Source organism: Elaeis guineensis, chromosome 10 (genome assembly GCF_000442705.2).
Source record: "Elaeis guineensis isolate ETL-2024a chromosome 10, EG11, whole genome shotgun sequence".
Classification (NCBI taxonomy): Eukaryota; Viridiplantae; Streptophyta; class Magnoliopsida; order Arecales; family Arecaceae; genus Elaeis; species Elaeis guineensis.
This window is the reverse complement of record NC_026002.2, coordinates 4,020,663-4,092,059: the sequence shown is the minus strand read 5'-3', so window position 1 is coordinate 4,092,059 and position 71,397 is coordinate 4,020,663. Positions and strand designations below refer to the sequence as shown.

The 71,397-nt window shown below is 39.0% G+C and overlaps 3 protein-coding genes across 5 annotated transcripts; 1 reads left to right on the top strand and 2 right to left on the bottom strand.

Annotated features, from left to right (window-relative positions):
- The first annotated feature begins 13,030 nt into the window (after positions 1-13,030).
- LOC105053328 (uncharacterized) lies at positions 13,031-35,810 on the top strand. 3 transcript variants are annotated; one of them, XR_012134781.1, is made up of 13 exons: positions 13,031-13,312; positions 13,428-13,524; positions 13,655-13,742; positions 23,600-23,749; positions 24,055-24,186; positions 29,839-29,989; positions 30,076-30,114; positions 30,203-30,277; positions 31,682-31,741; positions 31,908-31,972; positions 34,503-34,541; positions 35,225-35,315; positions 35,395-35,810. XR_012134781.1 is itself a non-coding variant. In XM_073244363.1 (12 exons), exons 1-12 carry the CDS (start codon positions 13,205-13,207, stop codon positions 35,407-35,409), a joined length of 1,071 nt encoding a protein of 356 aa, XP_073100464.1. In that variant the 5' UTR covers positions 13,031-13,204; the 3' UTR covers positions 35,410-35,810. The 3 variants fall into 3 exon arrangements, 2 of the variants coding, with proteins under 2 accessions (XP_073100464.1, XP_073100465.1); XM_073244363.1 differs by lacking the exon at positions 34,503-34,541; XM_073244364.1 differs by lacking the exons at positions 24,055-24,186; positions 34,503-34,541.
- Positions 35,811-37,075: 1,265 nt separating this feature from the next.
- On the bottom strand, positions 37,076-41,194 carry LOC105053146 ((1S)-1,7-diacetoxy-luvungin A aldo-keto reductase). Its single transcript, XM_010934202.4, has 4 exons — positions 40,825-41,194; positions 38,648-38,891; positions 38,381-38,560; positions 37,076-37,584 (listed from the first exon to the last, which is right to left on the bottom strand). Exons 1-4 carry the CDS (start codon positions 41,133-41,135, stop codon positions 37,354-37,356), a joined length of 966 nt encoding a protein of 321 aa, XP_010932504.2. The 5' UTR covers positions 41,136-41,194; the 3' UTR covers positions 37,076-37,353.
- Positions 41,195-46,308: 5,114 nt separating this feature from the next.
- LOC105053147 (non-functional NADPH-dependent codeinone reductase 2) lies at positions 46,309-49,199 on the bottom strand. Its single transcript, XM_010934203.3, has 4 exons — positions 48,853-49,199; positions 47,973-48,216; positions 47,721-47,900; positions 46,309-46,700 (listed from the first exon to the last, which is right to left on the bottom strand). Exons 1-4 carry the CDS (start codon positions 49,161-49,163, stop codon positions 46,476-46,478), a joined length of 960 nt encoding a protein of 319 aa, XP_010932505.2. The 5' UTR covers positions 49,164-49,199; the 3' UTR covers positions 46,309-46,475.
- Between the last annotated feature and the right edge of the window lie 22,198 nt (positions 49,200-71,397).

Below are 71,397 nucleotides of genomic sequence, written 5' to 3'. Positions count from 1 at the left end.
GCCAATAAGCTCAACAAGAATAGGTCTAAGTTTGTAAACTAGCACCTTCCTGGAAGTTCATCAATGGCATTATGAAATGAAAGAGCCATGTCATCAGAGATCTAGGTCAAATTATCTTCATTGGGAATCAAAATTTTGTAGGTGGGATCCCATGGATTAAGGATAAATCTAGCTATTTGGAAGTAAGCAAAAGCTTTAGACAATATTACAATAAATCAAGTCCTAATAATTTTTATAGAACATGGAAGTTATCCAACATTAGGGCTTTATAGGCTAGGGATACACCAAAATTTAGATCTAAATTCTCATCACCCTCTTATGCCCACTTAATTGTTGGCCAAGATTTTCATCTCAAGCATATCTCAACTAAGATTCAACCATTTACATAATTGGAGGATAGTATCTAATTGAGCCAGTAAAGTTTTTTATGTGGATTCATGAGCTTGGGTTAAATCTTGCTCTCATTTTCGTTCGGCATGATGTATATTGATGTTGCATCGGTGTGGTGGAAGGTGAGTAATTTTTTTTGTAAATGGTAATTAGAGGTGTAAAAGAGTTGAGCTACTCGCGAGCTACTCGAGCTCTACTTGACTTGGCAATTATCGAGCTTGAGTAGTTCGAATGGATAAATAGCTTTTCGAGTCACACTCGAATAGTAGAATAGTGGGATACTTGGTTCGAAAGCTTGCGAGTTTATTCGAGTTTATATATATATATATATATATATATATATATATATATATATATATATATATATATATATATATATATATATATAATTAGTAAGCTACGATTTGATTTTAGGTTCGAACTTGAGATTGAATATGGCTCGGTTGATACTTAAGTTAAGTCGAGTTAATCTCAAATTTTATCTATTTTTCATCAAGCTCGAGCTTGAACTATTCGATTGATCTCGAGCAGAATTTCGAACCTTAGTATTTTGAATTGAATTGAACATGAGGTTCTAGCTACTGGACTTAGCTTGGCCCATTTGCACCTCTATACGGCATAATGAGCTAATATATGTATATGGACTCTTGGCCTTAATACCATAGTTGATATAAATAAATATTTGTTGGTAAATTGACCAACATGATGTCAACATGACATCTAAGAGTTTTTTTTAATATTTTTTAATTAAAAAAATTAATGAGAAATATTTAATTAAGTTTAAATTTAAAAGTAGCTATTTACTTAATTTTCAAGTAAAAATTTTTTTCTATTTGAAATATAACTTAAAAATAACTGTCCAAATAGAGTGAAATGACCCAATTACTTTTGTAGTTATAAAGCAATATTACACTATTATAAAGTAATATTATACTATTATAAAATAATACTGTACTATAATAAAAATAATACTATACTATTATAAAGTAATACTATACCATTATAAGTTATACTACACTATTATAAAGCAACACTGCACTGTTGTAAAGTAATACTACAATAAATGAATACGACACTATGATATTATAATACTACCTTATTATAAAGGAATACTACATTAATATAATACAATAAAGTAATACTGTATTATTATAAAAGAATACTACACCAATATAATATAATACTATTTTATTGTAAAAAAATACTGTACTATGATAATGTAATACTATAATATTTTAAAGGATATAAGGCTATAAGGGTATAAGAGTAATTTCAAATAAAATGGGTAGTTGCTTTTAATTTGTGTTTGGAATAGGTAGGTACTTTTATATAAAACTCATTTAGAGAGTTATTTTTAAGTGAAAAATAGAGTTGAAGATTTATCTCTAGTTCTCTATTTTTAATTTATAAATATTCAAATCAATGGCTTAAAACTATAATTAATTTAAGTTTTATCGTATCAACCAATACCAAACAAATAGGCCTTATCTAATTTTTCCTATTCAACCTTCTATCTAAGCAAAGATTCACTCAACATACCCTAGGGCCTAGATGCCATTCACTTGTCAATTTTGCCCATACAACACCCATGATAATGTTAAAAAAGCCCCAAATCATAAATCTAACAAAACTGCATCTCTGTATCAACAAAAAAAAATAACCTAGGAATCTGTTTGAACTTTGTGCTGACCTGTGGTTGATCTTTTTTTTTTTTTTTTTTTGCCTCAAAGAATGACCTTCACCAACTCTTAAATTGCATTTAGTGCATTGCCAGACAGTGATAATCTGAATTATCTGATAATTTGAATTACCTATAATCTGGATAGATTGCCAGTAATATTGATTACTGTATTTGGTACATATAGATAATATTGTAGTATAATTATTGAGAATCTTGATTGACATATTTGGTATGACAATTAGATCACTGATAATGTAACATCAAATTTTTAAAATATTTTAAATCAAATTTATTAAAAATCACACCCTATGTACAAAATTTTCAATTTTTCAGAATAAATTATATATATATTATAATATTATAATATATAATATATAATACATAATATATAATATATATTATAATATATTATATATAATATACTATAGTATATTATATTATTATATAATATATATAATATATTATTGTTGGGTATAAAATACCCCCCAGCCGAAGTTCGTATCAAGAGTGATCCTCCCGGGACTCTACCGACTTCCGACCTCGGGCGACATCTTTCCGGACCTCTCCAGCGGCCGAGCTTCCGCAATGTTCTCAAGTTCCGCCGATGGATAAACTCCCACAGCTCCTTCCACAAGTGTCGACCGGATTCCCCCGACGGACGAACTCCTGCCGCACCTCCCGGACTTCGCCAACGATAAGCTTCTTCAGTCGTCTATCAGGCTATTCCAAGTGCTCTCTAGATTCCACTATCGGCCGACCTCCTACAATGGTCAACCGTTCTCCGGACCTCTTTCAGATCTTTTCCAACAGGCTTTTCCAACAGGATTCGATCGACTCCAATCCGAATTTCTTCCAGAACTTCGTCGGTGGCCGAGCTTTCCCAACAGCAGATCTCCACGACGGACGGACTCCATCCAAGTTTCTACGACGGTCGACCGCCTTCTGGATTTCGTCCAGGCTCCTACGAGAGCCAGACTTTTGCTCCGAACCCCAACTACAGGTAGACTTCGTCTGAGCTCCTACAGGAGCCGGACTTCTGCCTTAAGCTCCTATTGCAGGTAGATCTCATCCGGATTCTTACAAGGGCCGGACTCCGAGCCCCCACCACAAGCGATCTATGCCGAGCTTCTATTACAAGCGATCTACGTCGGGCTTCTACTACAAGAGATCTACTCCGAGCTACCACTACAAGCGGTCTACTTCGAATTTCTACTACGAGCGGTCCACATCGGATTTCTACTGTAAGCCTCCACCTGAGCTTCTATTGTGAACGAATTCCTTCCAAACTTCTATTGCAGACAGGCTTCGGCCGAGCTTCCTCAACAAATGATCCACATCCGAATTTCTACGGGAACCAAACTCCGACCGAACTTCTGTAGCGGACAGATTCCGGACGAACTCCTACGACACACGAACTCCAACAGCCGGATCCCTTCAGCGGGTGAACCTCTCCAGCGCCATCTGACATCCACTGCCGGTCGACCTTCTATCGGATTCTGCATGAAACCGAACTTCGTCCGCAGAAAGCCTCTGACCGAGCTTCTACAGCAGATGACCTTCGCCTGCAGTACTAGCGCCCAAGGCACCCAACGGTAGAAGGCTCGCCAGCAACATCTGAGCTTCTCTTAGACGGAGAGCTATCTCTCTCCACCAGACACCCCGACCGAGCTTCGACCGACAGGCCTGGACTTCCTGGCAGGCCACAGTAATGGCCACGACTCTGCTCCACTTCCTGTAACGGATCCCACACGGCTCCATCATGCTCTGGCAAGTCACGACAACGGACATCACTCCACTCTCCACAATAGGCTCCACGTGGCAGGCCCCGGTGATGGTCACGACTCCACTCCACTACTCTCCGTAACAAACTCCTCGTGACTCCAAACGGCCCACTACCAGGCGGCTACAGACGTCGCTGTCAATCTGTTACGCCCTCCGCCTATAAAAAGGGGACCCCCAGATACGTTATTCCTTAAGCTCTAATCTCTATCTCAAAACTCTGCTAAAATTTTTGTTCGAGCACTCCATTCTTGTTGAGGTAGAGAACTGACTTGAGCGTCGGAGGGTTTTGCCGGAGCACCCCCAACTCCGGTTTAGACTTTCTTTGCAGGTTCCGACGGCGATCGCGACTCCCTCGACTCCAGCTTCTCCGACGCCGACGGATTTTTGCACCAACATGATTGGTGCTAGAGGAAGGGCTGTGTCTTCGCGGTACCCTTATTCTTAAAGGAGCGCTCAACGGGACCACCTCCGGTCATCTTCTCCGACATCTTCTCCTCCAGTTTCCTGCCTGATCTCCACCTGATGCCTCCCCGAAGGGCATCCACCAGGCAGTCAACGGCCTCCACGGCCAGATCTCAGCGAGCTTCGCAAGCCCCGGCCTCATCTCTGATTTCCCAATCTCCTCTTCCTCCGACGACGGTAGTCGGCATGGAGCAGTTTGACCTGCTGGTTCAACAGGTCAGAGGCCTCACCGAAGCAGTGCAGGCCATGCAGCAGCCGCAGGCATCAGTGCGGCTGGAAAGAGCGTCGTCGAAGTTTCAGAATCTGACGACCGGGCGGGCCACATGGGCCAGCCGCCCTGTCTTTCCCAGAAGAGAGAAACAGAAGGCGGAGAGTCCTCCGTCCGATCATGATTCAACCCCCGGAGAGTCCCTGCCTCCGCTCCACCAGAAGACCCTCGAGGCCCGCAATTGAGAGGACCTCCTGGATCAGAGATTTCAGGAGATGAACTGACAGATCGAAGAGTTCCACCGTGCTCCCACTGCTTATGATGAAGATATCTGTACTGACCCTCCTTTCTCTCAAATGATCATGCAGGAGGAACCCATCCCGTCGAACTTCAAGCTCCCCCAATTCAAGAGCTACGACGGAACCTCGGACTCGATCGACCACCTGGAGGCCTTCCAGACCATGATGCTGCTCCATGGCACGCCAGACGCTATCTTGTGTCGAGCTTTTTCGTCTACCTTGAAGGGAGCTGCAAGGAACTGGTACTCGGCACTAAAGTCGGGTACAATCTTCTCCTTTGACCAGATGAGTCACCAGTTCGTGGCTCATTTTGTCAGCAGCCGACATCCCCGACGAGGTTCGGAGTCTCTCATTAACATCAAGCAAAAGAATGGAGAATCCATCCGAGCTTACGTCAACCGCTTCAACGCCGTCGCCCTGGAGGTCTGGAACCTGGACCAATCGGTTGCAATGGCCGCCTTAAAGAGCGGCCTTCAAAAGAATGACCTCCTCTTCTCCCTGGAAAAGAAGTATCCCAGAGACTTTGCCGATCTGCTGGCTCGGGCCGAAGGATATGCCCGAGCGGAGGAAGCCTTCAAGCTGAAGGATGAGGAGGCCGCGAAGGAGCGACAGGCGGGTGACTCTAGCAAGTCCACAGTTGAAAGAGGGCCGAGTGAAGCTCGGCCACGTTCTTGGACTCCTCCCGGGCACAAGCGCACCCAGACTCCTCCCCGAGCACGCAGGCAGAGAAGCCCGGACCGCAGAGTTCGGCGGGACTCTCCCCCAGGAAGATTCCGCAGCTATGCCCCCCTCAATGCATCGAAAATCCAGGTGCTGATGGAGGTCAGAAGTAGCTCCCAAGGTCGGAAAGGATGCGCAAGCACCCCGGGAAGCGCAATCCTAACAAGTTTTGCCTCTACCATCGTGACCACGGCCACGACACAGAGGAATGCATTCAACTCTGAGACGAGATCGAGGAGCTCATCAAACGAGGTCGGCTCGACAGGTTCATTCGACGCTGGCCTGAGGGTAGAGAGGATCGGCCAAGGGCCCTGCTGCAACCTGAGCCGTCGAGGAGGGAAGAGCAGCCCGGAGATCGACCTCCAATCGGGATCATCAACTCCATCTCTGGAGGACCTCAACGCGGAGCAGACCTTCTACGATCATGGGATTTGAAAAATCTATAAATGTATCACTAACGACTTTGCTTTAAATCAAGATTCCTTTCAGATTTGTATATCTTTCCCTTTCGGCATGGACTCGCAACGACAGGGGTAACCCCTTCAGACAACAAAAACAAAGCCATGTTAGGAACAGGAAGAGAACCTCGTCCTAATATGAGCAAAGTTGGAAGTCTGATTATTTTGAGACCGGACGGGGGGAGAGGCCCATATAACGGCCCTTATGTGCCCCCACGGCCATGTTAGGAACAGGAGGAGAACCTCGTCCTAACATGAGCAAAGTTGAAAGTCCGATTATTTTGAAGACCGGACGGGAGGAGAGGCCCATATAACGGCCCTTATGTGCCCTCACGGCCATGTTAGGAACAGGAGGAGAACCTCATCCTAACATGAGCAAAGTTGGAAGTCCGATTATTTTGAAGACCGGACGAGGGGAGAGGCCCATATAACGGCCCTTATGTACCCCCACGGTCATGTTAGGAACAGGAGGAGAACCTCGTCCTAATATGAGCAAAGTTGGAGGTCCGGTTATTTTGAGACCGGATGGGGGAGAGGCTCATATAACGGCCCTTATGTGCCCCCACAGCCATGTTAGAAACAGGAGGAGAACCTCGTCCTAACATGAGCAAAGTCGAAGGTCCGGTTCTCCTTAGACCGGATGGGGGGAGAGGCCCTACAACGTCCTTATGTGCCCCCACAGCCATGTTAGGAACAGGAGGAGAACCTCATCCTAACATGAGCAAAGTCGAAGGCCCGGAGAGGCCCTACAACACCCTTATGTGCCCCCACAGCCATGTTAGGGATAGGAGGAGAACTTTGCCCTAACATGAGCAAAGTCGAAGGCCCGGTTCTCCTTAGACTGGATGGGGGAGAGGCCCTACAACGTCCTTATGTACCCCCACAGCCATGTTAGAGACAGGAGGAGAACCTCACCCCAACATGAGCAAAGTCGAAGGTTCGGTTACTTTTAGACTGGATGGGGGGAGAGGCCCTGCAACGCCCATATGCGCCCCCACAGTCCTGTTAGGAACAGGAAGAGAACCTCGTCCTAACCTGAGCTGAAATCGACTACATCAGGAACAGGAGGAGAACCTCATCCTGACGCCGACTAAGATCCGATCGTTCAAGACCTGATAAGAAAAAAGAGAACCTTCTCGACGGCCCCTCTACGCTCCCGCGACCCCGTAAAGAGTTGGGGAGAACCCTTACTTAAAAAGAGGAGGGAGATGCGAAGGAAAAGCGATGGACTACACCAGTGAAAAATGGAAGCCAAACTATACCAAAGACACAAAGGACCTCGTCAATGAAGAAGGAGACCCCCATTAAAAACCCTCAGTCTCTAAGAGGGAACTCAACACAGGCCAAGGACAATCGACTTCCTCAAGGCAACTCAAATGGCCCAAAAAAAAAAAAAAAAGAAGAGAAAGAGAAAGAGACCTACGGTCATGAACGAAAAGGCAAATCAACACGACAACGGCTAGGAACCTTCAAACGATGTCGACGTCGAACAAGTCAAAAGACAAAAGAAATTCGGTAACGACGACCTAATACAAGAATGAACAAGGTAATGAAAAATTTTTTTTCATTTCATTAGCAAAATATACTTTACAGAGCCCAGAAGGCAAAAAAGAAAAACGACAAGAACAGAAAAAGAGGACACATAGAAGGACGGAAGGCAAAAAGAGCCCTAAGGGAGCTCGGCTTCTTCCGACCTCGAACTTTCGGCTTCGACCCTCATCAGGGAGTGCCTTAAGCTTTCGACTTCTTCTTCCAATTCTTTCTCCCTTATCAGCGTATCCAGATACATCCGATGAAATCGTTGGCTTTCGTTCTCCACCTCTCGGAGTCTTTTTCTTAGGACCTCAGACTCCGCCTCCGCGTCCTTGACTGCCTGCTGCTCGTATATCAGTTGGATCTTCAACTGCTGCAGCTCGATCCTCCCCTCCCCAAGGGTGACGGATAGCTCTTCTATGGTTCCTCTCAGGGATCAGAGTTCGTCGGGATCCCGAACAGGGATGAACTGGGCTCCTTCAGATAACTGTCTTTGAAGGCGGGCAACCTCGTCGGTCGCCATTCTGAGCTTCCTCCTGTAGTCATCCACCTGCTTGCACCAGCCAGCCCGGTATGCATTGTAGTTCGACTCGGCATCCTGGAGCTGTTGCTGAAGGTCGGAGAACTTCTTCGACCATTCTCGATCGTGGTCGGCTCGAGTCGAAAGCTAGGACGAGCTTCCTTCTAGCCGGCCGATCTTCTCCCGTGCAGCCGACAGCTCCGCTTCAAGAGAGCTGATCTTGGAAGCCTGAACCCAGGATCAGTCGTTGGCGTGCTTCTTATGTTCCTCGAGCTCCTTCTCGAAGTTCATCTTCCTCCGGCTGTAATCCATGATCCCTTTCACATGGAGGTTCCGAAAGTGGGTGGCCTCCGCAGTGGCCTCTGAGTGGCTCTCCCTCAGCCTGCGAAGTTCGTCCTCCATCTCCTTTGACTTTTTTGTTAAATGATGAACTTTCTTCCTTAGATGTCGGATCGTGGACTTCAGCGGAACTCCCTGTGGCAAGGGAAGCGCTTCGGCAGGACACTGCCATCGGGAGGCAAAAGCGTCAAGGCGCGGCTCATTGCAGAAAGAAAAAAGAAAAGAGAAGAGAAGTTCTCCATAAGGAGGAGCCCAATTTTATTGATTGAATGTTTCTTAAAGACAAAAGGAAAAAGAAAAATCGCAGTGAAAGAAAAATACAAAGTCAGAGGTCTCAGACCTCCGAAGCAGGAGTTGGAGAGCTTGGTGTTCTTGGAAGGGGGGCTGCGGTGGCAGCGGCAGTAGGAGAGAGCCCGGCTTCATCTTCAGACGCCTCATCCAAGAAGCTGAAGTCGAGCTCAGAAAATTTTTTGACCATCTTCTCTTGGCAGAGCTCGAATCCTTTGATGAATGCATCTTGGCCGAACTTGACGTTCAGGTCCCTCATTTTGGCAGAGGCCTTGAACTCCTCTACCGCTTGGCCCCTGGCCTTCAAGATCAGAGCCGGAATCTGCTCCGTCAAATTTGTGACCTCGGCCTCCGCCTTCCTACCATCTCCTCCGAGGCCTGCTTTTCTTTCTCAAGTGCCTCTTGGAGGTTGGCCACCTCGGCAGCCTTTTTCTTGAGGCGGGCGGCCTCGGCCCGGTGACCTTCCTCCGCCTGGATAGCGTCCCTCCTCGCCTTATTCATCGCCTCGATGTTGGCGAGGAGCTGGTGCCCAATCTGCAAGGGCGGTCAGAAAGTCAGAATGAAAGCTGAGAAGTTAATTGAATGAAGGAGCGAGGGGAAGGAGGAAAGTGAATCTGCTTACCTCGAGAAAGGACCCCAGAGAGTCCCAAACCCGCTGTTCGGGATCGGCGCGGACGATCCTCTGGACGACTTCGGGCAGGACGCACCCGTCGACCAGTCGCTTTATCAGGTCCCTGTCATTAAAGGGATTCTCCACCGGCTCTTCCTCGGAGCCGTGGGATTCTTCGATGGCAGCTCGACGACCGCTGACCCTGCGGGCCACCGTCTTCTTTCTCCTCCCTCTCTCAGCCCCTGGCACCTCATCGGAGTGGGCCCCCGGAGCGGGAACCTCGACGGGAGAACTCCTCGAAGAGGCTCGGAGAATTGGGGGCTCAGCGTCTGAAGGAACATCGACAGTGAGGGCCGTCTGGGCAGGCGTAGCCAAGCTCGTCTCCTCCATTCTGGCCTTCTTTGCCGACCCGGAGGCTGCAGCGCCTTTTCTTTTGTGAACCTTGAGGCCCCTGGCAAGCATCCGTACTGCTTCGGCATCCATTCCTAAAAAAAAAAAAAGAGAGAGAGAGAAAAGAGATCAGTAATGGAGTGAAAAAAGGAAGAGGTGACGCATGGCTAAAAAAAAAAAAGGGGGGGAAGAAGAAAAGAAGAAGAAAAGGAAAGATGGAATACTCACAGGATCCAGGGGACTCAGGCCGATGTTGAACAGGAATTGCTCCTTTAGAAGGTTGGAAAGGGAAGGAGTTGGATAACTAAAGAGTTTTCGGGCGGCTTGAAGGTCGTCCTCCCCCAGGCTAGGAGCCCGACGGACGAAGTCCCTCAGGGAGCCCCAAGGGGGCAATCCTAGCCTCAAAGTCGGACATTGGACATGGAGGTACTTCCCCTTCCAGTTATGGATAGAAGAGGGAGCACCTTTTAGCAACCCCTTCTTACCGAACTGGGGGGAGAAGTACCACCAGTCCTTTGCCGAGGGGTGACGCTTGAAAGTGTAAAAATACCTAAACAAAGAAAGGGATGGCCGAACTTCGATTATGTGGCAAAGGGAGAGGAACCCTATCAAAAATCTAAAGGAGTTTGGCGCGACTGAAGCTAAAGAAATGTCTAGAAAACGGAAAAGAGCGATAACGAAAGACGGAAGCAGGAGCCGGAGTCCAGCACGGAAGGCCTCCTAATACAGACAGAAACGGCCAGGTGGGGGGGTGCTAGCCCGATCGGCTGGATCAGGAAGCTCCAGATCGTACTTCGGAGGAACTCCATACTGAACCCTTATCAGTAGGAGTTTGTCCGGAGTCAGAGAATAGGATATGGCATCCGGCGCAAAAATCGGACGAGGTCCAGCCCTAGTTATGGGTTCATCTACAGTATGAGGGTTCTGAGGGGCTAAGACGGACGAACTCTTGGAACCGCTAGAGGCGGAGGTGCTAGAAGATATTTCAAGCAAAAACCCTAAAAATCCCAGAAAAATCGGGAGAAATAAGAGACGAAAAGTCCGTGGGGAACCAAACAGGTGGAATGCGGCAGAAGAAAAATGAAGAAGAAGGAACACCTAAATGACAAGAGAAGGAACGAAAGTTCTGAAACTAACCTAAGCTGCTCCGAAGGATGTAGAGATGCAGGGACAGGGATGACTCGAAAAACACCTAGGGCCAAAACGGACGCCGAGGAAGGTTAGAGCTCTCAGAAAGAAGGCAGGCACCAACAGGACTTTCAGGCAGAATGAAACTCCCGGAGGAAGAAGGGCGGGTTTAAATAGACCCTGGGATCCGGTGTAATAATGATTGCAGATCTCCCCAGGCTGACCAATGCCTGCCACGTGTCCCACTCACCATGGCGTATGGTTGACTGCTGACGGGGCCATTATTGCGGGGCACCTAGTGCAGCTCTCCAGCAGGAATTCCGAAAAGTCTCTTCGGATCGCCCCGATTCGAAAAGACTCCGGCACGCGCGCATTAAATGCCAGAATATCTGAGGGTGATCGCGCGCAAAATTCAAGGAAGTAACTTCGGCTGTGAAAATTTTTTTATACTTCCTTCATTCGAAACTCGAACTCGAAAGTAGGGGGATTGGTGTTGGGTATAAAATATCCCCCAGCCGAAGTTCGTATCAGGAGTGACCCTCCCGGGACTCTACCGACTTCCGACCTCGGGCGACATCTTTTCGGACCTCTCCAGCGGCCGAGCTTCCGTAATGTTCTCAAGTTTCACCGACGGATAAACTCCCACATCTCCTTCCACAAGTGTCGATCGGATTCCCCCGACGGACGAACTCCTGCCGTACCTCCCGGGCTTCTCCAACGATAAGCTTCTCCAGTCGTCTATCAGGCTGCTCCAAGTGCTCTCTGGATTCCACTATCGGCCGACCTCCTACAATGGTCAACCGTTCTTCGGACCTCTTCCAGACCTTTTCCAACAGGATTCGCTCGACTCCAATCCGAATTTCTTCCAGAACTTCGTCAGTGGCCGAGCTTTCCAAACAGCAGATCTCCACGACGGACGGACTCCATCCAAGTTTCTACGGCGGTCGACCACCTTCTGGATTTCGTCCGAGCTCCTACGGGAGCCGGACTTCTGCCCCGAACCCCGACTGCAGGTAGACTTCGTCCGAGCTCCTACGGAAGCCGGACTTCTGCCCTAAGCTCCTATTGCAGGTAGATCTCATCCGAATTCTTACAAGGGCCAGACCCCGAGCCCTCACCATGGGCGATCTACTCCGAGCTTCTATTACAAGCGATCTATGCCGAGCTTCTACTGCAAGCGATCTACGCCGAGCTTCTACTACAAGCGATCTACTCCGAGCTACCACTACAAGCGGCCTACTTCGAATTTCTACTACGAGCGGTCCACGTCGGATTTCTATTGTGAGCCTCCACCTGAGCTTCTATTGTGAACGAATTCCTTCCGAACTTCTATTGCAGGCAGGCTTCGGTCGAGCTTCCTCAACAAATGATCCCCATCCGGACTTCTACGGGAACCAGACTCCGACCGAACTTCTGTAGCGGACGGATTCCGGACGAGCTCCTACGACACACGGACTCCAGCAGCCGGACCCCTTCAGCGGGTGAACCTCTCCAGCACCATCCAACATCCACTGCCGGTCGACCTTCTGTCAGATTCTGCATGAAACCGAACTTCGTCCATAGAAAGCCTCTGACCGAGCTTCTACTGCGGATGACCTTCGCCTGCAGTACTAGCGCCCAAGGCACCCAACGGTAGAAGGCTCGCCAGCAACATCCGAACTCCTCTTAGACGGAGAGCTACCTCTCTCCACCAGACACCCCAACCGAGCTTCGGCCGACAGGTCTGGATTCGCTGGCAGGCCACAGTAATGGCCACGACTCTGCTTCACTTCCTGTAACGGATCTCACGCGGCTCCATCATGTTCTGACAAGTCACGACAACGGACATCACTCCACTCTCCACAATAGGCTCCACGTGGCAGGCTCCGGTGATGGCCACGACTCCACTCCACTACTCTCCGTAACAAACTCCTCATGGCCCCGAACGGCCCACTACCAGACGGCTACAGACGTCGCTGTCAATCTGTCACGCCCTCCGCCTATAAAAAAGGATCCCCAGATACGTTATTCCTTAAGCTCTAATCTCTATCTCAAAACTCTGCTAAAATTTTCGTTCGAGCACTCCATTCTTGTTGAGGTAGAGAACTGATTTGAGCGTCGGAGGGTCTTGTCGGAGTACCTCCAACTCTGATTTAGACTTTCTTTGCAGGTCCCAACGACGATCACGACTTCTTCGACTCCAACCTCTCCGGCGTCAACAAATTTTTGCACCAACAAGATCCATTGCGGAAGAATTCAAATCAAAGCTCTGTCTGCCAAGCTAGTGAAGACGGCAACGAGTCTTTCCGACGGTGGACAGACCATATGTTCTAGTGGTCTAGCTTCCTCACGTCCATTGCATGAATCCGGTCACCGCCCCGCCCTGAGCCCCAGCTGTGCCGAGCGGCGGAGGATCGATGGGTGCCGTCACCCGCCATCCCATCTGCTTCCCCGCCTCCCCTGCTCTCAACCCCATACGCCACCACCCGCGAGTCGTCTTCTCTTCGTCTTCCTCTTCTCCTTGGGTGAGTCCTTGTTTACCTCTTCTTTTCTCTTCTAAAAATGTCATCTTTTTGGAGCTTTGAAGAGAGAATCGAATCCCCGGACACCTCTTTCTCCCCCAATTTGGTTAAACCCTAGTTCGAGCTCGCGGGGAATCGGCGGATTCTTCTCTCATCGGGGCGTCGGGCTGTTCGATTTCGTCCTCTGCAGGCGGCGATTTCGGCCCGAAGAGAAGGTGATGAGCATTTTTCTGGATAAAAATTCCTTTTTTTTTTTTTTGGGAAGAGTATTGGAGATGGATAAAGACTAAAACTATTAGTCCTGCGTGTTTTTAATGGTTATTTCGTTACCTTTTTAATTGGCAGATGTATTCGACCCTGAGCTGAGGCCAGTGCTTGAACTGGCTACCGATGATGAACTGTATGAGCTGCAAAACATTCTTTTTGGGCCAAGGTAAGTGTTTCCCTGAACCATTCTCTTCTCTCATTTTTTCAGGAATTTGTTGTATTACTCTTTATCTGGAACCCATTTTGGAATAGCTAAAGCTTTTCATGATATTTTTGCTATGCTCGATAACCAGCTACTTTACCAGGTTGGATGAGGTACTGAGAACCTCAAAAGGAATGAATTGTTTTGGGTTGAATTCCTTTAGCTTGGTTTATCTGAGAACATTTAATTCTGGGTTGTCCTCAATCCTCATATTCATTTATAGGATTAATAGAATGGTATGAAATCGCATATTGTATGTGATGATATGTAGCAATAATGATCTTTGGATTCGTAAAAGGAGGGAGGTCCCTTTCTGAACTGTGTTAGAGATGAATGCTGATGAGCCTTTTAGCTGTTTGTTGTTGTACTCCTAGGTATATATGCAGGAGCTTACATTGTGCAATGGACGAGGTGGATTTTTCTTACCATACATCCTTTCTTGCCTAATGTTGCAATTACTTAGAATTTGACTCTTTCGGGAAAAATTAAGTCAATGATTTCTATCTGTAGAAATCTTTGATTTTCTATACCTGTTATTTTTCCCCTCAACTCGACCAGGAATATATACAAAAAGAATCATTCTGGACTTGAGTTTGTGCCCTTGGTGGCTATCAGTCTTCAATGAAGATTTCAAAGGTCTCTAGAGTTCATTCTTTTTCAACTTGTTTTAATAACTGTTTACGCTCTCTCCTGATGGATTTTATGTTTTATCTCCAAACAAGAGAGTCCCAATAACTAGTGTTTGACCCCAGTTCATTAAATAGCTTACTTGTCAACACTCACATATAGTTAAAAATAATTAAAATAGTCAATGTGTTGAGAACAAATAAGTATAGTATTTTATGGTATAATTTTAAAATAAAAACAATCAAGCCTAACCTTTGTTGCCAAAATTGGGAGTTCTTGCAAGTTCGGGGAAGCAGGTTTTTTAGAAATACTTTTATAAGAAAGCGCTTAGGATAGGTGTGGGTTCGAGATTTTGGAAAGATGCATTATCCTTGGTAAAAGATCTAGCTGCTAAGTGCCTAACCCGAGACATGGAATTGATTGAAAGCCCACATATTTTGTAGTTTAGGAGAGATAGTATTCATTGAGATAAGAGGGAGAAGCAAAGGGAAATGGAGAAAGAGAGTACATGGAGAAAGCACTTGTGTGTGTCTATAGGTAAATACCGGGGGGGTGGGGGGGAGGAGAGAGGTTGGGGAGGCGGACACAGGGAGGGGGAGAGAGATCATGGATGAAGCACCCGTAAATAGTCATTCCTTACCTTGGCTTCTACAAAATTAGGTTGGAAAGAGAAGTGGTTGAGGAGCTTAAGCAATTGTGTTGAGGAGAATGATGTTGGATTTGTAACTGATGGTGGATGCAAGTGCAATCTAAAGCAGATTTCATGATGTGTGGCGTTGTCTTGGCATTTAGTGTAAGTCTTGCAAGAGGAGGGTGACATGGGGATGCTAGGAATCTTTGGCTTATTGGTATCATACTGGTAGTTGAAGGGTTTAACATAGCTAGGCTTCACACATTGATGAGACAATCTTCTAGCTACATTGTAATATCATAATATCGCCCAATGCTGCCATAGGTTTTTGCTGTGCCTCCGAAGATCCAAGTTGACCAATTTTATGACCCGGTTTGATGCTTGTGCCATCACTCAGATTGACATCACCACCCATTCACATTGTCACACACTTCCTGACATTACTGAAGATGACCCTCTTTGCTATATAGTTGATTCCATCGACTTATTCACAGTGGCATAGACATTTACTTTTTTTTTTTTTACAAGGGAGGCCAAAAGAATCAACTTTTGAATGAATGGCAAATTTCTATATAACTTTTATTCTTTATAATAACTATTAAATAGTATAAACAACATAAGCAAAGATGCTTCCTCTTTAGTATAAATAAAAATAACATTTCATAAAACCTTAATTTATTTTCCATAAAAATTTACTTTTTCCTTATTCTTCATAATGAGAATTCCACCAAAAGTTGGAGTTGTTATAATGGAACTATCAAGCATCAAGCAAGCAAATCAGAACAAGGTGAATGAAAGCAAATGCCACATGCATGTTGTGTGCCTGTGCCACACACACAGAGAGAGAAGGCCGAGTAAGCTAGACTAACTATGAAAATTGGCTTGCTTTAAGCTAGGGAGAAAGGTATCGACAAAGGAAAAAACCCACGAAGGGAAGGAGTTTTGGATTCACCTAATATTGAAATACTAAAACATGCCATAAATTATTAGGTGTAGTGTAACTATCTATAATTATGTCATTCCTATATCTATCAAGTATTGCAATTTTAAACATTCCAACCACCTTTTAACCAAATGGCTAATTGTATATTGCCATTCTTAATTGTTGTTATTCTATATTTTTCTAGAAATACCTTAGAGACTCTACTTGTAGATAAGGTGAACCATATCAACCCAGCTGGATGCCTCTATATTTCAATGAGTGGATGCCTTTTCTGGACTCTTCTCTGGGTTTCTAAATATTATGGTTAAGATTTATTGACAACTTAAGCAAACAATCCTTGGTTGGAATAATTGATGGGGAGGAGCTGCTTGAATAGAAATGGTATGAAAGGTGGCCTCTTATGTTTTATCCAAAACGTGGGGAGTGCTGATGCGGAGGGGGTCGGAATGCTTGAGACTTGAGAGAGTGGGTTCTTATGGAGCCATGCCATGTATCTAAGGGGAAGTTGAAAACTCTGGGGAGGCCATGGGCCTCCTAGCAAAACCTTGGCTTTGCTCTTGCTTGTTAATGGATTTGTTTGAATGTATGATATGCTCAAAGCATGAATCGTAAAATCTACATTAGAGGAACCATCACCTCCAGGGCTCTAGAGGAGTGCAGTGGGGTTATGAGACCATGGGTGAGAGGAGAATAAGAGAGGAGGATGGTGGGGTGGTGGTTGTGGCTTACAACAAATATGCCTAAATGCAAAGAAGAATAGGATTGAATATGTGTAGGGAAGGGGTGGTTATCTGTTAAATGGGATACTCAAGAGAGAGAACTTTGAAACAGGAAAAAAGGGGACAACTCGATCCTCATTTGGTGCAGATTTTAGTTTTTGGATATTCTTTTTTTATTTTCTTAAATTTTTAGATTATTGATTTTCCCTTGGTTCTGTTGTAAAATTGTAAGGTAATTGCAAGATGCATGAAATAATTGTGTTTTATTACTCTGAGTTTGGTTAAAAGTTTAAGAATCTTTCTTTTAGTAAGTGTTTAAATACAGAGTTTAAACTGGAAGAAGGAAGTAATATTTGAAATCAAACAGGGTTGTAAGGATTTCATTAGTACCCAATAGCCTGATAATCTGTCTTAATTGTCAGAAAATATTTAAATTAAGATCTAAAATGTGGTATCATAAGCTTACTGTGTTAGGTTTGGATTTAGCTACATTTGATATGATAGTTAGATGGCAACAATTTAATACAAATTTATTTAAATTTGTGTTATGTAAAGATGCTTTTTTTTTAAAAATTTTAAAATATCTGCATTTTGCATGTTGGCTTGTTATAAATGCCATCCATGGATTTAAGTTAGATACATCAACTCGAGAGAGAATAGATACCTGACATTCATACAAAGCATCATGGTTGTCCATTTGTTTTATTTGGTTACTTAGAATCATGAAAAATGCAAATTAGATATGAATTCTGAGTTATAAAATTGATGCATGCACTGTTCTAAGGTTATGTTGGGTTGAAGGCATTATTCAAATTACACATTGAATATGCCAAGGAAATACACTCGAGGAAAACATAATTTTGAAATTGAGCTATTCAATCTCCAAATCAAACCCAATAGGGAAACATACAAATTAAAATCCAAACTAATTATTCTTTCAGGCTTGAATTCAGATATTCATGATTCCAATCCATGTGCACCCCATATGTTAGAGCCATGAAAAAGTGAATGTTTGATATGTTAAGGGGCGATGCATAGCGGATTATGGTAGACGTAGGAGAAGAGAAGGAAAATCTCTCTTTTTTTCTCTTGAAAACAGATTGCTGTTTGTCACCCTCATTTTCTCTCTTTGCATTTTGCCGAACACATTCTGCCTACAGGCCTTCTTAAAGGCCCAAATCCACATTCAGATCGAAGTTACAATTCAAACACAACTCCAAAAGCATTCCAACCGTTGGATCTTAATCGCAGGCACTGTTGGTCGTTAGATCACGCACATCCGCCTGATCCACGTGCCTCAAACACCTCCTAATTAGCTCTGGACCGTCTGATCTTCACTGGCACTGATTTCAGCCGTCGGATCGCGCAAAATCATCAGAAAACGTGTAGAAAACGCTCGTCGGTCCACCGTGGATCGAGAGAAGCAGCTGGAAAATGCCCGCTCGATCCATGCCTCCCATGGATTGGTGGTCCGCAATGAACCGCGTGAAGTGTCATGGACTGCGCCCCATGAATGCCTGCTAGGCCTCGCCCGTGCGCATTGGCCCGCGCGCATCGCCTGCGACTGGGCCGCGGCCTACTGCAGGTCCTGCTTCTCTATGGGCTCTTTTTTTTCTTTCTTTTCACGTGGGCTCTTTGCTTTTGGGCTTCGCTTCATGGGCTTCCCTAGGTCTCGATTAAGTCCAGTTTGGGTGGATTAGGCTCCACCACCCAATGACTCTCCCACTTGGAGACTAAGACATCCAAACATGCATCCACCTGAAATAGAAAAAATAAACTTTCAAAATATAAATTAGTATTCTATACGACACCTCCATTCAACTAGCTTCGGAGGCCAATTGAAGCCATACACAACCCTAATTTCTCTGCAGTACTATCTTAGTCAACATATCAACTGAATTCTTCGAGCCCTGAATTTTCTCCAGTGACAAGCTTCCATCTTCAAGCAATATCCTGATGAAGTGATATCTCAGTTGTATGTGCTTTGTACTCACATGGAACATGGGATTCTTCGCAAGATGAATAGCACTCTGACTGTCGCTGAATAGTACACTACAATTCTGCTATTTATTCAGTTATTTCAGTAAATTCTGCAATCAAATCATCTCCTTGCTGGCTTTTGTGATTGCAATATACTTCGTCTCGATGGTAGAAAGAGCTGCGATCTTTTGCAACCGTGAAATCCAGCTCACTGCTGTCCCGTCAATGGTAAAAATATATCCAGTTGTGCTCCTCCTGGTGTCAATATCACCACCTAAGTCTGCATCCATGAATCCCTATAGTGTTTGACTGCCCCTCCTGTAGCATAAGCCGACGTCCTTGGTACCTTTCAAGTATCTTAGGATCCACTTGACAGCTTTCTAATGTTGCTCATCCGGATTGACCATGTACCTGCTTATAGCTCCCACTGTATGTGCAATGTCGGGTCTCGTACAAACTATCGCATACATTAAGCTACCAACCGTTGAAGCATAAGGAACCCTTGCCATTCTTTTCAGCTCATCATCATCCTTGGATGATTGTTCCTTTGAAAGCTTGAAATGACTGGCCAAAGGTGTCTTCACAGGCTTTGCATCTGTCATGTTAAACCTTTCCAGCACCTTTTCGATGTAGCTTTCTTGAATCAGCTTCAGTGTGCCTGCCACCCTGTCTCTTTCAATTCTCAGCTCAAGTATCTGTTTTGCTGCGTCCATATCATTCATTGCAAACTCTCTTTTCCATCTTTCAATCTCTCGCATGTTCGGTCTGGCTATCAGCATGTCATCAACATACAAGAGTAACATAATAAAACTGTCATCGAGTATCCTATAATAACGGTAATGATCCTCTTGGCACCTTGCAAGTCATTATTAGTCATGAATCCATCAAATTTCTTGTACCATAATCTAGGAGCCTATTTCAAACCATACAGCTCTTTTTCAACTTGCATACAAGATCTTCCTTATCAGAGATTACAAAGCCAACAGGCTGCTGCATATATATGTCCTCACCTATCTCACCGTGTAAGAAAGCAGTAGTAACATCTAACTGTTCTAAGTATAAATCTTCAGTTGCTACTATACTTAGAATCACTCTAATAGTAGAGAGCTTAACAATAGGAGAAAAAATTTCATTGTAGTCGATATCCTCTTTCTATTGAAAATCTTTAACAACTAATCTGGCCTTGTACCTCTTGCTGCCATCATGCTCTTTCTTGATTTTCTAAACCCACTTGTTGTGTAGAGCCTTCTTTCCTTCCGGTAGTGTATTGAGCTCCCAAGTCTGATTCTTTTTCTAGGACTGCATCTCGTCCTTCATCACCAGCTCCCACTTAATCAAATCTTTGCTCTCCATAGCTTTTTGGTAGCATTCGGGTTCACCGCCATCTGTCAACAACAAATAATTAAGAGAAGGTTAGTACCTTTCTAGTGGTCTTGAGATTTTCGTGGATCTCCTTAACTGAGATGTCTCTGGCTCTGATTCAGGATCTTCATTAGCTCCCTTGACAATATCATCTTCTGTGATATCTTCCAACTCGATCTGTTCTTTCTCCTCAACTAACTGTCCTGCACTGTCAAGAATATCTTTATCCTTGTAGAGACTTTTTTCATTGAAGATCACGTCCTTGCTTCTGATAAATTTTTTGTCTTGCTCGCTCTAGAACTTATAGTCGAATTCATCAGTGCTATATCCAATGAAGAAGCACTTCTGTGATTTTGCATCGAGCTTGTCTCTCTTTTCAGCATTGACAAGCACATAAGAGACACAGCCGAAGACCTTCAGGTGAGATAAATTTACTGACTTTCCTGTCCACTTTTCCTCTGGTAGCTTGTCATTAATAGGAATTGAGAGACCTCTATTTAACAAGTAGGCAGCAGTGCTAACTGCCTCAGTCCAGAACATCTTGGGCAAACTAGCATGAATCCTCATGCTCCTGGTTCTCTCGTTCAAGATTCTGTTCATACGCTCAGCTACCCCGTTCTGTTGTGGCATGCTCAGGATGGTCTTCTCCATCTTGATTCCACTTGCCGCGTAGAATTCTTTGAACTTGGTGCTGTTATATTCGCCTCCATTATCTGATCTCACGTACTTGATTTTCTCACCAGACTCGTTCTCTAGCAGATTTTTTCAATTTCTGAAAGTAGAAAATACATCAGATTTATTCTTCAGAAAATAAATTCATACCTTTCTGGTGGAATCATCGATGAACGTCACATAATATTGTGAGCCTCCAAGGGATGTGACCGGAGAGGGACCCCACACGTCTGTGTGTACAAGCTCCAACTTCTTGCCTTTGGTGTTCTGTCAATCTTGAAAAAACTGACATTTTTCTGCTTTCCAAGAATACAATCCTCGCAGAGACCAACATCAAGAGATTTTAGACCTGTCAGCTTGCCGTTCTTTAATAGTACTTGCATTCCTTTCTCGCTCATGTGATCCAGTCTGTAATGCCACAACTTTGAGTCTGTCTGTGCCAGTGCCACTGAATCTTTGACATTACTCGTCATGTAGAAGGTATCCATCTTGCTTTCTCATGCTATCACCATAGCACCTTTGATGATCTTTCAAGAGCTACCAACAAAAGTTGTAATGTATCCCTTAGCATCCAACTGTCCAACTAAAATCAGATTCCTCTTTAAACTTGGGACATGTCTGACATTCTTGAGCTTCCATACCGACTGGTTCAGCATCTTTATGTGCACATCACCTTTCCCCACAACATTCAACGGCTCATCATCAGCAAGATAAATCTTTTCGAAGGTAGTGTAATTCAGCATACTCCTTTTGTGAGGTGGAGTGAAACGAAGCTCCGGAGTCTAGGATCTATGACTCCATCGGACTGTCCGCACTGAGGACCAGAGCATCAACAGTTGCCTCTGTTGCTGCATTGACAGATTTCTCGTTCTGTCCTTCATCCTTTCTTGCCCAACAGTTCTTCCTGGTGTGCCTTTTCTTATCGCAATGTCAACAACCATCATCTTTCAGTCTTGATTGGCTCTTCTGTTTAGACTTGGACCTCCCATGGCCTTTGTTGCATTGTGTAGTCCTTTCTCTGCCTTCTTGAGTAAATAAGGCAGAACTAGAGTTCCTTTTGGATTCTTTCCTTCGGATATCTTCATTGAGAATCAGGTTCCAGATCTCTTCAATTTCAGCTTGCTTGAGCTGCAAGAACTACTCACCGCTGTCACAGTGGTACCCCAACTCTCGGGCAAAGAAGATAGTAAAATTAAAACACGAACTTCATCCTCAAAACTAATATCAGCAGAGCTTAATTGACTAGTAATCAAATTGAATTCATTGATGTGATCAGTAACAGACGCACCTTCGAACATCTTTAAATTGAATAGACGACGCATAACGTATACCTTGTTGGAGGCCGAAGGTTTCTCATACAGGTTAGATAGAGCCTTCATCAAATCAGCCATCATCTTTTCCTCCAGGATGTTGAATGCGATGTTCTTGGCCAACATCAAATGAATGCTTCTCAGAGCCTCGCGGTCCAATAAATCCCATCTGCTTGTGACATGTGTTCAGGTTTCTTTCCTCCAAGAGGTAGATGAAGCCTCTTCTGATACAAATAATCCTCAATTTGCATCTTCCAAAAATCGAAGTCTTTTCCATCGAACTTGTCAATCTTGACCTTTTCTTTGTCTCTTGCCATCGCTCCCACTCTCTCTCAAGCCTGAAGCTCTGATACCAGTTGTTAGGGGGCGATGCACAGCGGATTACGGTAGTCGCAGAAGAAGAGAAGGAAAATCTAAAAAATACACGAGCACAAAACAAAACACAGGATTTTACGTGGTTCAAAATCTCTTGCTCCTACGTCTACGGCCGCACAGAATAATATTTTTCACTATTAAAATAATACAGGAAGTTTACAACCGAGGTTCTTTGTTGTTCTCATCTTTTGTTCTCATCTTTTGTAAACTTCCTGTATTATTTTCATAGTGAAAAATATTATTCTGTCCGATCGTGGACGTAAGAGTAAGAGACTCCGAATCACGTAAAATCCCTTGTGTTTTGTTTTGTGCTTGTGTATCTTTTCAGATTTTCCTTCCCTTCTCCTATGACTATCGTAATCCGCTGCGCATCACCCCCTAACATGATAGACTCTATTAACTGTCTTTCCTTTGCAAGTCCATCCAGTGAGACTGAGTGGTGTCATAGATTTAATCGAATATGATGCCTTTACTTTTAAATGAAAGGGAAAACCCTATTTCCTTTTTAACATTGACTTCTATTGGCCTCAAATCCAACAAATCCAACTTGGAGGCTTTATCCATCTACTTAGGGCTGGCTATGCAAATCCTCTGTCATTGTCTCATCTGATCAAGAGCTGCATTAATGTGAGGTTCAGATAGCTTCAAGGGCATTTTTGGCTGATGAAAAAGAGATGGCACCCATACCTTTGCAAAAAGGTTATCTAGATGCTTCATTCTGAAGCCAACTTTAATGACATCTTGATAGCTTCAAAACCTCAATAAAGTAAAATAGAATAGGCAATATTTAAAATTGCCAGTCCCCTATTTCTGTAAGAATGACATTACAATTTTTTTTTTTTTTCCTTTTTAAGGCTGGTTTTCACTTCACTGTCAGCATCTCCTGTGCAGTTATCTCCACCTTACAAATAGAATCATGGGAGTTGTAGTAACTATTACAATAGCATTATAGAGATGGTAATGGAAGCAAGCATTTTGCATATCTTCTTAATCTTGTGGATAGTTGAAGCATGTAAATTTGGTTTTGGCGGTTTCATGAAGGTTTCAAATCCGAAAAAGAAAGATAGAAAAGCCAATCGCATACATACAGCAAATTCTTTTTTGTTTTTACTGCAGCTACTTTCAGCTCTTTAGTCCATAGAGTACTCAAATGGAACATCCTTATCTGTATACTGATTCAGATTGAATTGTATTTTCTGCAGCTACTTCAGTCCTTTGCTAAAATCGATCACAAGCAGAAGAGATGCTGATTTTGCTACGGATGGAGAGGCTATCGAGGGACGGGAAGATTTTATAGCACATTTGGAGTCAAGGTTCTTGTACCTTGCAGCAGATGCCCGTTCAACACTGCGGTGAGTGAAGTTGTTTAGATTTCGAGTTTATGTGCTTGGCAACTTTTAGTCAATTCAAACTGTGATTCTATACTTGTTCTCCTGTTTTCTTCCTTTCGCAACCTTAGTCTATAGTCTATACCATGTTATCAGCATTATTGCTCTCAATTTCTTATATATGGTAAAGGCTTTTTCCAACACTCTTTCTTTTCTTTTTTTGTAAAAAAGGTAGAAAGTAGAAACCAACTAAATTTTAGTTTCCTGTACTGTGCCTTTTTGTATAAGTGTCTGATGGCTCTGATCTTTTTTATGTCTATTGTTACAAGGGGTTGGAGACCATCTTACAGAAATGTCTTACTTGGTGTGAGAAGAAAACTGGGTATTCCATGTTTGAAAAAATTGTCAACAGAAGACCTTGAAGTTGAAATTTTTCTTCACATGTTGAATGAATATGCAAGGTAATTTTTATGAATTTTGCCTGCCAACATAACAAAAAATAAGCTTAGGAAAAAAGAGATAAACAAATTCAAGTGTGGCATCTTTCCATCTCAATGGAAAGTGAAATGCCATTTGAGCTAATAATTCAAGTCTGATATGTGCTGGCAATAAACCGATACTTTAAACTAAAAATTATTGCACAGGTGACTTGTGACAAGGACTATTTGATGCAGAGACCATGATATAAATTCACTATTATGAAGTTATACTGGATGCCCAGATGAGTGAAGAAATCGAAAAACACAAAACAAAACTCCTCTTTGATATAGGATCACCATACTACAAGTGAATTATCTTTGCAGTCATAGAAAAATCAGATTGAATCATGCGGTCACTTTATTTTGCTTACTATTACATCATTGGCATAGCAATAGATTCATGTCTTGTTGCACTTGAAATCTTGCATATTGTCCGCCCTTGAACTACAAGCTTGAAAATTCCATGTGAGTTCTCAATGTACACCTCTTCACCCTTTTTTGTCTTTGGTCTGAGCTTACTAAATCTCATCTACATGATATATATCCTTAATCCACCATATTCACTGTACCCATGATATACATGAGATGATATCTTAGGTTCTGTTTTGTTCCCAAATGAAAATGAATAGACCCGAATAAAGTCCACTTTTCAGCTTTATTCAGACAAAGAACCTTTTTTGGGCTTTTGAATAAAGCCCTAATAATGAAGGGCACTTCTGTGATTTTAGAAAAACTGAAAAGCACCTTTTGATTAACCAGGTTAAAATTTTTCTTTTCTTTTCCTTTTTTTGGCGTGGGGGAGGGGGTGCTGAATAAGTTTAATTGATTAATGAGGAATAGGTACTTATTTGAATAAAGTTATTCGAATATGATGGTTATTCAGGAACCAAACACAACCTTAAAGGGATAACTGCAAGTATACTTGTGGCTCATGGTACAAGTTAGCTGCCAATGTGAAGTGGCTAGATTGTTGCCTAAGGAACCTACCTGTCTGCTTATGTGGTCATGACTTGATTCTTCAACACCATATTCTTCAATTTGGAGGATGAGGGTGTAAGCACTAGTGACATAAACTTAATGATGGAATATAATTTTTGTGGCAACATATATGGACATGAGGCTATATTAAGTTCAGAAAATATCATAACACTATAGTGTATCTGCTATAAAAAAAAAGAAGGGATGGTAAAGTTGAGAGGTGCTTCTAGGATATTATAATTTTCCTAAATGTCCTCAATACTAAGTTTAACTTCATGATACAAAGGCCATCAAATTTATGGATGTCAAGAGGTTGGATAAAATTAGAAATGACAATATGAGATAAGCCAACATAAGCCATGTGTGTTTGCAATTGACTTTGAGGAGGCCCTGTTAGAGAATGTACTCAAATTGTGTTGGTCAAGAAAGTGAACGAAAAAATGATTGATTGTTGGAATAAGATTACATCAAGGTTGCATTTGGTAGCTAGCAATCTATCAAGATTGCTGGCAATTTAAAGTGGGCCCATCAGATTACTGTGTTTGATATGCTTTTTGGGTGGTAATCTAAATTATCTCTCAGGAGATAATTTGGATTGCCTTGGGGAGAGGTGGCTATCCAGATTATCACTTGTTTGGCAATGTTGCAAAAAAAATTTTGGATAAAATTATCCCTAAAAAAAAAAGATCACACAAAGCCCATCCCTCCACCCCCCTCCCCGATGTCTCTCACCCTCCCCTTATTATATATAATAATATGATATAATATATTACAATATAATATACTATTATTATATTATTATTATATTTTTATAGTAACTATATTATATTACAATAATATAATATATGATAATATACTATAATATATAAATCTTATTATATATAACAATAAATTATATTATATTATATTATTATAATATTATATTACTATATATTATTATATTATTATAATATATTATAATAATATATATTATATTATATTATATTATATTAATATCTTATATTAATATAATATACCTTAATATAATATTATTATATATAATAATATAGTATATTATATTATATAATAATAATTTATTATTATATTATCATATAATATTATATATTATATTAATATATGTAATATATATTATATAAATATTATTTTACATAACAATATATTAATTATATTGTTATATTATTATATTATAATATATTGTAATGTACTAATATATGAATATTATAATATATTATAATAATATCTTTTATTAATATAACATAATGTAAAATATAATATTATTATATATAATAATATAGTATAATATATTATATCAGCATATTATATTAAAAGAATATAATATAATATATTATATTATAATAATTTATTGTAATATCATAATATAATATTATAATATGCTATATTAAAATATATTATTTTATATTATATTAATTATATAAATATCATTAATATTATATTACTATAATTATTATATTATTATTATAATATATTATAATAATATATATTATATTATAGCAATAACTTATATTAATATAAAATAGTATATAATATAATATTATTATATATAATAATATAATATAATATATTATGTTATAATAATTTATTATTATATTATCATATAATATTATATATTATATTAATATATTGTAATATATATTATATAAATATTGTTCTATATAACAATATATTAATTATATTGTTATACCATTATATTATAATATATTGTAATATATTAATATTAATATAATAATATAATAATATCTTTTATTAGTACAACATAATATTAATATAATATTATTATATATAATAATATAGTATAATACATTATATTATTATATTATTAAAATTATATTATTATTATTAAAATAATATAATATAATATATTATGTTATAATAATTTATTATAATATCATAATATAATATTATAATATACTATATTAAAATATATTATATTATATTATAATAATTATATAAATATTATTATATATAATATATTATTATTATAAGGTTAAAGGGGTATTTTAGAAATTTGATTTCATATTACTGGTAATTTGATTGTCATACCAAACATGTCAATCAAGATTTTCAGTAATTTTACTGCAACGTTACCTACATGTACCAAACACAGTAATCAACATTACTGATAATTTAATGGTGGTAATCTATCTTGAAGGCAATCCAGATTACCATCGAAGATTGCCTGGCGATGCACCAAACGCAATCCAAAGCTTTTATGGATCAAGACTTGTTCCATCAAAGTCTTTGGGAATTACAGGCTTGTTGGTGCTAGTGAGAACTCTACCTAATTTGTTATGTAGATTAAGTCCATACAACTAGAACTTACCTTCTTAGGTTCCTTTGGACTTTGGTAGCATATAAATGACAAGTTTTGATACTGCAAACTACATGTGTCATCGGTCATCCTATTACATATATCAATATCTTTTGCATGGATTTAAACAGAGAGATACAGGTTGTCCTGTGGGAGCTGGCCCTGATGGTAGGCAGCCCTCTCATTAATGCATGTGATGCTAGACAGCCCTCTCATTAAGAACTCGTGGTACATACTGGTGACATTCCCACAGTGTTTCTAAGAAAAAATTATAAAAAGAACAGGGAGATATAGGTCACTTTACAAAATGTAGAACTTGTGGTACATAACTACCAAGTGAGATATGCTGATGTTAAACATGGCTATGTATATGTATATATGCTACGCATGTATGTTAGTTATAATAATTGTACATATATAGTTAAAGATGGTAAGTGGATCGAATTGAATAAGAGATGTGATGTTAACCATGGCTATATATATGTATATATGCTACATATGTACGTTAGTTATAATAACACTACATCCTTGAGATGGGCGAGTGGATCTAATTGAATAATAGATGCCTTACCTATGATTAGCATGTCATTATTGTTGTAATTGACATGAATGAAATTGCTAACAATGGAACGGATGTTTTAGATGCTCTTAGCTATGATTACATTGTCTTCAATGAATATAATAATATGATTTTAATTGTAACTCAGGGATTTAGAAAGATAACTTCCAACCATGTAGAAGGATATGCATTTATTAGCTACTATCTCCCTAAAACAAACGCACCATCTCTTCTTTTTAGGAGATACTCGAGATCAAGATTCGTTGTCTTGGTATCGGATCCCGTATTAGTACCATCTTATTACAATATCAGTATGCAGTTTGGTACGGTCCGAGATAGCATACTGATTTTGAGATAGCATACCAATACAAGACTGGTATGATATGATATGCCCCATACCAGATGGTACAACAAAACATGCTCGAGATAGTTCGATGTACTAGAAAAATGTTGGCTGATAGCTTGATCTTACAATATTATCAATCTGATAGTCTGATGTAGAAAGAAAATAATGATCCTTTTTTTATAGAAAAGGATGGGAATTTTCATACGTTTATTTCACAAGAAAATAGTAATATTACCATCAATGGAAGCACTCTAATATAAAATTACAAATGTTGTTTTCATATCTCGTTGGAGCAACTGGGGCCCACAACACTAAAAAATTAACCTCCCTAATAATGTCATCCGCTGAAGATTGCATTGCCCTAGAGATTCTACCTCTCCTTCCAGATGCTCCACCTATCTTCCATCACCAACATATTCTAGCCCTGTCTGAGATTTTTCCTCATTCTTTTCTTTTTCCCTCCAGATGCCCCAAATTGACCATAAACACCTAGGCCATCTGCTGGTATTCATCCCACCTTAGAAATATCTCTGCATCAACTTAGCGAATTGGAATTTGATAAGTAAATTATAACTTATCTTCTTGCAGCTGTTAAGGTTTAAAATTATTCCTTTTAAAACCAGCCATGAGAAAATCTTGACTTTCTCTGGTACAGGAACTTTACATAAAACAGGGAAGTAATGATTATTTTGAATGATAGATCTCAAATATCTCCTTCCATCTATATTTGTTGGATTTATATATGTTAACAGAGCTGTACCAACTTCTCATACGATGCAAATTGCTAACATTGTAATTTCGAAGTTAGGATTGAGACCAAGAATGAGATCAGATGGAGGGAAACATGAATTTTATGTTGTTTAGAGTTCAATGTAGTGTATGAATGAGAGTGAGAGGAGCATCATACTGATTTTCCTGCTGGTTAGGAGCTGTGCCAAGGTTCACTATCTTGGTACCAGACCCGTATCGATGCCATGTTATTACAGTGTCGTGTGTGGGGTTCGGTATAGCACAGTAGTGTTGGTACGATATATTAGTATTGGTATTGTATGGTACGGCATACTAGTACCATATCTTTATGGTATGGTACGTCCCATATCGGGTGGTATAGCATGGTGCGGCAAACGCTGCTGTGCACTTATGAATAGATTTTAAAATACTGTTAGTATCGTGAGATTCTCCATATTTCTAATTAATGCATAATGGAGATGGTTGACATCTAGCATGAACGAAATTGCAACAAACTACCATATTAACTATGTCATGGTTTTCTTTTCTTTTTCTTTTTTTTTCAAAGTAACATGACTGTACTTCCCTTGGAAAAGATTCCCTTTCTCTCCTATCCCTCTTCAATGTGGGTATCAGATTCTTTTTCTTTTTTCTTTTTTTTTTTGTGATTTTTGGATTTGTTTCTGAAATCAGCAATGAGATGGGCCCCGTTTCTTTTCCATGGGATGACACCAAGATTTCAAATGGTCATGGAAGTCTTGAAGTTGGACTGAGCCAGTGGAAGGTGCACACCTTTTCTGCATTGAGATTTGGGGCAAAACAACTCCAGCAAATATTTCTGAAGGTTTTTTTCTTTGGAAACTTTGTATTCAGCTAAATATGTTCTATAGTCATTGTGCTATCTTACTTAATCTGTTCACCTCTCAATAGGGTGGCGGCATGTTAACAGTGACAAAGATTTATGAAATGGTATGAAGGCATTTTGCATGTCATGGCATGTGGTCTTACCTTTTCTTGCAACGTCTTAATTTTTCTTTTTCTTTTTCTTTAATGATAGGTAGCTCAGAACCTATCTGGAAAGATGCTTTTGGAGGCTGCAAACTATGAGATAAAGCATGAGATTATAAAACGGGTATAAAATTTCATACTTTTTTCAAACTATTATGCAACTTCTTATTATCCAGTTAATAAGTTTTTTCCTTTGACTTTGCTAATTTTTAACTTAGAATGAATAAAGTTAATCCATGTAGCTTGATTGATTATGATGTCTTCAAAAATCAGTTCAGTTTGTGATATATTTTTACATACTGCACCATGTTGTTGACAAGGTTTGTACATGTGCAACTATTAACCTCATTAAAATCTTGGGCTATGTTTTGTAGAAACCAGTTTTGTGTTAATATCCAGATTATATACGCATGCTATGTACCTGTCTATTCTAGTGTTATATTATGTGATATTAAAACTCTGTTAGCAACTTGAGAGAACCTTTGTACTTTTCCCCTTCTTTTCTTTGCTAATAGTTTTTCCAAATTATGTCATGACCATGGGCTTACCTTTGGTCTATTTAATTAGTAAGATGCAGTTATTTTTTGAGCTTTGAGATTGAAATGAACTTGATAATCCCTTGATACCTTTTCTTGCATTTACATACATATGTACATACATATGCGTGCGTAATTAAAAAACATATGTGGCAGCTTATGATGCATATGTAATACATCGAAAAACACTTTCATCTTGATGTTAAATCATGTCCTTTATTTTTCCCCATGAAACCATAATGGAAAATTTCCCAGTGGATCTGACAATAACTAGATATGCTATTCTGATTAGTAACTTGATCTGCCATTATCTGATTGCATATCCTGAACTCTTAGGAAGTACTAAAAGTTTCCTGATAAGTATTGATCAATTAATTGGGTGAACAGTTCATTGAAAATAAAAAAATTGTATGGCTGCATGATGTTTATATGAGTCTCAGTGAATGTTTGTTTTTTTCCTAACGGTATGTAAAAACTTAGAAAAGAATTTGGTAAATGAATTATTTGTTCCATTTAGTTGTGTTACATAAAATCAATCAGGCAAATAAAAGTATGGACTATATTGAAGCTACTAGATTTTATTGATTTCTCTCTGTACCTTTGGGGTTAAGACTAGAGAAAGAAATATACCAGATTTTGAGTCATGGCATTCTGACAGATATTGTCCTACTACCTGGATATTGCTAGTTTTATTGCTTACTATTTGTTTGTTGCTTGCTTGTTGTTTTTCTTCTCATATTTGCATTAGAAAGTCTAATCATTCAGAAAAAGAAAATATTACTTTGCGATTATCCTTTCATGAATTGATAGCACCTACTGTCGTAGGTGATCATGCTATTGATCTTAGAAATAAAGGAATATTTTGAAGGTTCTGTAATTGGTGTTAGAATAAGAAATGGGATTTCATAACTTATTCTGACAAACAAGTACATCTTCATATTATACTATGGTAAATGGCTTCCTTTTCAAACATGTTTTCTTGTGGCCATCAGGGTGGACAATTGGCAGCTGTCAGCCTGGAGTCCAGAGCAGCTGCTCTTGCTGCAAGACAGGTTATTCTTTCTTGAGGAAGGCTCTTACACATTAAAATCAATATTTTTTTCTCCATGCCAGCTTGCATTGAATTGGAAATGTGAATGCAAATTTGAATGATGTCTCAATTTTCGGTGTGGTGATATTATACTAATTCTGCTATTTCATTATTTTTAACGTGTGCAGGGCTTGTGTCGGGCTGCAACACAATATCTTGGGCTTAGGAGTTTGATGATGTTACTGGGGCCACTGTATGTGCTTTCTTCTTTAATTGTTGTTTTTTAAAAAAAAAAAAATTTCAAACACATTCATTGGGAAAGTTTATTTGTTTGCTGCAGATAGTGGGCACTTGATGCCACATTTCATTTCATCACTTGAGCATTAAACTCGCTACACACAAAGCATTCTTAAAATGACAATTTGGGTCATGTAACATGAATGAATGAATGAGTTTCTTTTCACTTAGTTTCCTCTGTGATGCAAAGTTGGGTTTGAGGCCAAGGAGTGAGTCAGGGGTATTTTATCTCTTCCTTCTATCCTCTCATCCTACTTCCCAATCCTGTTTATTTTCTGATTTGAGGTGTTTTCACCATCTTTGCTGCAAAAACCCTAAATCTAAGCCACTAAATCCTTAAAATCGTATAGCTAGCTATTCCACCTTTAGCTCTTTTCCACTTCTTCTCTCTCAACCCAACCCATATAAAGGGCTGCTATGACTCCGTAAAGTAGCATATTCATTGAATGTTTTGTCCATCTTTGGTTCTTTGCTACGTTATTTTTAGCAGCTTTCCTAAATTACTGATTAAGGGATGTATTCATGCTATACTTCTGATTTGAGTTGGAGGCGTCTAAAAACTTGAAGGTGCCCATCAGATGGCATACAGAACTCATTCGAAGGATTTATCCATCTTTGATTCTCTACTACATAATTGTTAGGCGCTTTCCTAATTTGCCGACTAGGAACTTATTTGTGCTTTACTGCTGACTTGAATTGGAGGCTTCTTAACCCATCAGGCGACATACAAACCCCATCTCATAAATATTTTCTTCAATATTGTTCTTGTAAGTGTTTTCTATCAGCAGAGTTGTGGGCTATTCACTGAATAATGTAAATCTGATCACAGCTTTAGTATTCTAAAGCATCATTTTAGGTCGTAAGGTGCATTGCATATTAGTACCTTCAAGTGTAAATGTGTTGAAACTTGAAAAGTCTTCTAGTCTTCAGTTTTTGCTATCACTGTTTTAGCGTTTGTACATTGTATCACCAAAGACTGCATATAGGGTCCATCTCTTTAGGTTGTCCTATGTGAAAATGGTAGCCAACATCTGTAATTGCATGAAAGGAAGTCTGAAGTCATTTTTGTTTTTATAGTTTTGGTGATAGTGCTTCATGACTGAATGTATGCCAGACATGGTTGTCAAACAGTCGGAAAACTGAAGACTTTGTTCTGTCACTGATCTAGATGGTTAACAACCCTATAGAAGGTGGGCCAAAGGCAAGGTGAGCATAGTTTCTAAGGAGACAAAGGGCTTCCAAACGAAAGTATTAATATATGAATAATGTGGGATAGTTCCAAATGGTCGTACTGTGTCTTGCAACATTTGCTGCCATAGGATACCTTAGTTAGGAAGGTGTGAAGCCAATGCAAGGGGTACTGCAATACTTGGAAGAAAATAGTGCACAATGAGGATGTGCAATTGATCATACTAGTCATGCAAAATGGAAGTTTCAGTTTTGTTGCATCATGGCATGGGTCTGGTCTTCAAGACTGAAGACAAAAAAGATTTTGCTTTGTGGAATAAGGTGTCATAGTGCATCTAGACTTTCTAGGTTTTCTGAGTAGTGTTCATTTTAGACAAGTAGTGTAGGTAGGATGTGAAGGAGAGCCTCTTTTATAAGCTAGCTTTGAAGCAAGCTGTGAAGATCTTGTGAGAGTAGCAAAAGCTTATGGTTCTATTTGTGCCTATTTGTGAGGTTCAGTTCAAGTGTCCCAAGTGGTGTCTTAGTGAAGTTCCTGACCAAGTGTCTTAGTGGGTTATGCTTCATGAACACACCAGGCATTGGGTGAGGGTGACTGATGCACAAGGAGCATTTCGTTAGTGAACTCTGGCTCAGAGCCTGGTTGAGGCCAAATATCAATTCAATTTTGCTACACTCGAAAGGCCACCTAAAATTTGGAAATGCATGAGTATTGGATTTTCTATTCAAAAAATCATAAAAGAGAAAAGATAATGTATCATCTTTTACTACTATGTCAGTCTTGAAGTTCATTTGTCCCACTTAATGTTTAACGTCCACCTTAAACATTTTGCTATAACCTTTCCTAGCATTATATTGCCAGTTGTGGGTCCTCTTGCGTGTCAAGTCAGGGAACCATGATACAGTGTCAACTTTATACAATGCCCATATCATGGTACTTCAATTGGAGTTTGTCAGCAACTTTCATATTCACTTCTCTGAGGATTTTTAAGTATTAAAGGTTTGCTGTGGTATCTAGCTCATGGTAGAGACAATGAATGGTATTGAATATTATTTTGTCAAATAGGCTTTAAGATATTCTCGCCACTATTCTCATTAGTGATGTTACAAGCAAGATTGCTTATTTCTTAATCAGAAATAAAGTTCAGGGTGTCTTGCTCTGGGCCAAAATGATACCTGAGAATCTGAGATATTGCTCCTGCTTCAGTGGGTCCAGTTTGTTTTTTTTCAGTAGTTTAAACAATTTGCTGTTTAACTTGAGCTGATATGTGTTTTTTTACCTTATCACACCATCATGGAAGGAAATCTGTGAGAGCAGGCCAGTGATTTTGAATGTCACGGTGAGTCATGTAGTATCTAGTTATGCCAAAGTGGTGCTTGCTTGCATGGAAATTATGATTTCTATTTTTTTGTTCTGAATCTTTTTTATCATCTGTAATCAAGCATCCCGTGACCAACATAATGAATTTGTTCTTGAGATTGCTTGCTCGTCCTGCTTTCTGATATGCTTTTGGTTTTCTCCAACAGTGGCTTGAGAATACAAGCTATTTCAGATACTTGTGAGCTGGAAAAAGATTTTAACCTAGGAATTGCCTGTTGTACTAGTCTGCTTGGTTGTTTGCTCATCTCGCTTGTTCTCTTTGTGCTGATTCTAACATTATGCAGTCTCAATAAAATCAATACAATAAGTTTATTGTTTTATGAAGGATTAATTCAATTAACGACCTTATTTTCTGCTTATAGCCTCTTGACTGTTACTTTCAATTGAGATGTTTGAAGATGGGGCCTGGGTTACTGGGATTTAAGCCATCTGCAATTCCCTTCTCTAGGATACTATTTATTTTCTGTTCAACTTTGTTTAGTAATTAAGTTACTCATGGTTCTAACCTATGGGGCATGGCTTGGAAATTTATCCTTAGATGTGAATTGAGGTGAACCATAACCATATAACTCTATAAAATTAGATGATTTGATTCTTCTATTGGAGGGTTATTTGCTGCTGTCTGATGGAAATTGTTTGCAGGATGTGGGGGACATTCCTGGCAGATATAGTAATTCAAATGCTTGGCACTGATTATGCTCGGATTCTGCGGGCAATCTATGCCTTTGCTCAGGTAAATTTTAGTCTTTTTATATGTGCATGCCAACTGCATTTCGAATGGTGCAACAAAAATTGAGTGATTCTTTGAACAGATCCGCCTCACGTGAACATATGGCTGGACGTCCAAACAATGATTAATGAGTTGACCATTTTCCATTTTGCATATCAACTTCATGTCAGCCTGGGTTAACTTAGCACATATTGGATTAATGGAAGCCGCCACCATGCTGTTCATATTATGGTGGGCACTGCCCCTTTTTCTGAGCTCTGTATTTTCTGTATTTTTTTTTAATTTTTTTTGTAGATTATAGCTTCTTTGAGCCAACTTCCTTCAACGTCATGTTGTGTATGAAATAAAAAACATTCTACAAAGCAGCTTGGAATAATGTAGTTTGACTGGTGGAGAGATTCAACATTTGCCTGCTTGGAAAAATTTGTGACTGGTGGAATAACAAGGATAATTCTCTGATCTCTTAATCAAAATGGACCTTATAAGTAAATTTCTACATGGGAGGGTTGTTTGAGGTCAATCTTAAGCAGGTGTTTTGATAGTTATCTACTTACCTTTTATCATACATCATGCATGGTTGAGGAACATAAACTGATATCTGAATTGATCAATGATGGGCAAAAGGAAGGTGAGAGGAAGTGGGGATGGCCAAGGAAAAGCAGGAATGATTTAAGAGATTGATCTGATAATTGTTGGAATCTTTTCAACCGAAGTCCGATGATCATTTAAGTGTTGGCAGCAGGAAGTGCTATTCGTCGGCAAATTGGGCAGCCCAAGATTGACCATGTTCCTTTAATGCATAGAAACAAAATCTTGGTCGTGTAACTTTTGGTTTAAGAGCATTTAAAATGTATTAACATTGTGGATGCTGAATTCATATCTATGTTACAGGCCGAAATTGTTCATGTGGATATCTAGCTGAGAAAGGCTGTCTATCAAATATCTGCCTGATTCAAGGACAAATGGAGAAGGGCATAAGGATCTACAATAGGAGTTGTCCAAGATCTACCTTCGAAGCCAATGGTAGGGAAAATCCTGTCATTGATGGCAATGAGATAAGAACCAAGTACCTCAGCCTTGCTATAAATTGGGTGTCTGATTATGAATTTCTAGAAAAGCATATCATCACTCTGGGTCTTGACCAAGGTTTATCCTTTTGACATTGGATCCCATATTAATACTATCTTATTATGATGTCTGTGCGCGATATGGTACCACCAGATGGCAAGACGTACTGAGTATCGATATAGTACGAGACTATGTATTGGGTTGATATTGGTATGGTACTGATTGATACAGTGAGCTTTGGTCGTGACAGTAGCGTAGGAGAATCTTTGCCAAATAATGTGGTGCTATGAACCAGCAAAGAGTGTTCTATATTGCCTTGGAAGCCGAGGAAAGAGTGTGTTGTGTTATGAAGCTGAGGAAATGGCTTCTTCTTCTTTTCTTTTTTTTTTGATGAAAAAGGATACATCTTCTCACTTACTCCTATGTTGCAGATACTCTAAGCAGTTGTGAGAAATCTTCAGAAGAAAGATTAAATGGCAAGGAAGAGCTCCTATTCTTTCTTCTTTTGGGGTTCATGGAGAGTTGAGAGAATTAGAAAGAAGCCAAGGCGTGTCGGATATTCTAGCTGCTATTACTTGGTGGAAGCGCCATGCGGGGGATAAATGCAAGAATCATCAAATTTGAAGCCAAATCATGTCATCGTTAGTTTTGGAGATCAGAGCTAGTTGCTTAGATTGGTCGAATGCAATATCAGCCAAAAAAAAGGCATGTAACGTTCTTTACTTGGATCTCTACCTCTGCAAGTTCTCTTTAGTTGTACTGAAATTTCATGATCTAAATAAAACTTTGATGGGACCTATCCTTAGGTTCCCCCTCTTTTTTCTCAAAAAAATAAATTAGGATTGCATGAGCTATCAGATAACGATATTTGACAATGAAAAAAATTATACCATGAAGCTTTAATGGGTGAAATTGTTTGAACATTCTTAGGATGTAATCATATTTGTATGCAGTACTGCAGAATCTTGTTCTCTTACTCCTCAACGATGTCCGCATCTGAGAGGACGTCTGACTTGCTAGACTCTTTGCGAAAGAGTAGAGACTGTACTGAAATTTTCTTACATTGTGGAATTTGACAAATTTTTTGGCATTCTTCCTCACTTAGTTCCCAATCAAAGAATTTGATATTCTCTTCCAGCCTTTCCTTTTTAAAGCTTTTTACTACCATGCTCACCCCTTGCTCATACACCCATCTCAAGGAAACCTGAAAAGAATTCCAAATCATAAAAAACAGAGGATGACAGGAATTAATTATCATGTGCATACCCTATAATCCAAAAAGTTATCTGTATGATATTATTATAGTCTCAAAATGTAACACAACCAAAATGGGAAGGAAAACTTTATCCCATAACCTTATTAGATAAAGCTAGTCAAAATACCGGTTGGTACCATACAGTACCGATATCAAATTGATATACTGTCTTGTATCATATTGAAATTTAGTATGCTAGTTTATACTGTGCAGAACTGTATACTGATATTATAATATGATGGTATTGATATAGGATCTGATACCAAGATAACAAATCTTGCTGCATCACATTAATTGTTGGTATTGAATGTCATAGAATAAGTTCCCCTTATGGATATATTTCGCATATAAAGAAACTAACACCACACAGTAGATGCCATGGTGATTGCAGCATTATATTGCTACAAGCTCATCCTTTGCTGTGAAATTCTTTTGTGGCAACCCACCCTTAGCCTTTTTCCGTTCCTCTATGAAACTTCTTCTTTGTGAATATTTTCCTTTAATACATTTGGGTGGGCACTGCCCTCCACTTCTACTAAAAAAAAGAAGAAATAAAGGATCTGCGTTATGAGGAAACTAATTCCTCAAATAATTCATTCACCAATAGATGCCATGGGCAATGATAGCTTGCCTACCAAATATCATAAAAAAAAGAACTTGTCCACCAAAAAATAATAACAAATAAAATCAAATAATTAACTAAAGATGTAAGTGAAATCAAGAAGTTGATTATTATAATACCTACCTGGGCAACAGTCCTTCCTCTAGCCTTGGCTATCTCCTTGAGCACCTCAGACTCCATTACCAGGTTCCTATTCCCTGGGCCGTCCTGGCCTCCGATAGGAGAGTAAGCAGTCACATGTATACCCTTCTCCTTGCAAAATTCCCTTAGCTTCTTCTGCTGCCAAACTGGGTTCATCTCCACCTAAAAAATGAGTCTCCTCTTACAACAACCATCTACGAAACAAGGTCTAAATGCTTTCCATCATAAAATAAATAATAAGCAACAAACCTGGTTCACAGCTGGAGGTATTCGAGCAAACCTGAGCAGCTCCTCTAACTTCCTTGTTGTGAAATTGCTAACCCCAATGGACTTTGCTAGACCAAGCTTTTGGCACTCTTCCATGGCCTCCCATACAGACTTCAAGTCTAAGGGAAGGATGTCTTCCTCGTTAACAGGTAATGTGAACGCCCCAGGCTTTAAGCGCATAGGCCAATGGATGAGATAGAGATCAAGGTAATCTAGTTGGAGATTTCTATACAATGAACAAAGTATCAAATGAGTTCATGTGGGCATGAGTTTTTCCTGACAAGCATTTCAATAGTCTGCATGCTTTTAAGCATCTTTATATTAGTTAATTCATCTTTGTTTTCTTTGCGCTAAGGTTGATGCGTGGTAGCTTCCCGTCTTCTTTATCCAAGGCGAAAGTATCAATGGGTTAAACAAAAATGATAAACCAGCTATTGGTGGTCGCACTTGTCTTCCATTTGAATTATGTTCATTCCATTCTTTGACATGTTCTCAAACTCTCGATTCATATTTTTTCCATCATTTCAGTGAAATGATTGCTGGCACGCCCATCATTATTTTTATTTTTATTTTTTAACATATTTCTCCTCAATTTTCTTCATTTTAAATTAGTCTAACAATTCTTAAATTTTCAAGTTAATCATTGCAATGATACAGTCTGTTGCATTTAAGTCTCTATGGTGCAGTCTATCATGTAATTGGAGCGGTTATTTAAAGAATTAAAGAATATTTCATTGCCGATTGCCTTTAAATTATTAATGGACTAAAATTCTAAACTAATTTAGCTTAAACTATGTACGTAATGGGTTTTTCCATGTTAGTCCTTAAATCTTCTTGATTTTCTTATTTCTCAAATCTTTATACTTATTTGTGCATGACAATATAAACATATCCATGTTCCTCTTCAAACAAAATAAATAGAAAATCAAATAGGTAACTATATAATATAAAATGTGGACTAGACTCGGGTCAACTAAATCTGAGTCCAAATTCGATCACGTTTCTGTTCAATCTGCATAGATCTCCATCTAGTAAAATAAAAATTAATGATCATTTTTCCATCCATTTGAATTTAAAAAATTTTAAAAAAGAAACAAACCATTAACACGGATGGTCTATGAGTTTTGTTTATTCTAGAATATTTTTATTTATCCTATAATGTCTGTATTCATTCTAAAATATTTTTATTTTTATTTTATTTCTATTTATTCTGAATTTATTTATATTTATTTTATAAAAATTATATTTATTTTAAAAAATTTATATTTATTTTCAAAGAGTTTGCATTTATTTCATTCCAAAATTTATTTTTATCTTATATTGTTGTTGTTTATTCCGATAGATGGAAAGTGGCATGTTCTGTCCGCGTTAATGATGGTTGGAACCATTTATACCAATGGGACATGCTATTTTTTTATTTATTTATAATAAATATAAAATATGTAGAATAAATATGAATTTTAGATGGAATAAATATAAATTTTTTTAAAATAAATATAAATAAATTTAGAATAAATAAAAATAAAATAAAGAGATATATTTCAAAATAATTACAAATTCGAATCCCAACATGCAGACTTTGTATTAATGACTTCACTTTTTTATATTTTTTTTGTCCAATCCACGTTAATGACCTAATTTTTTATATTTTTCCATCCAATCCGCTTGACAGCATAATTTTTTTATATTCTTTCAATAATTTTAATTTTTTATATTTTTTAAATTCAAATGGATGAAAAAAATGGCTGTTCATCTTTTATTTTCCTACGTGACGATTCGTGTGGATTAGATGGTGGGGAATTTGACAGAATCTAGCTGCAAATCCGATTGGCTCTAGCCTAATCCACCTCATTATATAAATGGTTAAAAGTAAATCAGTGAATAAAACAATAAAATAATAAATATAAATATTGGAAACATTTCTTAAGAATGGTATGAATAAAATGTGAAAGTAGAAAGGATTGCTCGATAATATTGTAAAGGATATTTTGACATCGATGAAACTAGGTGGCAAGTCAAATAGAACGTCTCCCTCCATCTAATATTTCTAATTGTCAGGGATCTACTATTTATATATATTATACCATCGTTTCCATTTGTCTCAAACTGGTGATCTAAAAAGCAAAAAGAAAATCAACGAAAATAAGTGGTATCATTACTGGAGGCTCTGGTGAAGGGCCGGGAGGACGAGGTCATGGTGTGCATCATTGCACCACAGCTTGGAGGTGATGAAGAGCTCGGCTCGCGACTTGATGAGGCCACGCTGCAAGGCTTCGGCGATGGCTTCTCCGAGAGGCTTCTCCGACCGGTAGAGGGAGGCGGTGTCGAAGTGGCGGTAGCCGAGTTCGATGGCGTGGAGGATGGCCTGCTTCGTGCTCTCGGGTGCAAAGGGGTAGGCAGCTGTGCCCATGCCCACCCGTGGAATGGACCTGGAGCCTAAGCTCAGGGGCACCTCCGGAATGCTCACCATCTCTGATGACCCCCTAGCTTGAGTTGTTAGCCCGAAACAATCTGTATATAACTTCCTTAGTCTATATGCCTTATATAGAAGACTTTCGTGTAGCTAGTGTACTCTTGCAAATTAGGAGTATAAATGAGCTGAGCCGCTCGCAAGCTATGCGAGCTTGATTCGAGTTCAAATTCAATTCGACTCAATTATTATGGAGCTCGAATTGAGTTTAAATAATTTCTCGAGTCGAGTTCAAATAGCAAGATAATCGACTTGAAAACTCGCTAGTTTATTTGAATTCATATATATTTAATTATATTATTATTTTTATTATATATATATATATATTATTAATAGATTAAGATTCGATTTCGAGTTTTAATTCGATTTCGAATTTTATTTGATTGATATTTGAGTCAAATCAAATCGATCTCGAGTTTTATCTATTTTTCATCGAGCTAAACTTGAATTTGAAATATTAAGATTTGATCGATCTGAACCCGAATTTCGAATCTGATTATTTTGAGTTGAATCGAACTCAAACTTCTAGCTATTCAACTCGGTTCAATTCGATTGCATCTCTATCTTAGAATTATAGTAGAGGACTAACCAACATGGAAGAATCCGATCTCCCCAAAAGAATAGGTTAATACGGTTGGAATTGATTTAGGAAAGGGATGTGTATGTTTTTTTCTAGGCTCCTCTCTTTCTTTTGTTTAATTAGGAAGGCTGCTTGTGCTTGGAAGTTGGGAGTATACGGTACACATGGGGACGGCGGAGATCTGATTTCACGAGGTGATGACAAGGTGGCCGGCCTTGTCCGGATGCTTCCTTAGAAAGTATCGACCTTGGTCTCTCTCAGGCTTGCAGGGTGATCGGAGTTTTGTGTTTGGTTGCTAGCTGGTTTTATACTTTCGTAGGTGGCATGGAGGTAGCTTGATTCAAGGAGGAAAGAGCTCAAGGATTTGGATCTTAATGATGATTGTATTTAGTATCTTTGGAAGGGTGGCATGGGGATGCTCTTTTTTAAAAACATAAGAGCTAGGAAAAATAATACATGTACGTGGGGCCAATCTGCCTTGGTTTAGATGATGGGCACCGTTGAAGTCATCGTGCTAACATGGTTGGCTGTCAGGCGTCCAATTTTAGTTTTGTTATATCTTGTGCTTTTATGAGTACCATTAAAACCTAGTGATGGCAAACAAGGAGTCATTTAAATGTTCTGCATAACCATGAGAAATTTTCCAGCGTAATTATTTTTTGGAAATTCAGATGGGCATTAAGAGCCCTCGAAAAACTCATCATCAATGAGGCCTAATCGTCCAAGAATCACTCTAGAAAAACTATTAGGGTGTGTTTGCTTTTTTTTTTTTTTTAATTTTTTGATTAGAATAGGAATCGAAATCGGAATTACTATAATCTCCTACATGTTTGGTTCCTGATTAGAATTGAAATCAAAATCGGAATAGAATATGAATAATAGGAGAGAGTAAAGATTAGGTCCTGCCTTATTCTCTCTGAGATAGGAATGAGAATGAAAATTCTCCCAACCAAATAGTTGGAATTGGAGTTATAAATACAAGTTACTCACCTCATTCCTATTTTCAACCAAATATATCCTGGATCGATATATATCCATTGGAGTTAAGTTTTTGTAAACAAGTGAGCATATGATGTGTTTAGGATCCTCAAATTAGTCCTTTTGTAATCTATATTGGTTCAATGAAAGTGTGAGTATTTGTAACTTGCTCTAATCTTGTTTTCCTGCTATTGATTCTTGATGTGACTACTATGATCTTCGGCATATAGTTGAGGGTGCTAGCCACGGTTTTAGAAGTGGTTATACTCTATATGGCATCAAAACCTTTCTAGGAGGCTCATTGGTACAAGCGGCTTTGCAAGGATGACCAGGGGGATACGTTGGTGGATCCGTACGTGCTAACCAAGAACAGATTTTAAAACTAATTCGGAGCGGAGAAATTTAGTAACACTAACCATCAATGTTGGAGGCTTTGCATAGAGGCATGCCCCCAAGGACAAGATCTTTGAGAGATCATTGGTGGAGTGGATGCCAAGTCGACCAAGAGACGAGAGAATGCCTAGACGAGGCAAAAATGGATAATAAAATGTGTGACCTTTGTACACAAGCAAGAATATGGCAAGCCTTCAAATCTTACAGAATGAACTGCAAATACTAGTCAGAGTAATAAAACTATTTTCCAATCTTGGTTCGGTTCTCACCTTTTCAGGTAGGAATCAAACCAATTGATGTTGCAATCAAATCAAATCATGACAAGAGTGGTTTGGAGAGTGACTTTCAATAAGAAACTGATTATAAATCTTGGGCATAATAAATATGGACAGCTTATATGTTTAATAAAAGGGTGAATACCAAATCTTGGGTATAATTAAAATGGACAGCTTACATATATATATAGTTAATTATTCGATAACTTCCAAATCAATGATGGGGCACTCATATTAAAGATCCATATGATTGATTATGGTCTACATTTCTAAAAACATATAGAAATAAAGAATTATATCTTTTAAAGATCAATATGATTGATTATGGTCTACATTTGCAAAACATCTAGAAATAAAGAATTATATCTTTCAGAAGTATCTAACCTATGAAATATATTAGTGTTAAAATAAACAATGCACATTGTCCTAGTATGCTAAAATATAAAACAGATCATTTTGAAAAATCATATTATTGAACATGACTTAAATATATTAAAAATATATAAATTGAAAATTAATTGGTTTTGATAATAATATTAGAAGAATATAATCTCATATCATTCGAGCTGTTATTTTTTCCACCAACTTGTTGTTTATGTTAGAAATTAGCAAAATATATAATTTTTAGCTTTTAATGATGTAAATCATATCAACATGTGAATCTCCAATTTGGAAGACCCTTCAAAAGATTTAAATAATTAATTTTTTTACCAAATATTTCACATTAAATGTGCAGTTCAACTTGCCCATATAAAGATTATATGTATGTGTATTTATGTGGTTGGGGTTACCCAAACGTCTCACGCAAACAAAGCTGATTTAAATAAATTTCTCAGAATAAGAACAGGAAATAAATTTATCTATACTCGGGCCCAAACAAAACCATCCAAGGAAACTAGCTCCATTTGGTTCGAGTTGAGCTAGAATTATGCCCATCCTAGAGAGCATGGGCTTCAGTGATTGCTACCCAACATTCCCAGCCTAAATGGCTGTATTTGAACCTAATAGATTGTCACTAATTTAAACCAGAACTAAGATTTTATATGGTGCATACGCTGCACCGTAAGGTACGGTGCAGTCAGATGACCGCTATCGGGGATGGATGGCCAACAAATAATGCATCATATATGACATGGCCTGGCTCGTGGATTCATTGTTTGATGGCCATCAATCTACTAATGGTGGCCATCCACGACTGCATCGCACTCTACCATCCATCTATTGACGGTGATCATCCATGACTGCATCGCACTATGTGGTGCCACAAAATCCTTGTCTCAGTTGGATGAGTTCTAATTGGTAACTTACGCCAAGAAGATCATTGGATTAGCTTGAAGTTGGGTGAGGAAGATCATTATTAATGATTTGGGCTTCGGGGGTGGGCGGTGATGTAACTCATAAATTTATTTTATATTTATTTACAGACTTGATTACAGTACTTCCATTCTTGGCTTCTGCAACTCTTTTGTTTACCAATATTTTATGAGAGACAACAGGAGCAATAAACAACGTAGCAGTATCACCAAGCTTCTAGTCCCTTGTTATTTAGATCTCAACATCCCGTGTATAACTTATCTGGGACTAAAAATGTTCATAGTTGATATGGCATATAAATCAACTTTCATATCTTTGATTGGTACATGACCAATAATTTTGTAAAAATTAAATTTCAAAAAATTTTATCTTTACAATTTACAATTAAGATGAATCCAGAAATGGAACGATGATTATAGCTGACTTAATTCAAATAAAAAAAAAGAGATAATGACTCATAAGGAGAGAGTTATATATCATTCTTTGATTTTCACCTCCAACTATAACGGATTCTTATACTCCATACCTATATAAACAGTGCCAAAGGGATCCAAAAAAAACAAGCTTTCAGAGAGAGAGAGAGAGAGAGAGAGAGAGAGAGAGTCTAACAACTTAAAGCTCTCATGATGAGAGGCTCATAGACCCTTATCCATCATACTCTATTTTTCTTTATACATGTCCATAGGTCATCAAAAATTTGAGAAGGCTGAAAAGATCGATGAGGCGGAGAAGGCTGAAACTCATCAGAAAGTTGAAAAAGTCGATATCATTAAAAGACTGAGAAGACTGAGAAGGCCAAAAAAATCGACCTCATCAGAAGGCTGAACAAGTCGAGCTCATCAAAAGACTGAGCAAGTCGACCTCATCAGAAGGTTGAAAAAGCTGACCTCATTAGCAAGTCGACCTCATCAAAAGGCCGAACAAATTGATCTCATTAGAAAATCGAGCAAGTCAATCTCATCAAAAGATCGAGAAAACTGATCTCCTCAGAAGACAGAGAAAGCCAACCTCATCAGAAGGCTGAAAAAGCTAAGCTCCTCAGAAAATAGAGAAAATCGATCTCATCATAAGATCAAGAAAGTCAACCTTATTATAAGGTCGAGAAAGTCAACCTTATCAGAAAATCGATCCCAAAAAGTCGAGAAGATCAAGAAAGCTAAGAAAGTCGAGCTCGTCAGAAAATTGACCTTAAAAAATTGAGAAGGCCAAGAAGTCCAAACTCATCGGAAAGCCGATCTCAGAAGGTCAAAAAGACTAAGCTCTAATAAGCCGAGCTCCCAAAGACAAAGCTCCTAAATATTGATCTTAAGGCCAATCTGAGAAGACTAAAATGAGACCAAAGTGAGCCGACCAAAACATAATAACATTGTATAATATAATTCTTTATTATATTCTCTTTATTACTATTCTTCTATAATCTGATCTGATTTAGGCATCAGAGGGCTCGGTTGAAGTCAATCTAGTAAGTTATTTTTTATTCCTTTTATGTATAGATCTGCAACTTCAAGGAAAATCATTTTCTACAACTACGAATCCAATAGCTTCCTCCTGATCGTCTTGATCAGGCCAGATTTTAGCAGCAACAATAGCAAAGATGAAATTTTTAGAAAAAAAAAATCTTTCATTTATTTGAAATAAAGAAAAGAAATATCTTTGAACAAATACAATGGATCACAACATTATGAGAGACACCTTTCGTATGGTTTCAAGAGAGCAGATGAACAAAGGTACAATTTAAAATCATAGAGTATAACATGCTTGCAATCCTTTTGCTTGATAGGTATTTCGAGAAATCTCTCATTAAATTTCACCATCCCACAACTCATCTACTGACTTGAAAGGGCCATTAGCAGAGACAAATTCTTCTGCTTGTAATCCCTTATATTGTGGAATTTGGCTAATTTCATGCAGCTCTTCTTTGCTTATGTCCCAATCAAATATGTCAATATTTTCCTTCATTCTCTCCTTGCTAAAGCTCTTAACAACCACACCTGCACCTTGCTCGTAAATCCACCTCAAAGAGACCTGTGAGAATGGCCACCAAAATGCATAAGATGGGTCAATTATGATGCCCAACTGGGGTTTAGGGTTTAATTGTCTGAATGGAAATAACCAACAAGAAAAGATGAATGAAACAACAATCTGAACTTTTGGATCATTAAGCTCTGGAAAAATGATCCTATCATATTTCGCATATGGGATGTAGTCCCATATCATAATTCTCACCATATCTTGTAACCAATTCATATGATTCTTCTTTTACACATGACAAGGTGCATTAGGAATTCTTTCTAAAAAAAAAATCCAAAAAAGTGCATTAGGAATTCAACAAGAAAAAAATGGTGTATCAGAAATCAGTAAGAAAAGGATGGAGATTTCAATTTCTTTAGCAAGGTAGTAGTACAAGATGAGGGCTAAAAGTTGTTCTTTATAATTCAACTGGACTTAACTTTGATTAAAGAGTATTTAGGGTGGGGGAGAGACTTATTTTTATGATGAATTAATAAAACAATAATTTGATTTTAGATCATAAAGCTCAACAAAAATGATCCTATCATATTTCACACATGGTGAATAATCCCTATACTGTAATTCACATCTTGTCTTGAAACTAATTCATACGATTCTTCTTTTACACATGATAAGGATCATGATCTATCATATCGCTCTATACTACTCGTACAGGACGTACCATATTATTTTGGTATGCTGCTCGTATTGTACTGACACTCGATATATTATCTTATCAAACCGTATATCAATATTGTAATGGAATGGTACTGATATAGAATCTGATATTGAGATGATGAACCTTGATAAAGATCATTAGGAATTCTTTCTTAAACAAAAAAAATGGGTGCAATAGGAATTCCACAAGAACAAAATGGTGTATTAGAAATTCAGGATGGAGATGTCAATTTCTTTAGGAAGCTGGTGCAAGATGAGGACTAAAAGTTGTTCTTTATAATTAAATTGACCTTAACTTTGATTAAAGAGTATTTAGATGAAAATTTATGAGGGCATTAGGGTGGGGGAGAGACGTACCTGAGCTGTGGATTTTCCTTTGGCCAGGGCGATCTTCTTTAGCACATCACTTTCCATGACTTTCTTTGTCCCCCATCGTGCTCCATTTGCCCCTAGTGGTGAGTAAGCACAGACCTGGATTCCCTTGTCCTTGCAAAAATCCATCAACTTCTTTTGTTGCCAAACGGGATGCATTTCCACCTAACAAAATTATACACATAATCCTTAAACCATATGATTCGACACAACTTTAAATCGAAAAAATTGCCAAACCTGATTGACGGCAGGAGGTATCGTGGCCACCGAGAGAACATCCTCTAATTTCTTGCAAGAAAAATTGCTCACTCCAATTGACTTTGCAAGGCCTAGCCTCTGGCATTCCTCCATTGCCTCCCAAACAGACTTTAGATCAATTGGGAAGATGTCGTCTTTGTCAATTGGATACCTAGATCCTCCTGGTTTCAGACTCAAAGGCCAATGCACCAGATAGAGGTCAAGATAATCTAATTGAAGGTTCCTACAAAATGAAACCAAAAGATTACAGTCTTCATGTAATAAAATATCAAATCGTTTAAAATAAATAAAAATAAATTAAAGAAATTAAATAAAATATAGAGATATTTAAGAGCAAATATTGTATAACTAGAGATACGATCCGATTCGATCCAAATAGGATAAGTTTTATCCGACTTGATTAAAACTTGGGGTAGATATCGGATCTAGAAAAAATACACGAAGCATGTACGGATTGGATACAGAGAATATATATTCTATCTCAAATCTGGCCTAATCTCTCTTTTCATAATTATAATTATTTTATATATAATATTTATATGTATCGGATCTCATCCGATCCGATTCAATTCATTTTATCTATCTAATCTGATCCGATCCATGTCTCTTCATGACCTGACTCAACCCATGCCTCTCCTTGACCTAACTTGATTTGACCTAGGGTGGATATGAATATGAGGATTTTAATTATAAAATGGTACGGATATTGGCGGCCAATCCATATCCGATCAATTGCTATAGTAACCTATTTTTCGCAGTTACGAAGGTCAAAATAAAATACCAATATCAAAGCCAATTTTGATTGATAAAATAAAAAAGAAAAGTTCTAAGATTTATTTTTTTTATTTTTTAGCATTACCTCAACGACTCCCGGAGGGCTGGGACGACACGGTCGCCGTAGGCGTCGGTGCCCCACAACTTGGACGTGATGAAGAGCTCCTCCCTCTTGACAAGGCCCAGCTGGATGGCTTCGGCGATGGCCTTGCCGAGGCCCTGCTCGGTGCCGTAGAACGACGCCGTGTCAAAGTGGCGGTAGCCGAGGCCAATCGCCTCCAGTATCACCGACCGGAACACCTCCTCCGACACCGCCAGGGACGAGGCCGTGCCCATGCCGACGACCGGCATTGCTCGGCCTCCAGAGCTCAATGCCACCTCCGGAATTCCTCCCATCTTCTCTCTTTCTCTCTCTCTCTCTCTCGCAAACACGCACCCACAAAAAATGGAGAAAGACTAAATATATAGATTGTTGCTTGCTTGACTCTTAGCTTGTCCTACGTAACAGGGTTTAATTAAATGAAGTCAAACAAGGACTCACACCGTCCAACAAGGCGGCATGAGAGGAATAATGCAGCTCTAATGGGAGGATTAGGAGCTATTTTAAATGGATCGATGACATGGAATGTCACGCCCCCGATCCGAGATTGTGAATCGAGGGTCATGGCAACCGCCGCATACTCATAGAAAACTCTTCCCATAAGCATGCAAGGCATCTTATCATACTATCCTAAAACAACAGCGGAATAATTAGTCAATAATTTAAATCCAAAATATAACGATCTAAATTTTTTCTTTAATATCTTAATAAATTCAACAATGATTCATAGGTCTTACACCAAATTCAATAAGACTTTCAACCTAAATAAAAGTATAATGATTCTGCTTCTGATCACTCTTCCATTCATATCTTGTATCATCTTAATTCCTCAACATCTGTAAAAACAGTAAAATAAGAGGTAATGAGCTAGACAGCCCAGTAAGCAACGATCACTTCTCAACAGATTTCATCAGGCATATAAGTAAATAATCATTTATAGAAAATAAGCATATAGAGTTCATCAATTCGAAATCAATTTCAATTATGCAATATAATTCATGCCAAATTCATTTCTTTTTCGAAATTTCAAGTTTCTTTCGGGATTTCAATTTCTTTTGTTCTTCAATTTCTTTTTCGTCAACCATGAGCTATGACCACATTATCCCTGTGGCAGGGTCATAATACCGCGTATCTGCTTGCGGTGGGCTGCGAATCATCTGGCAGCCAAGTCCTTTGGAACCGCTGGTCTAACTGGCGGTTTTGTCGCTGGTCTATCTGGCGACATGTCGCTGGTCTTACTGGCGACGTAAACCCTCAGGACAGTCAATTGCCAACGTATATGCCCCCATTGGCGGGGTCCTCAACATAGTCAGGTTGTCAATTCTTATTGTTTCTTATATCATAATTCTTCATAATCATGTTTCATATTCTAATTTCGATAATAAAACATATAATCATGTAGTATCGAAATCAATCAATATAATGCATCATGAAATCAATATATTCAATCATGCTTCATCATAACATTTCAAATAAGATATTTTCATAACAAAATACCATTCATCCAATTCATGCATCGTTTCACAAATTATGTCAGAAGAAAACATTATAATTTGCTGATAAATCTAGAAAAAGTGAAACATTACTTACCTCGAACGCATTCCAATAAGTCCATAAAATTCTATAAATTTTCTTCCAAAAATTCTGTTCGTAGATCATATCGCGATATCCCATGATCAAACATCCACAATCCTATACAGAATCAATTTGAATAATTAGAAAGAATACGAATTCTATATTTCAACGGTTTAGATTGGATCCGATCATCTAATTTCATCTAATCAAAATCTAATTAGGACCTAAACGATCCAAAGTTTGACTATCAGATCAAATCGGATTCGAAGTGATAGGACCAAGGTTTCTTCATCGATTTCATAAAATCAAGTGGAGAGAGAAAATCAGAGGAGAGAGAATTCATGAGGTATAATTCGAATTGATCAGGTGACACAATCCAACATTACGATGGGTCCAATATCTCGATTGGTGAAATCAATGTGATCAAATCAAGTCATGGCTAGATCGGAAATCATGGATGATCAAATCTAAAGATTTATGGTCTGATTAGAGTGGGTGCCAGTACGCTGTCTGACAATCATGGATCAAGGTTCTTCATTAGAATCAGATCAGACTTATTAAAAGAAATTTCTTCATTCACTAACCTTTTTTTAGAGAGAGAATCAATCAAGAGAGAGAATATTTTAGAGAGAGAAAATTCTAGAGAGAGAAAATTCTAGAGAGAGAAAATCCATCTTGAATTCTTCAGACAATATGATTCAACAAATTCTGATTGATCATATCAAATCATGTTAAAATTATCATGTGGATAATTAAATAAGATCATGAGAAATAAAATCTAAAAATACTTGATCTGATCAAAGTGGATGTCGGTGTACCGTCCGACGATCACGGATCAAAAATCCATCACGAGGATCATTTAAATTCATCATCATTCTTCTCAAAATTCTAGAAATCTTAGGAGAGATAATCTAGAGAGAGAATTCTAGAGAGAGAAAGTAGAGAGAGAAAATCCAATTCTAGAGAGAGAAAAATACTAATTCAAGCTGAAGAGAGAGAGGGAAGAGAGAAACTCTCTTTCTCATATTTTATTATTTATCTCATGATTTATTAATTAATTTTATTTTTCTCTCTCTTTTTTTCTTTCTTTCTCTCTTTTTTTTTTTTTTTTTCTTCATGGAAGAGAGAGAAGAGAAAATCCTATTTATTATTATTATATTATTATTATTATTTTATTTTTCTTCTTTCTTTTTTTTTTCCTTTTTCCTTTTCTTTTTCTTTTTCTTTTTCTTCTTTTTCTTTTTCTTTTCCTTCTTCTTCTTCTTCTTTTCTTCCCGGGCTTTCATTGGGCCGAAACAGGGGACCTAGAGGTCCCCGTGCCTTGATCGGCCGATCACGGCCATCTTATGGCCGGAGGTGGCCGGCGTCAACGGCCGACTCTCCCGGGTTCGGAGAGACCAGGGCCGGCGGTCGGCGTGACCGTCGGCGCCGGAAAATCAGAGGAAAGAGGCGGCTTACAGGGGGGTTTCTTTCTCCAACTAAATCCGGCGACACCCGTCGCCGGCCATCGTGCACACAGGCACGGGAAAGAAGGGAGAGAAGAGAGGGAGAGGAGGGAGACCTTACCACAACCTCCGGTGACCACCACCGGCGAGAAATCGCGGCGAATACGGGTCGAGGAGTCACGGCTTCAAACGGGAAAATCGGAGAAAAATCTCCGGCAAATCGACGGCGACGGAAGGGTCTACCCATAGAGGAGAGGGGAAGGGTTCTTATAGAGCTCGTCCTAGGGTCTTTCAATGGCCCTAGGACTCCGATTCTTGATCGGAGAAAAGGAAGACTCCGATCGGGAGTCTTCCTGCTCTGTTTTTTTTTTTTTTTTTTTTTGTTTAATGAGCTTTAGTGGGCTTGGTTTGGGCTATAACATGGAATCATCTGTAGCAAGCTACGATGGCGACATTCTAAAAGATGGCCGTGAAAAAACTAGGATTTTTTTTCGAATGATGTCATTCTCTGCTGAGTTTGAGTTTGGTCAACGCCGGCTTTGGCGGTTTACCGTTTTGCACGCAAGGGCTTGGTCAAAAGTAAACGCCGATGAATCAGAACTTCTAAATGAATAAGACGATTGGGTGGTGTTTTTCTAATGGATCGATGCTGCAACTCAAGTTCCATTTTGTTTTCAGACTCGTGTGGTTTAATTCATCCCTTTTAATCTACCATAAGAAATTAGATGGTATGCTAAGTCTTAAGTCTATGTTTTAATTTTTTTAAAGATAGTCAATTTTATTTAATTTCATCCAGATCATGTTCAACCTACAGGGTGCCTGTTTATCTGCAAAATAAAGTTCCTCCAGGCATAGACATGAAGCAAGTTGGTTTAATTAACTCAATGACTGTGCATTATACACGGAGGATTTGTTCGATCGTTGTGCTAAGATCCTTGGATATAAATCCGAGCTTTTAGATGGATGGGTCCAAGAATATATAAGCACTAGAGGAATTCTTAACCTACTCAAAACAAGGGGCAATATAAGGATTAGTAAGTGGGAGCGTGGGGTTTTTAGTAGGCAAGAAAGATCTATGAGCTCTGATCCCATATTAAGATCCTTGCAATCCTAGCAAAAAAATCCCAGCATTTAGATAGATGGCTGTAAGAGTATATAAGCACCATGAGAATTTTTAACCATCTAATTTATGACTATTATTTCTCAATAGATTGGTTGAGAAGACCCAATCCAAAATATATAAAGGTAAAGGATCAAACAAAGATAACTAAAGATGTGTAGCTAAAGAGCCAGGTCTCTCTCTCTCTCTCTCTATCTCTGCATGTGCGCGGATGCATGTGTGAACTATTAGAGAGAGATTTAGCTAAAGAACAAGGTTAAAAACAAATATAGGTTCAGGTTGTATCTTTCGTACAAAAAAATTTTGATTTATCTTCTTTTGAAAGAATTACTAATCTTCCTTTGCAATGTAGACCATTAAATCGTGCCCCATATAGATCTCAAAGTACATCAAACTCTCTTATTCATCCATCTGCACAGATCTTGAAGTGATCATTGTGTGATCCAACAATGGATTTATGTGACAGAAGGTGACTCCTTGCTCTGCATGAATGAAAATCCCTCTCCAACAAATATAGAACACACTTTGCTTAGGACACGCTGGGCTACTAAGGTCATGCAAGTCTGGACCAAGCCCAATCTGAAATCATCAAAGACTATACAGTTACACCCCAAGCCCAGGTAGCCTAGCCCATTGCATCTCTACCTGTAATTATGATTCATAAAACGTGGTTCCACTTTTATGACCCATTTGACTTTTGGATCAATTTTGAATCTTCTGGCCTGACCCAAATCCGATATATTGTTAGCATCCGAACCTGCTTGAGCTTATAAATTATAGTTTAAACTTATATAAGCAATATCTTTTAACATAAACTTAAGTTTAAAATTATTTTTATATCTTAATTTAATTTGAAAGCAATATTATTTGTTATTTATTTTATATGGTTAATAGTAGTTTGCTATGGTAATTAAAAATAATTAACTATATTAGACAGAGATCTAATTTAGATCCGAATTTTTCGAGTTGCAGCCGCATTATACTTCGATCTAATCCAAATGATCTTTTGAGTCAAAAATTTTGATTTTGGATCATATTTGACCCAATTTGATTTTCTATTGAGTTGAATCTATATTAAATATTAAGACTCCACCAAGAAATAAAGTCAGATCGAAATTACTGATGATCTATCCAACCCGAACTATTTACATCCCTAGTTTCAATTATTGCAGCTTGAACTCCATCACCATCCTCCAACAACTTTATTGACAATGTCAGAGGATTAGTTGGAATGTCACTTTATTGACAATGTCACCGTTGTCATTCTGCCATACTTTCTTATGGGCATCGTTACCATCTTAATTTTTATTTACCTCATTTTGAATCATTTGAATATCAAATCTCAGTTATGAGTTACAAAATTGATATGGACAATGATAGGAAGAAAACTAATCTAATAGTACTGTTGAGTAGAATATGAAGATAAGCAACGTAGAAATGCATGAGAACCACTAAAATTGAAGCTCAGATCCACCACCGAACATGTTTTGTCATTTAAGGACTCGGTTACCAACCAATAACTATTTGGTCAACCTTTTTTTTTTTGGTATATATTTGCCAGTTGACTAGGATAATAGTCTAAATTCCCAGTTTTTTTTAACACATTTAGACAGTTCTTACGATACTAGGATAATATATTTTAACACATTTAGACAGTTCTTACTATACTTTTTGGTTCTTTGTGTAGGCTTTCTGCCACCTCACGATCAGTTGGTGAGAGTTATTTTCTCTTCATGCACTCATTTGTAGACCTTTGCCTCTAACAAGCTGCTTGTTGGGTCCTTGACTGATTTGTCTTTACATCCGTGGCATGAAACCTCAAAAAGGAAAAAAGAAAAAAGTTGCAAGTTGAATTATGAATATTTGAATCATTATCAATGGACTGAAAATTTAAAGAGCTGAGTCAACATTATGAATCTTTTCAAAGAAATTAGTTTCCTCGTATGGTAATCACTGGAGAGTTGATTTATTCCCCCTGAGAGATTCTTCATGTAGGTTGGGGTCACCATATGATATGCAGCAAGAGATTTCACTTTGTCTTACCTGCAAAGGATGCTATATATAGCAGGGACCAAGGTTCTAAGCACCAAGCTTGACAGGAAGGACTAAAGAAAGCGACAACAAGATCAAAATCACAGGACTTTCAAGGCCACCTGACATATGGAGTAATTCATTCAAATGGTTTTATGCATCCGCTTTGGATCAATGGCTTTGAAGGAGGTTATAATTTTGTTACATGACATCAAATACTAGATTTATGGGATCCAATATGCACTACATTGGAAGTAATTAGGTAACATGCAACTCTTTCTTTTCTTCCTGTAGAGAGAGAGAGAGAGAGAGAGTCAGCATTACAATTATCCTCTTCCTGTAAAACAGGAAGTGCATGTCTTGCCATCTGGACTCCTGAATGAACCTTGAAGGATAAAATGGAAATGAGATTGAATACATGTATGCTTGCATTTCTTTTGGCAACTGAAACTTTGTAAACAGATACGTGTACATCTCAACTTCCACGTAGAACTTCTCTTTTTGGACATAGTTATAAAGAGAATTAACATATGGGGAAAAAAAAAGTATAAATAAGTAAAAAAGAATTATATTTGATTATTGTTTTTATAATTAAATGGAGATAATCTCACCATATAATTAAAACGTCTTTCTGTCTTCAAATATGCGAGAGATAATAACTTATTAAAATAGCTGTGCATAGTTTGTTGCCATTGTCAATTAATAATGCAGGATATTGAACCCTGTTTCGCATGCAAAGCAAGCGCACTACCATTTAAGCTGCATACCCAACTTAATCTCTCACTAAAGGAGGAGAAATGAAGTTAATTACCTGAAATAAGAACGGCGAAAGAAGATATCCCTCAGGCTTCAAGCCATCAGAAGCCAACCTCACCTAGCTAGCCCAAAGAAGGACGTTTGTCTTCTCTAAATGGACCCATAAGTTTCAGAAACCATGTTCTTAAGATTCATCATGTGGTACCTTAGACGAAGACATGATGTACCTATGATAATGTGTAGTCCCAATGGGCCAACAAGCTCACACACAGATTTAGACATAAGCTGGCCCAAAATGTTGATATTGCAAGACAGAATGAACCATATAAGTTGGTCCTCCTTCCAGTTCCATAGCTTTTTTTGATTTGCAAACTTGTGGCCTTAATGAAATGCATGTCCAATATATATTGGCCTAGTTGCAATTTCCTATTGTTACTGAATTCAGTTCTAGAAAGTGTCATGGACTTATATGATGGATTTTTAGAGGAAAAAACGGAACTAAATTTTTTATTTAAGGAAAGTGAGTTTAATTAATTGACCGGCAGGGAAGGGAACAATGGAGCTGAGATTAATCCATGGGGTGGCCAATGGTGAATCTTGGTTTGGAAACTGGGGCTACAAATTTGGCCATGGAAGCTATGGAATCACTCAACAAATGTGTAATAAACAATCTCTTGGAACCTTGCAATCCCTTCCATTCTGCCTTTTAGTTCCTCATTTTGCCTGCTCTGGTCATAAAATCTCAGTGATAGTTGTCAAATATCGGAGAGTCTGCAGTCACACATTTCAAACTCTGGGCGACCAATTCCACTTGATGATTGAATTGAAAGCATGACTACCCTCCACATTATCTCACTGCTATGGACTCCCATGGAGTCATAACCGAAGCCACATGCAGGTACTCTACGAAACCAGTAGAGATAGCAGCCTAGGTGATGATGGAAGCCCTTAAAATGTCCAAGTTCAAATGGATGACGAGGCAAGAGGTGAGGGATGCCGCTAGAGCCTATATTGGTGCCGTGGGTTTGCTTGGCTACGTGGTCAAATCACTTGGAAACCACATAGGGGGAACTACATTGTTCGAAGAATGGTGAATTCAGTGACCAAAGTGTTGGAATACTGCTTGGAAGACATATCAAGTGGGCTTCTTGATCTTGATAGATTGCCATTGGGCGGTCATGCGAAGATGAGGGTCAGGTTCCAAATTACAAGGGTGCAGATCATGAGAGACATGCTGTGTTTATAGAGGCACATAACAAAGGGCTACAATAGCCACAGGTATATTTGGTGCTATTCCTATGGCAGTAAGAATGATCCTTGATGTTAAGCACCTTATGAAGGACCACCAGGGAGGGTTCCCACCAGTGAAACTAATATGCATGGTCCGCATTGGAAGTGATAAAAATGAAGAGGAAATTAAAATGAAGGAATTGCCACCATATGACATGCATGGTAGCTATTCCTGTTCATGTCACCTCAAAAAAAAAAAAAAAAAGGGTGTTCTTGTTCATGCAAGGATAGGTGACTTGAACAGGGTGGTTGAGAGACACTTCAGGGAGATGTATTGGGAAGAGCTTCGTAGCTGAAATGTTGATCGATGTCAAGGGTGAGTTGAATACTCAGATTTGGCTTTTGAGGGAATCAAGCCAGGGAGTAGCATTCTAATTTGAGGGAAGGATCGAGGAGAAGGATGAAGAGGAGATTTATGAGGGTGGGAAAAATAATGGGGTGGTAGATTGTCTCTATGTTGCAAGCGAGGACGATGGCAAACAGATGATTTGCTGTGATATATGTGGAGTTTGGTGGCATACTCGATCGATGCCTAAGAATTGCAAATGATGAAAGGCTGATTTCTGGCAGTGACATTCCTCATGTCTTTCTTTGTAGTAAGCTTGAGAATGACATTGTTTCCTTCCCTTCTATTCACCACTAGAATATATGTGGTTATTTGCAATGATTCAGTCATTGAGGGCTCGGTTGATGATAAACAAGAATTATAGTGAAGTATGCATTCTATTAACAAGATAATCATAGTGCTGCTTGTTATATATTGTTTGAATTATGGCGAAGTATGCATTGTATTAACAAGACAATTACTGTGTTGCTTGTTGTTTATGGTTATAGATGTCTGATTTTGATTGTAATACATAAAGTTGGGAAGATATAGTGCAGATCTAATCGGGTGAGCTGTCATGCCTCTGTGCTGTCCCAAACAGTCATCTCTATGTGAAACATATAATCCAGCTGAAGCAACTCAGGGTCCCTTGGATGCTTCGCTGACGAAACCTTGTGGTCCTTCAACCAAGAAAGCAAGGCAAATTTAGACTATTCAAGCATGAAACGGAAGCTGTAAGGATTCTATTCCTTGTCTGGAACAAGAGACCATCAATGATGGATCCTTTGATGTAGGAGAGTTCAGGGAATCCATAAAGTAGCAATGCTACCTTTATGAAGTTGCCACGAAAATTCTACATCAGAATTGCGGTAGGACACAATGGCCTCTCCTATATATTAAAGGCGCACCAAGATCCATGTTTATAGGGAAGCCATTAGCTGTTTGATCCTTTGGGACCAGCAAGGGGTGGTGCAGTAACATTCACTCGCTTTCCATTAACTATGGTATTCAGCCTACAAGCCACATGCTTCCACTGTCATTTTGATGGGAATCTCAACTTTTGTCACAACCCTCTATCATGTCATCTTGGACGACAATTATTCCCTGTGAAAAGCTTATGTAGCATAAGTTAACACATAAAAGTTTTATTTAACCACCTAAGAAAGATCACTTCAAGATCAAGTTTCATGGTGCGTTACCTAACATCCAGCCAGCAATTTGGTAATATAATGGTGGTTAAGACCTGTGAGGACAACCTTCTGTATTAATGTATCTATTTTTGTTTTCATGATCTTTTTTTTTCCTATCATGATCCTGAAGTGCACATAATGCATAATTAAGATTAAAAAATACATGCCATGTCCATGAATTGCATCATGATCTCATTTTCTGAGCAAGATGGCAGGCATACCATGTATGCCCTCTGCAACTTGGCATCATGTACATGGGAATCTTTACACTGATGCCATCAAATTATCAGTTTCCATTTTTAGGTCTAATGGAATGATTTGGTGAACTGTCAGTTGTAATTTCCAAGAACAAGTACTGCATGTGTCATGTGAAACGAATGATTCTTAAAATTAGGGGAGCTCTTTTTCAGCTAATAGCAGATTGAGATAAGATGTCTGTCTAATCCAAGGCAGCCAAAAAATGTATGAGTACATTATTATTTAAAATAAGGAATGAATGTTTTGGTACTTAACATCACGCATCATATATCATTTGGAATATATCGATCAGAGTATAATAAACCATATGCTTCGAATTCAGAAGCAAACATGCGTCGCAAGCATGCATGCATGCACACATGCACACACGCCCATAGAAGTACGTGCAAGCACACATGCACAACAAAAACAAAACAAGAAAAAAAAGAAAGAGAAGAACAAGAATGTTTCCATATAGATTATAATAGTGTCTTGAACACACAAAACAAAGCATATACATGCACGCACACATGCACGCAAAGCACATGCATGCACGCATGCATATTGCGACATGCACGTACATGTGCACATGCATACACATCCAAAAATAATAATAAATACTAAAAAGGAAAAAGGAAAAGAAACGGAGAAAGGAAGGGCATGTCGTCCATCTAGATTATGAGGATGGGTTATGCCGAATAACAGCCCAAAAGGCAACTTTCGGGAGCCTGGAGGTAGCGGGCCGGGAGCCCTACATTTGAGTCCCTCGAAGGAGGGTAGTTCCTCGTCCCCACGTCCCACACAAAGGTCATATTTTGAAGTGATTCAGAAGCTATATATTAGACTCGTGAGCGACCCAAGGTGGGCTCCTTTAGAAAAAGGAGGAGCTCGTCCCAAAAATTCCAATGTTTTGACTTTTTCATATTATAGGTAGGGGCATCACATGGCTTGTTTGTGGCTCCTTTATGGTCTCACAAGGCCTTTTGAAAAAGGAGCTCCTACCAAGCTTCACACAGATGTGCAGTTGCCAAGGACTCATGGACCCAGATGCCCAAATAGAAGGATCCCCAACCTCCTTGAATGATTTGGCTCCAGCTTTGTAAAAAAGCAAACAACCACCCCATATGCAACTATTTGAAGCCTTTGTACCACCAGGCCTTCTTTAGATCCTTCTTTCTCCTGGGAGCACCTCCATTTGTCTCTGTCACACTCAGAAGCAACTTTTGCGCTGTAACGAGGCCCTTCTTAGTTCTTATCCAACTCTTCTCAGTGTGACGTGCTACCGCTCTCTCTCTCTCTCTCTCTCCCCCCCCCCCCCTTTTCTCTTTTTGTTTTATTATTTTGTCTTTCATGTGAGATGATACACCACCACGAGTGAGGGTGATGGGAGCACATGGACTGGTGGTTCATCCAAAAAGGGACTTGTCAACCAAAAGAAGAGAGGAAGAGGGGGGGAGAGCCAGTAAAGATATGGCAAAGGGGAAAAGAAGTAGTGAATCCTATATCCACTAGCTCTAGATGCTTTAGACCCATCTGCATTACTTGTCTTGTCCTCTTTTTTATGACATGTATTCATGAATCATGATATCCTTGATAGGGAGAGAGCAAATTATGGGAAAAGTGGTGGTTAATAAGGAGGTGGTAGTCGAAACCATGAGAAAAAGGTAGAACGATTCTGTGGCAACTGCAACAAATAGATAAAAAGAAGGGAGCAATGTGTCTAAAATCTTATCCCTCCATATCCCCTGGGGTCACAATGCAATGGCCCAGGCCGGTCTGAAGCCCCTAAGATCTCGCTCACTTTTGCGAAGCTCTTGAGATCTTTGCCTAATATATGAGGCTCATATGAATTGGTGTCGGCTCCGATATCATACCTATAAGTTCTAGAGAAGTCTTTAAGAGGTCATAATTAAATTTTGGCAGGCAATTTATAGGGCCATATTCTTAGAACTTTATCATATTTATAGATGCTATATATGTATATATGGGCACCCTAAGGGAAGGCAATTAAGAATATTAATTAAACAAAAAAATATCCTCCTAAAAATGTTAGATGTGTGCCCTAGATGCCAGATCGGCTGACATATTCCTGTACAGATCTAAGGACAAATTTATAATTTTGATTATAAATGAATAAAAGGATTATTCTTCTATCACATTGTGTACATTGTTTCTGTGATACATCCTTTGAGTTAGTAGGAATGTAAATTCATATTTTCAAGAGTTAAAAATTTAAGGCATGAATTTATATAACTAACTCATAAACAGCTCCTGACCATAGGATCATCACGAGGATGGTGATCGATCCGGAAGGTTGGTGTATGATCGCTTCCTTAGAGTAGATGTGTCTTGAGTCTACGGTGTGGAGACACCGGAATGAGAGTACAGATATTTTTGAGAACGAGAGTATTGAGCGTGACCACTTCGAGCAGTCATAAGGAAGTCTATCTTCTCGTCAATGACTAACTCGATGCTGTAGTTGTGTGTCTAGTTCTTTGACCTGAGGTGCATTGACAGTTCACCTTGAGTGTGTTATAGTTTGATTACACCATAACTCGGTCTCCTAGCCATTCAGAATCCTGAGATGTATGTTGGCTGTAGCATATTCATTGTAGGAACTAGGTCGCACTAAGATGGGATCTATCAACCTCGGTAGATGAGAGGAGTAATCCTATGATAATTGAAAGATCGAGTCCTTAAGCCCATGGCCATGGCAGAGTGAAATAATAAAAAAGAGTTTTCATTAAGGTTTCACATTGGACTCGGATCAATCGATTAACTCATATGACTGATATTGGGTTTGACGAGTTCACCTTAACCCTAATTCAGTCGGGACTCATGATAGAAAAACTCAATCACACAGGTAGCTGCACCGAGAGGTTCGTCTTTAATTCTGATGGGTTGCCACCACATACTGCTAGGTATCACTAGTAGATTTTGAGAGTAATTAGAATGATATTGATGATCGATTATTCTAATTGTCTGAATCAGAAGAGTTTTGGTCCATCGAAAGGAGTTTCGATGATGTCGATGATGAGATCACGACATGTCTCATTACCATATGGAATTGAATCTAACTGGGTCACACAAACAAGGGTTAGAGTTTGGATGTCATCAATTGGGCTAACCCAATTGATTTGGATTAGATCCAATTAGGTTCAAGAAAATCGTGCTAGCACACGATTGAGCCTAACTTTCTCCTCGTGTAATCTTTTCTGTCTCTACTGAGCCAAATATGATTTGATTCATCCAGAGAACCTTAGAAAAGTTTCTCTCAGTCTAAATGAAGCTTGTCCAGCTCAGAAAAGGCTTGTCTTAATTCATGAGATGAATTTAAGACAACACCTGCTAATTCCTAGCACCTGCCAATTTTATTTTAGGACATCTGTCAAAAGTTGACATATGGGTCTTAAACTAAAGAGGGCTCATTGGAGGATTTTTGTGGAGTGTCCACAAGCCAAGCCACATCAAATTGGATGCCATAATCAGATTATGGTGTGAGTCCAATTGGATTAAAGTGGGCACCCCAAATGGATAAGAACCAAAGAGTCCTGATAAATATAGACTCTTTGGCACCACCTTGCTTGAGCTTATCCAATGTTGGCGCCAACTTAGGAGAGAGGATGGGGTTCTTATCTGATGTGATCAGATGACATCACTATACCAATCAAAATATTTTTAAATTTATTGAAATTTTTTGATTGGTTGAATGATGTGGCACTGCGCAGCATACAGGGTCTATATAAACCCTACTGCGCCTAGGGTTTCAAGGTGAAAATTGTTTTATGCACAAAACCCAATAGCTACTGCCCCCTCCCCTCTTCTCCACATCCTCCCTACTCTCCTTCCTCCTCTCTTCACATCCAAAGAGTTGGACGTCCATCTGGCAAAGATCCAAGGAGTGGTGACGTCTGGAACAGAAGGCTGCAGGACTTCTTCGACAGCTGCTGCTCCAACTTCAGGAAGACTTTTGAAGATCTTCCTAATCAGATTTAGATTTGATTTTTGGAGCATAGATTCATGAAGAGAAGATGTTCCAGATTCTACCCAAGTGGATACCGGTAGAGATCAGACGCTTGCGTGGCTACATCAGAATCTCGGGCTGTGCAGAAATCATCTACAGGGTAATCAGATTACCCTTGAGGTATTACTTGTTTCCTCATCCCTTTAGATTTATTTTAGATTTAATACCAGATATGAAGATTAGATCTAGAGACTTAGATCTGAAATATATGTAGGATAATTTTTTTTTTTAAAAATTATTTCACCCCAGATTTGATGAAATTGGAAGATCCTATAGAGGAAAAGCGATTTTCCTCCTTCAACTGGTATCAGAGCTAGGTTGTTGGCTCTATTTCAGATCTAATTTAGATCTAATTTTAATTTTTATTTATTTGATATTAAAGATTTCAGATGTTACATCAGATGTGATAGGATCTGAAATTAAAATATTTAAAATTAAATCTAAGAAGATCTAACATGCATAAGATGCATGACTAGACTAGGATTAGTTGAATCCATGAATAGTCTTAAATCTTATATTTTAATGAGATTAAAATATAAATTAAATCTAATTTATTCTCTATTTTTTGATGTTATAAGTGTTATAATCAGATCAAAAAATAAAAAATAAAATTTTAATTTTTTTATAAAATTGATTGCTGCATGCGTAGACTAGTTGTAGAATTATTCTAGTAACTTGTCTAGAATAGATTTAATTTTGAATAGTTCAATTTAAATCTTATTTTTCAGATATTACATGTGATGTATCAGATCTGAAAGCATGTTAATTAGATTAATTTATGACACATGAGATGTATGCAAAGCATGTATTAGTTAGATCTTAAATTGTATATGTGATATGTTAATTTAGATCTAACTAGTTTTGTAGTTAAATTTATATTTCTGATTAAGGTGTTCTTCATGACCGTCCGGTCATAAGAACGAAGTAAAATTTTAAGACCCTCTCTTCTCATTCAATGGGATGTTCATATGACGTATAGGGGTGCCGCGCGTTCATCCTTAATCAGAAATTAAAACTTACTTTTCTGCAAAACCCTAGATCCTGAAACCCTAAGATTTATTTTACATGCTTTGTTTATGAACCCAAACATAATTAATAAATTAAGCTTATAAAATTAAGTTAGGTCTAAAATTGAGAATTTCAGATCTAAGATATTTTCATAAAATTGGGTTCGGGCTTGGGTAGCTCAATTAGGTCTAGCGGTTGATCAAACCGAATCAAGAGTTGGTTAATTAGGTGGGATCATGAAAGCTAATAATTGACCAGTCTAATAGGATTAAGTCTGGGTCAAGGTCAATTCACATTTAGATGTGATTCGATCAAGTTAAGACCTAATTTGGCTCAATGGTTAGAGCTTGGATTGTAGGCTAATCCAATTAGTTCTGGTTCGACAATTTGGTATCTAAGGTAAGTTGGGCAGATGCGGCCGACTGATTTTTAATTGGAAGCTACTCGACTCGAATGCATTCTTGTCGAGTTAATGGATATTCCTCCCACCGGTCTCACTTATCTGGCCATTTGTGTCGACTCAGTTCTGATTAGAGGTGGCTAACAATTCGAGCTAACCCATGCACTAGGTTAGTCATAATTATTATGACTATGTCAAGTCAAGTTTAATGAGATCTAAATTAAATCTCTCTAAAAAAAATATTAAGTCTAGGTCTTCCACCATTGTGGATGTGCGGGTCCTTTCCGGGTTGATTGTTCTCGGTTGGTTACAGTGGCTCAGTTGCACCGAAAAGATGCAACCATATCCATTAAGCATTGGATGCTACGAATTAGAGGATGGGTTGGACTCAATATTTTGGATACGGTGAGGGATCCAATCAGAAATCTAGTTCGTGCAAATGGTGGGTCTGACTTAACTAAAGATTGGAGCAATATCCCGGATACGGTGAGCTTCATGAATTAGAGACCAAGTTTTGGATGCACCATGATTAGAGAATCATTGGACAAGAGTTGTCCACTCATAGATTGACCCATCACCAATAATTGTTAGGTGAGGTGGTGAGCCAATCGGTGAGACCGCACCACCCACTAAAAATCATCGATCATGAAGATTTTCACATCTCTACCAAGAGAGTGTAGGGATCTGAGAAAATAGTGGGAGCCTAATTTTTTTAAAAATGAAACCCTAAATAAATTGGTTAAGTCTGATTACAAAATCTAACTAGAAACTTTTGACTCTCTACAGAAAATATATCTGCCTCAAACCCCCTGACCAAAATACTAGACACCTACAGATTGATTGGATCCAATTTCAAGGACTGATTGAGGAACTACAGAATTATTCGGGGTTTCAAAAAATTGACTCATATCTTGGACCAGAACCCACCTGCCATGACAGCACGTCCGACTGCTGAATAGAGAGCGTCTCTAAAAAAGTGGATGGATGATGATAACAAAGCAAGGTACTATATGTTGGGTGCAATGTCTGATGACTTGCAGCGCCAACATGAGAACATTTTGACTACCCATCAAATATTGGCTTACCTGCAAGATTTGTTTGGTGAACAGAGTCGCGCGGCCAAGTATCAAGTCTGTCAAAGATTTTTTAAGGCCAAGATGCGTGATGGGCAGTCAGTCCAAGATCATTGTTTGACAATGATCAAGGATCTTGAGGAGCTTGAGAAGCTCGGTATCATCTTAGATAAGGATTTTCAGATTGATGTGATCCTTCAGTCCTTGTCCGATGAATATGGTCAGTTTATCATGAACTTTCATATGCATAAGATGCAGTGTACCTTGGCCGAGTTAATGAACATACTGGTTACGGCTGAGCTTTCTATGAACGGTTCAAAAGGCTCAGTTCTTACTGTGGAGCAGACTTCTTCCAAAAGAAAGTCTTTTGGAAAGAAAAAGAAGTCTGCGAAGAAGCAGAAGGTGGATGGTAAGAAGAAGAAGATAGAACCAAAGAAGAAGCTGCTGATAAGAAAAAATATTTCCACTGCCAATCAGACGGCCATTGGAAGCGAAACTATCCTCAGTACCTGGCCACCCTGAAGAACAAGAAGGATGGTCTTTCTGGAGGTATGCTCATTTTAGAGTCTAATCTTACGGTTTCTTCTGCATCCAGTTGGGTGCTTGACTCTGGTTCTAATGCTCATTTGTGCACTTCTATGCAAGATCTTAAGGAGAGCAGGAGGCTGAGGGATGGAGAGATGATCCTACGCATCGAGAACAGAGCAAGAGTTGCTGCTGTGGCCGTGGAAACCTACCCTATGCGATTACCGTTAGGATTAGATTTAGTTTTAAGAGACTGTTATTATGTGCTTGCAGCAAGCAGGAATTTGATTTCTGTTTCATGTTCAGCACAAGAAGGCTATGTGATTAGCTTTCATAAGGCCCATTGTAATATTTTTTATGAAAATAATAAAGTTGTAGATGATTTTCTTATTAACGATCTCTATCAGCTACATATTGATGTATCTATATTTAATATTGAGCAAAATGTGAATGCCATAGGAATTAAAAGGCCTAGAGATAGTCTAAATGATAAGTATCTGTGGCACCTAAAGCTAGGTCATATAGCGAAAGACAGGGTTAACAAATTGGAGAAATTCGAGCTATTGAGTCCGTTGACTTCCGAGTCATATCCAGTTTATGAATCATGCCTTCAAGGCAAAATGACCAAGCTTCCTTTTGTGGGACATGGGGAAAGGGCCACAGACCTACTTGCCTTAGTACATACGGATGTGTGCGACCCATTTGATGTGCCGACTAGAGGCAACTACATCTACTTCATTACCTTTACCGATGATATGTCTAGGTATGGATATATATTTCTAATGAAACACAAGTCTGAAGCTTTTGAAATGTTCAAAGAATTCAGACATGAGGTAGAAAAATAAACAAGAAAGTCCATTAAGGTTCTTCGATCAGATCGAGAAGGTGAATATCTTCGTCGGAAGTTTCTAGACTATCTTAAGGACAATGGTATAGTCTCTCAATGGACTCCACTGGAACGCTTCAACTCAACGGAGTTTCAGAATGGAGAAACTGGACCCTATTAGATATGGTCCGTTCCATGATGAGCTTCACGAACCTCCTTGAATTTTTTTGGGGATATTATCTCATGACAGCAATTTATGTATTGAATAGGGTTCTCTCTAAAACCGTTCCTACCACACCATATGAGATATGGCATGGTAAGAAGCCAAGTCTGAATCATCTCAGAGTTTGGGGTTGTCCGGCTCATGTCAAGAGATAGTAGGCGGACAAGTTAGAGTTCAGATCTTTTAGAGCTCGATTCATAGGATATCCTAAAGAGTCATTAGGATACTATTTCTATATTTCAGAAGACCACAATGTGATTGTGAGTCGAAATGCTATTTTTCTTGAAAAACAGTTTATTCAAGATGGTGGCATCGGAAGAATAATTAAGCTCAAGGAGAATGTCTCCCAAGAACAACGAGCTAAAGAACCTGAGAACCTAATCAATCAGAACCAGTCTTAACACAACTTCTTCCACCTCGTAGATCGACTAAGATTTTTCATCCTCCTGAAAGGTACTTAGGTACCATACAAGTGGATGTAGAGGAAATGTTCCTCACAGGAAATGGAGCTCATGGTGATGACCCCAAGACCTATGACGAGGCGATATCAGATATCGACTCCGAGAAATGGTTAGAGGCAATGAGATTAGAAATTGACTCGATGCACTCAAACCAAGTCTGGACCTTGGTAGTTCCACCTGAAGGTATTGTACCTATTGGGTGTAAATGGATCTTCAAGAGAAAGATAGGTGCAGATGGGAATGTAGAGACATTCAAGGCTAGGCTCGTAGCGAAAGGTTATAGACAGCGCGAAGGCATTGACTATTAGAATATCTTTTCGTCCGTGGTCATGCTAAAATCCATCCGCACATTGCTTGCTGTTGCAACCTATTTCGATTATGAAATATGGTAGATGGATGTGAAAACGACGTTCTTAAATGGACATCTTGAGGAAGATATCTATATGGAACAGTCGCTTGGTTTCACATCCAGTGATGATGATCACAAGATCTGCAAGCTGCAAAAGTCCATTTATGGACTTAAGCAAGCATCTCGGAGTTGCAATACTCGTTTCAATGATGTAATCAAAATATTTGATTTCATCAAGAACGAGGAGAAATCATGTGTGTTCAAAAAGGTCAGTGGGAGCACAGTTGTCTTCCTCGTATTGTACGTAGATGACATCCTCCTAATTGGGAATGATATTCCCATGTTGACCTCAATCAAAGTATGGTTGTCTAAGGAGTTCTCTATGAAAGATCTAGGAGAGGCATCCTTTATACTGGGTATTAAGATCTATAGAGATAGATCAAATAGGATGCTGGAACTTTCACAGAAGATGTACATAGAGGAGGTGCTAAAGAGGTTTAGCATGAAAAACTCCAAAAGAAGTTTATTGCCTTTTAGACATGGCATTCATCTCTCTAAGAAGATGTGCCCTAGCACACCTGAGGAGATTGAACGCATGAGCAAGATCCCTTATGCTTCGCAATAGAGAGCCTCATGTATGTCATGCTATGTACACAACCTGATATAGCCCATGCTGTGAGTGTCACAAGCAGATATCAGTCGAATCCAAGTGAAGAGCACTGAACTTCTGTGAAATGTATCCTTAAGTACTTGAGAAGGACTAAGGATATGTTTCTAGTCTTTGGGAATGGAGAACTCCAGATTCAGGGATATACAGACTCAGACTTTATGTCTGATATAGATGATCGAAAGTTGATATCTGAAAGTCTGTTCATTTGCAATGGTGGTGCAGTTAGCTGAAAGAGTTCTAAGCAGACGGTGATTGCTGATTCCACCATGGAGGCAGAGTACATTGCTGCATCGGAAGCTGTGAAGGAGGTATTCTGGTACAAGAAGTTTGCCGCAGAGCTTGGAGTGATGTCATCGGATGCCATATCTCTTTACTGCGATAATAATGGCACCATAGCCCTAGCTAAGGAGCCAAGGTCTCACCAGAAGTCCAAGCACATCGAGCGGCGATTCCATTTGATCTGTGATTATCTCGAAAAAGATTATGTCGAGGTCAAGAAAGTCGACTCCACAGACAATGTGACAGATCCACTGACTAAGCCATTGGGCCAGCAAAACATCGAAGCCCACCTTGAGAAGATGGGACTTAGATATGTAGCCAATTGGCATTAGATCAAGTGAGAGTTTGTTAGATGTGTGCCCTAGATGTCAGATCGGCTGACATATTTCTGTACAGATCTAAGGATAAATTTATAATTTTGACTATAAATGAATAAAAGATTATTCTTCTATCACATTGTGTACATTATGTCTGTGATACATCCTTTGAGTTAGTAGGAATGTAAATTCATATTTTCAAGAGTTGAAAATTTAAGGCATGAATTTACATAACTAACTCATAAATAGCTACTGACCATAGGATCATCACGAGGATGGTGATTGATCGGAAGGTTGGTATACGATCGCTTCCTTAGGGTAGATGTGTCTTGAGTCTACGGTGTGGAGACACCAGAGCGAGAGTACAGGTATTCATTGAGAATGAGAGTACTCAGCGTGACCACTTCGAGCGTCATAAGGAAGTCTACCTTTCGTCAATGACTAGCTCGATGCTGCAATTGTGTGTCTAGTTCTTTGACCTGAGGTGCATCGACAGTTCACCTTGAGTGTGTTATAGTTTGACTACTCCATAACTCGGTCTCCTAGCCATTCGGAATCCTGAGGTGTATGTTGGTTGTAGCATATTCATTGTAGGAATTAGATCGCACCAAGATGGGATCTCTCAACCTCGGTAGATGAGAGGAGTAGTCCTATGATAATTGAAAGATCGAGTCCTTAAGCCCATGGCCATGGCAGAGTGAAATAATGGAAAAGAGTTTTTCATTAAGGTTTCACATTGGACTCGGATCGATCGATTAACTCATATGACTGATGTTGGGTTTGATGAGTTCACCTTAACCCTAATTCAGTCGGGACTCATGATAGAGGAACTCAATCACACAGGTAGCTGCACCGAGAGGTTCGTCTTCAATTCTGATGGGTTGCCACCACATATTGCTAGGTGTCACTGGTGGATTTTGGGAGCAATTAGAATAATATTGATGATCGATTATTCTAATTGTTTGAATCAGAAGAGTTCTGGTCCATCGAAAGGAGTTTCGATGATGTCGATGATGAGATCACGACATGTCTCATTACCATACAGAATTGAACCTAACTAGATCACACAAACAAGGGTTAGGATCTGGATGTCATCAATTGGGCTAACCCAATTGATTTGGATTAGATCCAATTAGGTTCAAGAAAATCGTGCTAGCACACGATTGAGCCTATCTTTCTCCTCGTGTAATTTTTTCTGTCTCTACTGAGTCAAATATGATTTGATTCATTCAGAGAACCTTAGAAAGTTTCTCTCAGTCTAAATAAAATTGTCCAGCTCAGAAAAGGCTTGTCTTAATTCATGATATAAATTTAAGACAACACTTGCAATTCCTAGCACCTGTCAATTTCATTTTAGGACATCTGTCAAAAGTTGACATATGGGTCTTAAACTGAAGAGGGCTCATTGAAGAATTTTTGTGGAGTGTCCACAAGCCAAGCTACATCAAATTGGGTGCCATAATCAGATGATGGTGTGAGTCCAATTGGATTAAAGTGGGCACCCCAAATGGATAAGAACCAAAGAGTCCTGATAAACATGGACTCTTTGGCACCACCTTGCTTAAGCTTATCCAATGTTGGCGCCAACTTAGGAGAGAGGGTGGGGTTCTTATCTGATGTGATCAGATGACATCACTCCACCAATCAGAATTTTTCTAAAATTTATTAAAATTTTCTGATTGGTTGAATGATGTGACACTGCGCAGCATACAGGGTCTATATAAACCCTGCTGCGCCTAAGGTTTCGAGGTAGAAATTATTTTATGCACAAAATCCAATAGCTGCAGGCCCCTCCTGTCTTCTCCACATCCTCCCTGCTCTCCTTCCTCCCCTCTTCAAGTCCAAAGAGTTGGACGTCCATCTGGCAAAGATCCAAGGCGTGGTGATACCTGAACAGAAGGCTGCAGGACTTCTTCGACAGGCTGCTGCTCCAAACTTCAGGAAGACTTTTGAAGATCTTCCTAATCAGATTTAGATCTGATTCTTGGAGCGTAGATTCACGAGGAGAAAACATTCCAGATTCTACCCGAGTGGATACCGGTAGAGATCAGACGCTTGCGTGGCTACATCAGAACCTCGGGATGTACAGAGATCATCTATAGGGTAATCAGATTATCCTTGAGGTATTACTTATTTTCTCATCCCTTTAGATTTATTTTAGATTTAATATCAGATATGAAGATTAGATCTAGAGACTTAGATCTGAAATATATGTAGAATAATTTTTTTTAAATTATTTTATTTCAAATTTGATGAAATCTGAAAGATTTTACAGAATAAAAAAATAATTTTTCTCCTTCAAAAAATTCGCTATTCATCTACCTAGCTTCGGTATTATTGCCCTCACATTCTTCAATAGTCCCCTCTCTAGACTAGCCAGCAGTCATGTACTTTCTAGCATCGTGA

Bases quoted from the DNA above. Each gene is read 5' to 3' on its own strand.
- LOC105053328 (XM_073244363.1), top strand. From the start codon at position 13,205: ATGGGTGCCGTCACCCGCCATCCCATCTGCTTCCCCGCCTCCCCTGCT. The intron at 13,525-13,654 runs GTGATGAGCATT...TTTAATTGGCAG, and splicing joins GATTTCGGCCCGAAGAGAAG to ATGTATTCGACCCTGAGCTG. The intron at 24,187-29,838 runs GTAATTTTTATG...TTCTGAAATCAG, and splicing joins ATGTTGAATGAATATGCAAG to CAATGAGATGGGCCCCGTTT.
- LOC105053146 (XM_010934202.4), bottom strand. From the start codon at position 41,135: ATGGTGAGCATTCCGGAGGTGCCCCTGAGCTTAGGCTCCAGGTCCATT. The intron at 38,892-40,824 runs GTAATGATACCA...TTCATTGTATAG, and splicing joins GCCCTTCACCAGAGCCTCCA to AAATCTCCAACTAGATTACC. The intron at 38,561-38,647 runs GTTTGTTGCTTA...CTCATTTTTTAG, and splicing joins TACCTCCAGCTGTGAACCAG to GTGGAGATGAACCCAGTTTG.
- LOC105053147 (XM_010934203.3), bottom strand. From the start codon at position 49,163: ATGGGAGGAATTCCGGAGGTGGCATTGAGCTCTGGAGGCCGAGCAATG. The intron at 48,217-48,852 runs GTAATGCTAAAA...TTCATTTTGTAG, and splicing joins GCCCTCCGGGAGTCGTTGAG to GAACCTTCAATTAGATTATC. The intron at 46,701-47,720 runs GTACGTCTCTCC...CCATTCTCACAG, and splicing joins AAGGAAAATCCACAGCTCAG to GTCTCTTTGAGGTGGATTTA.